The sequence below is a fragment of the Triticum urartu genome, chromosome 7, assembly GCF_003073215.2.
Source record: "Triticum urartu cultivar G1812 chromosome 7, Tu2.1, whole genome shotgun sequence".
NCBI lineage: Eukaryota > Viridiplantae > Streptophyta > Magnoliopsida > Poales > Poaceae > Triticum > Triticum urartu.
In genome coordinates this window covers 117,011,399-117,083,487 of record NC_053028.1, presented here as the reverse complement: position 1 = coordinate 117,083,487, position 72,089 = coordinate 117,011,399, and the positions used below count along the sequence as shown (strand labels likewise).

The 72,089-nt window shown below is 49.7% G+C and overlaps 1 long non-coding RNA gene across 1 annotated transcript; it reads right to left on the bottom strand.

Annotated features, from left to right (window-relative positions):
- Window positions 1-21,006: 21,006 nt before the first annotated feature.
- On the bottom strand, window positions 21,007-22,855 carry LOC125523742. Its single transcript, XR_007290362.1, has 3 exons — window positions 22,244-22,855; window positions 21,681-21,854; window positions 21,007-21,244 (listed from the first exon to the last, which is right to left on the bottom strand). It is a non-coding gene; the product is annotated as an uncharacterized LOC125523742 (long non-coding RNA).
- Between the last annotated feature and the right edge of the window lie 49,234 nt (window positions 22,856-72,089).

Genomic DNA, 72,089 nt, shown 5'->3' with positions numbered 1-72,089 from the left:
CCGTGAGGGTTAGACGGGACGGGGTACCGGAGGGGGGTAGGAATGCCGCCAGGTGTTGCGATGGGCCCTCCTACGCTTGTGGAATTGTGATGGTACGCGCAGGAACCCGACATGCGGCTCCGGGGTGTGCACCCCTGACGGTCGTCGCTTCCGCCGTGTCACGGAGGGGGGAAATGGCCACGTTGGGCCGAAAACTATCTATTCCGACGGGCAGAATGCAGTCAATTTTTTTGTGAGAACCAATAAACATGTGTAATATTTATGTGTTAGGAAAAATGCACCTTAAAATAATGAAAAAAAAGAATATACCTATGCCGACGGCTTGGCCGTCGGCATATCCTCACCTTATCCGCATCGGCCACCCTTGGCCACTCATTCTCTCTGCCCTCCTCCTCGACCACTCCCACTAGTAGAAAAAAGGCCTGCAGTCCCGGTTCTTGAACCGGGACTAAAGGGTCGGTACTAATGCCCTGACCCTTTAGTCCCGGTTCAAACCAGAACCGGGACTAAAGGCCCTCCACGTGGCCGCTGCCTGGAGGTCCACCTTTAGTCCCGGTTGGTAACACCAACCGGTACTAAAGGTAATTTTCTGATTTTTTTTTTTGAAATTTTTTTTTGATTTTTTTTAACCTCTAATCTCTAATCACCCCTCTCATCACTGCTCAATTTAATCTCTAATCACCCCTCATCATTCCAAATCATCTAACTTCCCGGACGGTCACCCATCCTCCCACTCCCCCAGCCTGAGCACGCTTAACTTCCATGTTCTATTCTCCCTCGTTTCCAAGTCTGCACTCGTTGTTTTCCTGACAATAGTAAGATGTTAATCCTATTAACCCTCAGGATTTTAGCTTGAGCATGAAGTCACACATTTCACTGTTTGAGTTTGAAACTATTGTTCTAAAAAACAATAATTATTTAGTAACACTAATATTTCTTGAATAAGTAGTTTGACCATTGTTTGACCACAATTTGACCAGATTTGACCAAAATTCAAAAAAACAGAAATAATTATTTAATAAAACAAATATTCTTGAATAATTATTTAGTAACACTAATACTTCTTGAATAAGTAGTTTGACCATACATTGACCAGATTTAATGAAAATTTTAAAAAAACTGAAATTTAAGCATAACTTTTTTTCCTTTTGGAATTTGAGGATTCTACAGATTTGCAAACAGGCCATAGGCGGTCTCCATCGGATGTAACTTTTCAAGTAGATGATTTTTCATATAAAAAACTTTTTAATCCGAGTTCGTATGCAAAAGTTATGCCCATTTTACAAATTCCAGAGAGATTTTGTAAATAAAGTCGAAATTCATATTTGTAAATTTTCCCAACAACTAGACCACATATCACATGGGAAACTTATTTTATTTTATTTTTTTGACATTTCCATCATTTTCTTTTGTTTTTTCTAAAACTGAAAAGGCGGTCCAGGGGGAGTTTGAAAATTGGACCTTTAGTACCGGTTTGTGCCATGAACCGGTACTAATGCCTCAAAGCCCATTAGTCCCGGTTGGTGGCACCAACCGGTACTAAAGGTTAGACCTTTAGTCCCGGTTGGTTCCACCAACCAAGACTAATGGGCATCACACCATTTAGTCCCGGTTCATGGCATGAACCGGGACTAATGGGCCTAGGTGAACCAAGACTAATGCCTTAGCCGCACGAACCGGGACTAATGCATCCATTGGTCCCGGTTCTGGACTGAACCGGGACTAATGGGGTTACCCGGCCTGGACCAAAGCCCCCTTTTTCTACTAGTGACCGCCTTCCTGACCCCGACCCGCGCCACGCCACCCGACCCCGACCTGCTGCGCCGCACACCCTCGCTGCCTCCGTCCGCCCCCCTCCACCCAAGCCTCGCCGTGCCGCCACCCCATCCCCTCCCCCAACTCCGGCGCCTCCCCGCCCCGTCGGCATCGACTGATCTATCCCGACGGCCCAGGTCAGGCCGTCGGCATAGAAAAGCCGTCGGCATACATCCACCTATGTCGACGGGGGCCGTCGGCACAGATGGGCCGTCGGCATCCCAATAAATATGCCTACGGCGGCCGTCGGCATCCCAATAAATATGCCTACGGCGGCCGTCGGCATAGAGGCTGTCTTCGGCATATCTGTGGGCCCGAGTGCCCGGGCGGCGACATCCTTTGACGGCGTGAAGCCTACGCCGACGGGGCCTAACGGTGGCCGTCAGCATATCTGCCATGTCATCGATCCGCGTGATCTGCCACGTCAACGATCTGAAATGCTCACCGGTCCGTGGGGTGGCATATCTATGCCGACAGCCTTGCCGTCGGCATAGGCTTGGCCCATGGACGGTGCCACGTCATCGATCCGCGCCATACGCCACGTCATCGATCCATGGCTCTACCCTTCTATGGCTATAGCTATGCCGACGGCATAGCCGTAGGCATAGATTTCTATTTTTTGTATATTTTATTTATTTTCTCTTTTTCCTTTTTATTTTCCCCCCAAAATAATTAGATTAACTTAAATGTGCATTATGTACAGAAAACATATCTGGATTATATCGATTGCCCCCTCACGGGCGTCACTTCCGTCGTGTTACGAAGAGGGGAGACGGGACGGGGTACCTAGGAGGGTAGCAATGCCGCCAGGTGTTGAAGTGGGCCCTCCTACGGTTGTGGAAGCATGGTGGCAGGCGCACGCACCCGGCACGCGGCTCCGGGGTGTGCCCCTCCCCTCACGGGCGCCGCTGCCGCTGTGTCCCGGAGGGGGGAAACGGCAACGTCGGGCCGACACGGAGGGAATCTTGGGGTGGGTTGGGCCGGGACAGTGTTGGGGGTGTAGCTATGGGCTGGGCTATGACAACCAGGTGAAAAGGTCCACCGGTCAAACCCCGTGCAGTGAAAGTCAAAGGGCTAGACCCGGCGGCCGTTTGTGTCAGGGTTAGACGGGACGGTGTACCTGGGGGTAGCAATGCCGCAAGGTGTCGCAGTGGGCCCTCCTACGGTTGTGGAAGCGTAGTGGCAGGCTCAGGCACCCGACACGCGGCTCCGGGGTGTGCCCCCTCACGGGCGTCGCTGCCACCGTGTGACGGAGGGGGAAACGGCCACGTCGGGCCGACACGGAGGGAATCTTGGGGTGGGTTGGGACGGGACGGTGTTGGGGGGTCTAGCTATGGGCTCGGCTATGACAACCAGGTGAAAAGGTCCACCGGTCAAACCCCGTCTGGCGAAAGTCAAAAGGCTAGACCCAGCAATCGTCTGTGTCAGGGTTAGATGGGACGGGGTACCTAGGGTGTAGCAATGCCGCCAGGCGTTGCAGTGGGCTCTCCTACGGCTGTGGAAGCATGGTGGCAGGCGCAGGCAATCGGCACGCGGCTCCGGGGAGTGCCCCCCCTCACGGTTGAGGTCCCGGTATGACGCTCCGGTGCCATTGCTACCCCCCAGGGCCCCCGTCCCGCCTAAACCTGTAGCGTTTGACCACGGGATCTAGCCCTTTGACTTTGCACGGACGAGCTTTGACCAGTGGACCTCTCCCCCCGGTTGTGTTAGGTCAGCCCATAGGAACACTTTGGAACAACATCCGGGCCAAAGCCACAGCAAGATCCCCTCCGTGTAGACCTGACGTGTTCGTTTCCCCCCTCCAGGTGCCGGCGGCGGCGCTGTCCGCGAGGGGGGCACACCCCGGAGACGTGTGCCGCCTCTTGGAACATGCTACCAGACCATCCCTCATGTATGAGGTCCCGGTGCGACGCTCCGGTGCCATTGCTACCCCCTAGGGCCCCCGTCCCGCGTAAACCTGTAGCGTTTGACCACGGGATCTAGCCCTTTGACTTTGCACAGACGAGCTTTGACCAGTGGACCTCTCCACCTGGTTGTGTTAGGTCAGCCCATAGGAACACTTTGGAACAACATCCGGGCCAAAGCCACAGCAAGATCCCCTCCGTGTAGACCTGATGTGTCCGGTTCCCCCCTCCAGGTGCCGGCGGCGGCGCCGTCCGTGAGGGGGGCACACCCCAGAGACGTGTGCCGCCTCTTCGAACAAGCCACCAGACCATCCTTCATGTATGGGGTCCCGGTGCGACGCTCCGGTGGCATTGCTACCCCCAGGGCCCCCGTCCCGCCTAAACCTGTAGCGTTTGACCATGGGATCTAGCCCTTTGACTTTGCACGGACGAGCTTTGGCCAGTGGACCTCTCCACCCGGTTGTGTTAGGTCAGCCCATAGGAACACTTTGGAACAACATCTGGGCCAAAGCCACAACAAGATCCCCTCCGTGTAGACCTGACGTGTCCGTTTCCCCCCTCCAGGTGCCGGCGGCGGCGCCGTCCGTGAGGGGGGCACACCCCGGAGACGCGTGCCGCCTCTTCGAACATGCCACCAGACCATCCCTCATGTATGAGGTCCCGGTGCGACGCACCGGTGCCATTGCTACCCCCCAGGGCCCCCGTCCCGCCTAAACCTGTAGCGTTTGACCACGGGATCTAGCCCTTTGACTTTGCACGGACGAGCTTTGACCAGTGGATCTCTCCACCCGGTTGTGTTAGTTCATCCCATAGGAACACTTTGGAACAACATCTGGGCCAAAGCCACAGCAAGATCCCCTCCGTGTAGACCTGACGTGTCCGTTTCCCCCCTCCAGGTGCCGCCGGCGGCGCTGTCCGTGAGGGGGGCACACCCCGGAGACGTGTGCTGCCTCTTCGAACATGCCACCAGACCATCCCTCATGTATGAGGTCCCGGTGCGACGCTCCGGTGCCATTGCTACCCCCAGGGCACCCGTCCCGCCTAAACCTGTAGCGTTTGACCACGGGATCTAGCCCTTTGACTTTGCACGGACGAGCTTTGACCAGTGGACCTCTCCACCCGGGTGTGTTAGGTCAGCCCATAGGAACTCTTTGGAACAACATCCGGGCCAAAGCCACAGCAAGATCCCCTCCGTGTAGACCTGATGTGTCCGTTTCCCCCCTCCAAGTGCCGGCGGCGGCGCCGTCCGTGAGGGGTGCACACCCGTGAGACGCGTGCCGCCTCTTTGAACATGCCACCAGACCATCCCTCATGTATGAGGTCCCAGTGCGACGCTCCGGTGGCATTGCTACTCCCCAGGGCCCCCGTCCCGCCTAAACCTGTAGCGTTTGACCACGGGATCTAGCCCTTTGACTTTGCACGGACAAGCTTTGGCCAGTGGACCTCTCCACCCGGTTGTGTCAGGTCAGCCCATAGGAACACTTTGGAACAACATTCGGGCCAAACCCACAGCAAGATCCCCTCCGTGTAGACCTGACGTGTCCGTGTCCCCCTCTAGGTGCCGGCAGCGGCGCCGTCCGTGAGGGGGGCACACCCCGGAGACGCGTGCCTGCTCTTTGAACATGCCACCAGACCATCCCTCATGTATGAGGTCCCGGTGCGACGCTCCGGTGGCATTGCTACCCCCAGGGCCCCCGTGCCGCCTAAACCTGTAGCGTTTAACCACGGGATCTAGCCCTTTGACATTGCACGGACGAGCTTTGGCCAGTGGACCTCTCCACCCGGTTGTGTTAGGTCAGCCCATAGGAACACTTTGGAACAACATCCGGGCCAAAGCCACAGCAAGATCCCCTCCGTGTAGACCTGACGTGTCCGTTTCCCCCCTCCAGGTGCCGGCGGCGGCGCCGTCCGTGAGGGGGGCACACCCCGGAGACGCGTGCCGCCTCTTTGAACATGCCACCAGACCATCCCTCATGCACGAGGTCCCGGTGCGACGCTCCGGTGGCATTGCGACCCCCAGGACCCCCGTCCCGCCTAAACCTGTAGCGTTTGACCACGGGATCTAGCCCTTTGACTTTGCACGGACGAGCTTTGACCAGTGGACCTCTCCACCCGGTTGTGTTAGGTCAGCCCATAGGAACACTTTGGAACAACATCTGGGCCAAAGCCACAGCAAGATCCCCTCCGTGTAGACCTGATGTGTCCGTTTCCCCCCTCCAGGTGCCGGCGGCGACGCCGTCCGTGAGGGGGGCACACCCCGGAGACACGTGCCGCCTCTTTGAACATGCCACCAGACCATCCCTCATGTATGAGGTCCCGGTGCGACGCTCCGGTGGCATTGCTACCCCAGGGCCCCCGTCCTGCCTAAACCTGTAGCGTTTGACCACGGGATCTAGCCCTTTGACTTTGCACGGACGAGCTTTGGCTAGTGGACGTCTCCACCCGGTTGTGTTAGGTCAGCCCATAGGAACACTTTGGGACAACATCCGGGCCAAGGCCACAGCAAGATCCCCTCCGTGTAGACCTGACGTGTCCGTTTCCCCCCTCCAGGTGCCGGCGGCGGCGCCGTCCGTGAGGGGGGCACACCCCGGAGACGCGTGCCGCCTCTTTGAACATGCCACCAAACCATCCCTCATGTATGAGGTCCCGGTGCGACGCTCCGGTGGCATTGCTACCCCCAGGGCCCCCGTCCCGCCTAAACCTCTTGCGTTTGACCACAGGATCTAGCCCTTTGACTTTGCACGGACGAGCTTTGGCCAGTGGACCTCTCCACCCGGTTGTGTTAGAGCAGCCCATAGGAACACTTTGGAACAACATCCGGGCCAAACCCACAGCAAGATCCCCTCCGTGTAGACCTGACGTCTACGTGTCCCCCTCAAGGTGCCGGCGGCGGCACCGTCCGTGAGGAGGGACACCCCGGAGACGAGTGCCTCCTCTTTGAACATGCCACCAGACCATCCCTCATGTATGAGGTCCCGGTGCGACGCTCCGGTGGCATTGCTACCCCCAGGGCCCTCGTCCCGCCTAAACCTATAGCGATTAACCACGGGATCTAGCCCTTTGACATTGCACGGACGAGCTTTGGCCAGTGGACCTCTCCAGCCGGTTGTGTTAGGTCAGGCCATAGGAACACTTTGGAACAACATCCGGGCCAAAGCCACAGCAAGATCCCCTCCGTGTAGACCTGACGTGTCCGTTTCCCCCCTCCAGGTGCCGGCGGCGGCGCCGTCCGTGAGGGGGGCACACCCCGGAGACGCTTGCCGCCTCTTCGAACATGCCACCAGACCATCCCTCATGTATGAGGTCCCGGTGCAACGCTCCGGTGGCATTGCTACCCCCAGGGCCCCCGTCCCGCCTAAACCTGTAGCGTTTGACCACAGGATCTAGCCCTTTGACTTTGCACGGACGAGCTTTGGCCAGTGGACCTCTCCACCCGGTTGTGTTAGGTCAGCCCATAGGAACACTTTGGAACAACATCGGGGCCAAAGCCACAGCAAGATCCCCTCCGTGTAGACCTGACGTGTCCGTTTCCCCCCTCCAGGTGCCGGCGGCGGCGCCGTCCGTGAGGGGGGCACACCCTGGAGACGCGTGCCGCCTCTTCGAACATGCCACCAGACCATCCCTCATGTATGAGGTCCCGGTGCGACGCTCCGGTGGCATTGCTACCCCCAGGCCCCCCGTCCCGCCTAAACCTGTAGCGTTTGACCACAGGATCTAGCCCTTTGACTTTGCACGGACGAGCTTTGACCAGTGGACCTCTCCACCCGGTTGTGTTAGGTCAGCACATAGGAACACTTTGGAACAACATCTGGGCCAAAGCCACAGCAAGATCCCCTCCGTGTACACCTGACGTGTCCGTTTCCCCCCTCCAGGTGCCGGCGGTGGCGCCGTCCGTGAGGGGGGCACACCCCGGAGACGTGTGCCGCCTCTTCGAACATGCCACCCGACCATCCCTCATGTATGAGGTCCCGGTGCGATGCTCCGGTGCCATTGCTACCCCCCAGGGCCCCCATCCCGCCTAAACCTGTAGCGTTTGACCACGGGATCTAGCCCTTTGACTTTGCACGGACGAGCTTTGACCAGTGGACCTCTCCACCCGGTTGTGTTAGGTCAGCCCATAGGAACACTTTAGAACAACATCCGGGCCAAAGCCACAGCAATATCCCCTCCGTGTAGACCTGACGTGTCCGTTTCCCCCCTCCAGGTGCCGGCGGCGGCGCTGTCTGTGAGGGGGGCACACCCCAGAGACGTGTGCCGCCTCTTCGAACATGCCACCAGACCATCCCTCATGTATGAGGTCCCGGTGCGACGCTCCGGTGCCATTGCTACCCCCCAGGGCCCCCGTCCCGCCTAAACCTGTAGCGTTTGACCACGGGATCTAGCCCTTTGACTTTGCACGGACGAGCTTTGACCAGTGGACCTCTCCACCCGGTTGTGTTAGGTCAGCCCATAGGAACACTTTGGAACAACATCCGGGCCAAAGCCAGAGCAAGATCGCCTCCGTGTAGACCTGACGTGTCCGTTTCCCCCCTCCAGGTGCCGCCGGCGGAGGCCGTCCGTGAGGGGGGCACACCCCGGAGACGCGTGTCGCCTCTTCGAATTGCCACCAGACCATCCCTCATGTATGAGGTCCCGGTGCGATGCTCCGGTGCCATTGCTACCCCGAGGGCCCCTGTCCCGCCTAAACCTGTAGCGTTTGACCACGGGATCTAGCCCTTTGACTTTGCACGGACGAGCTATAACCAGTGGACCTCTCACCCGGTTGTGTTAGGTCAGCTCATAGGAACACTTTGGAACAACATCCGGGCCAAAGCCACAGCAAGATCCCCTCCGTGTAGACCTGACGTGTCTGTTTCGCCCCTCCAGGTGTCGGCGGCGGCGCTGTTCGTGAGGAGGGCACACCCCGGAGACGCGTGCCGCCTCTTCGAACATGCCACCAAACCATCCTTTATGTATGAGGTCCCGGTGCGACGCTCCAGTGGCATTTCTACCCCCGAGGCCCCCGTCCCGCCTAAACCTGTAGCGTTTGACCACATGATCTAGCCCTTTGACTTTGCACGGACGAGCTTTGGCCAGCGGACCTCTCCACCCGGTTGTGTTAGGTCAGCCCATAGGAACACTTTGGAACAACATCCGGGCCAAAGCCACAGCAAGATCCCCTTCGTGTAGACCTGACGTGTCCGTTTCCCCCCTCCAGGTGCCGGCGGCGGCGTCGTCCGTGAGGGGGGCACACCCCGGAGATGCCATCCGCCTCTTCGAACATGCCACCACACCATACCTCATGTATGAGGTCCCAGTGCGACGCTCGGGCGGCGTTGCTACCCCCAGGGCCCCCGTCCCGCCTAAACCTGTAGCGTTTCACCACGGGATCTAGCCCTTTGACTTTGCACGGACGAGCTTTGACTAGTGGACCTCTCCACCCGGTTGTGTTAGGTCAGCCCATAGGAACACTTTCGAACAACATCCGGGCCAAAGCCACAGCAAGATCCCCTCCGTGTAGACCTGACGTGTCCGTTTCCCCCCTCCAGGTGCCGGTGGCGGCGCCATCCGTGAGGGGGGCACACCCCGGAGACGCGTGCCGCCTCTTCGAACATGCCACCAGACCATCCCTCATGTATGAGGTCCCGGTGCGACGCTCCAGTGACATTGCTACCCCACAGGGCCCCCGTCCCGCCTAAACCTGTAGCGTTTGACCACGGGATCTAACCCTTTGACTTTGCACGGACGAGCTTTGACCAGTGGACCTCTCCACCCGGTTGTGTTAGGTCAGCCCATAGGAACAGTTTGGAACAACATCCGGGCCAAAGCCACAGCAAGATCCCCTCCGTGTAGACCTGATGTGTCTGTTTCCCCCCTCCAGGTGCCGGCGGCGGCGCCGTCCGTGAGGGGGGGCACACCCCGGAGACGCGTGCCGCCTCTTCGAACATGCCACCACACCATCCCTCATGTATGAGGTCCCGGTGCGACGCTCGGGCGGCATTGCTACCCCCGAGGGCCCCTGTCCCGCCTAACCCTGTAGCGTTTGACCACGGGGTCTACCCCTTTGACTTTGCACGGACGGGCTTTGAGCAGTGGACGTATCCATCCGGTTGTGTTAGGTCAGTCCATAGGAACACTTTGGAGCAACATCCGGGCCAGACCCACAGCAAGAAACCCTCCGTGTAGACCCGACGCGTCCGTTTCCCCCCTCCAGGTGCCGGCGGCGGCGCCGTCCGTGAGGGTTAGACGGGACGGGGTACCGGAGAGGGGTAGGAATGCCGCCAGGTGTTGTGGTGGGCCCTCCTACGCTTGTGGAAGTGTGATGGTACGCGCAGGCACCCGGCACGCGGCTCCGGGGTGTGCACCCCTGACGGTCGTCGCTTCCGCCGTGTCACGGAGGGGGGAAACAGCCACATTGGGCCCAAAACTATCTATTCCGACGGGCAGAATGCAGTCAATTTTTCTGTGAGAACCAATAAACATGTGTAATGTTTATGTGTTAGGAAAAATGCACCTTAAAATAATGAAAAAAAGAATATACCTATGCCGACGGCTTGGCCGTCGGCATAGGCGTACACGTGGCATACAGAGCTATGCCGACGGCTAAGCCGTCGGCATATCCTCACCTTATCCGCATCGGCCACCCGTGGCCACTCATTCTCTCTGCCCTCCTCCTCGACCACTCCCTGTCCCGGTTCATAAGGGCCTTTAGTCCCGGTTCTTGAACCGGGACTAAAGGGTCGGTACTAATGCCCTGACCCTTTAGTCCCGGTTCAAACCAGAACCGGGACTAAAGGCCCTCCACGTGGCCGCTGCCTGTAGGTCCACCTTTAGTCCCGGTTGGTAACACCAACCGGTACTAAAGGTAATTTTTTGATTATTTTTTTTGAAAAAAAATTTGAATTTTTTTTTTGAAATTTTTTTATTTTCAAATTTTTGATTTATTATAACCTCTAATCTCTAATCACCCCTCTCATCACTGCTCAATTTAATCTCTAATCACCCCTCATCATTCCAAATCATCTAACTTCCCGAACGGTCACCCATCCTCCCACTCCCCCAGCCTGAGCACGCTTAACTTCCAGGTTCTATTCTCCCTCGTTTCCAAGTCTACACTCGTTGTTTTCCTAACAATAGTAAGATGTTAATCCTATCAACCCTTAGGATTTTAGCTTGAGCATGAAGTCACACATTTCACTGTTTGAGTTTGAAATTATTGTTCTAAAAAACAATAATTATATAGTAACACTAATATTTCTTGAATAAGTAGTTTGACCATTGTTTGACCACAGTTTGACCATAGTTTGACCAGATTTGACCAAAATTCAAAAAAACTGAAATAATTATTTAATAACACTAGTATTCTTGAATAATTATTTAGTAACACTAATACTTCTTGAATAAGTAGTTTGACCATAGTTTGACCAGATTTAATGAAAATTTAAAAAAAAACTGAAATTTGAGCATAACTTTTTTTCCTTTTGGAATTTGAGGATTCTACAAATTTGCAAACAGGCCGTAGGCAGTCTCCATCGGATGTAACTTTTCGAGTAGATGATTTTTCATATAAAAAACTTTTTAATCCGAGTTCGTATGCAAAAGTTATGCCCATTTTACAAATTCCAGAGAGATTTTGTAAATAAAGTCGAAATTCATATTTGTAAATTTTCCCAACAACTAGACCACATATCACATGGGAAACTTATTTTATTTTATTTTTTTGACATTTCCATCATTTTCTTTTGTTTTTTCTAAAACTGAAAAGGCGGTCCAGGGGGAGTTTGAAAATTGGACCTTTAGTACCGGTTTGTGCCATGAACCGGTACTAATGCCTCAAAGCCCATTAGTCCCGGTTGGTGGCACCAACCGGTACTAAAGGTTAGACCTTTAGTTCTGGTTGGTGCCACCAACCGGGACTAATGGGCATCGCACCCTTTAGTCCCGGTTCGTGGCATGAACCGGGACTAAAGGGCCCAGGTGAACCGAGACTAATGCCTTAGCCGCACGAACCGGGACTAATGCACCCATTGGTCCCGGTTCTGGACTGAACCGGGACTAATGGGGTTACCCGGCCTGGACCAAAGCCCCCTTTTTCTACTAGTGTCCGCCTTCCCGACCCCGACCCGCGCCGTGCCACCCGACCCCGACCCCCACCCGTGCCGCCGCTGGATCCCGACCCGCTGCGCCGCACACCCTCGCTGCCTCCGTCCGCCCCCCTGCACCCAAGCCTCGCCGTGCCGCCACCCCATCCCCTCCCCCAACTCCGGCGCCTCCCTGCCCCCGTCCCACACACCGCCGCCCATCCCCTCCCCTACACGCCGTCCGCGCCCCCGCCCCACCACACCATCGCCGCCCCCATCCTCTCCCCTACCGCAGTCGCACCGCCCCCATCCCCTCCCCCATCGCCGCCGCACCGCCCCAAATCCGTCGTCGCCACCGGGCCGGCCCGTCCCCATCCTCGGCCGCCTCGTCCCCGACGCCACTGCCCCGCCCGTCGTCGCCCTTCTCCGCCCCGTCGCCGCCCCGCCCTTCTCCGCCCCGCCTTTGCCTCACCGGTGAGGCCCCCGCTTGCTGCTTGCTGCCGCTGGTTGCTGCTTGTTGTGCCTGCTGCTGCCACTGGATAGATTAGTTAGTTAGTTTAGGGTTTAGATGGATATATTAGTTAGGTATATAAATGGTTAGATAGATGGATTATAAGATATAAAAATGTTGTTGATGGGTTAGTTGAGAAATAAAATTGTTGTTGATATATAGATGGATAGATGAGTGGATATTACATCATGATATATATAGATGGATAGATGATATGCTATATATGTGGTTCGATGAGATGCTATATATTGCATATCCTGCAAAAAAATTGGTTCGATGAGATGAATCAATGATGATGACGAATAGATGATGATGATGAATATGTGACGAATAGATGATGATGGTTATAGTTTTTTTGCCTACATGATGCAAAAATAAATGAATGCATGTTTAAATGTTTTAAATATGCTCTATGAGTTGTGATGTTCTAAATTTTTTTGTCGCGATGGATTTTGCAGGCTTTGTGGTGTCGCATTTCATCGGAGTAACCGTTGTACGACGCGTTGGTCCCCCTGAGCATCCCTCTGCTGTTCGACTACTTCCTCTACAGGCGAGGGTGAGCTACAAGTCCATCTCCTCCATTTTTTCATATCACTAGATTTCATTCTCAAGTCAACTGGCGTAACCTAGGCGTCTCCCGTCCGAAAGGGTTGCATCGATAAATATGCATTCAATTGCATATTTATCACCGCAGCTCTTTCGGATTGTCCAGCGTTTTCCACGGACAGCCCGAGGATGTGTAGATTGGGTATGTTCTCCATGTTCTACCCCGTTCTGAGACAGGATTTCGGCGGTGCCTCCCCATTGTTCTCCGGAGCACATTCTCTCGGCTATTTGCCGAGACGTGTATCTGGAGAACAGTGGGGAGGTGCTGCCGAAATTTTGTCTCGGAACGGGGTAGAATGGAGAACATACTCAATCTACACATCCTCGGGTGGGATTAGGACCCATCTTTACCTATTAGAGATGTAGGTGGATTCAACGCGGTAGAAACTGAAAATTTGATGTGATTAATTTAAGTGAATCCTTAATTATGTTGTGTGGCTTGCAAAAAAGCAGAGGATGGCAGATAATCAGTGGATGTACAATGGTTTTATCCGTCGGAATCGAGTAACATCAGAGTGGATCGCGAAAACCGATGTGTATTTGAAGGAGATATTCCGTCGTCCAATGAGAATTATCCCACAATGCCCCTGTGCGAGATGTGCCAGACGTCACCGTAGAAATCAGACGGACATGAGTGAGCACCTTCGCACGCACGGATATATGCCAAACTTTGACATGACGCCGATAAACATAGCCGAGCACGACCGTGGTAGAGAGGAGGTGATGCGACAACGCATCGATGGATATGAGGACGACGAGGTCAGGGACATGCTAGATGATGTCATTGTTGCAGAAACGGCAAATGCGACACCTTCAGAGAATGAACCGGAGGAGCCGGAGGCAACCGCAAAGGCCTTCTTGGAGGTCTTGGCCTCATCGAAGAAACCTCTTTATGCGGGTGCGAAAATATCTCAGCTGGATGCCATCTCGCAACTGATTGCAGTCAAGGCTGAGTACGGCTGTAGCCAGAAATGCTTCGAAGCATTCCTGGGAGTATGGGCTAATAGCCTCCCTGAGGGTCATGAACTGCCGAAAAGCATGTACGATACAAAGAAAATCATGAAGGCACTCTCTATGGATTATGAGAAAATAGATGTTTGCCCAAAGAATTGCCTTTTGTTTAGGCATGAGTATGCGGATGACAAGTACTGTAGGAAGTGCGGTTCGTCTCGGTACATTGAGGTGGTCGGTGAGGATGGTGAGAAAAAGCAACTAACCATCCCCGTTAAGGTTCTTCGGTATCTTGATTTTATAAAAAGACTGCAGCGCCTTTTCATCACGAAGGAGTCTGCCAAAATGATGAAGTGGCACAAGGAAGGTATAAGGTACAATCCAAAAAATCGTACATCCATCGGGAGGGGAAGCATGGAAGTCGTTCGATGAAGAATACCCCGAGGAAGCAGCCGAGGCTGGGAATGTCAGAATAGCCATATCAAGTGATGGGTTCAATCCATATGGTATGTCGTCCAATCCATACAGTTGTTGGCCTGTGTTTGTAATTCCTCTCAACCTTCCTCCCGGTGCCCTAATGCAACAGAAGACCATGTTCTTGTCGCTCATCATTCCGGGGCCTGAATACCCGGGGAAGCAATTGGGTGTGTTTATGCAGCCGCTTGTGGATGCTTTGCACCATTCTTGGTACTTTCTGAGGTTGACATACGACCGGGATATGCAGAGAAATTTCTTGATGAAAGTTTGGTTGCACTATTGCATGCATGACTTTCCCGGCTATGCTCTATTCTGCGGATGGTGTACAAGTGTGAAGATGCCATGCCCAGTGTGCATGCAGGCTCAGCGAATGATTTGGCTGAGTAAGGGTGGCAAGTATGTAGCCTTTGACCTGCATCGACAGTTCCTCCCTCCAGACCATCCAGACAGGGAAGACAAGAAGAACTTCACGAAAGGCCGGGTTGTTTATGAAGTAACGGAGATTCCAACCATTTCGGGGGCAGATGTTCTTGCTCAGCTAAAAGCTCTCAAGCCTAAAGTCAAAGGCAAAGGCAAAGCCAAAGCCAAAGGCTTTGAGGGATATGGTGAGACGCACAACTGGACTCACATTACCCCCTTCTCGCAGCTTCCCTATTTCAAGGACCTCAAACTTCCTTACAATATTGATGTGATGCACACCGAAAGGAATGTGGCAGAGTCCCTTTTCCACACGATCCTCAACATTCCTGATAAGATGAAGGATAACGTTAAAGCTAGAGCCAATCAACAAAGAATTTGTGATAGACCACGCCTGAACATGAAGCCTCCCACAGGCGGTCGAAAAAACTGGTTCAAGCCAGATGCTGATTTTGTCCTTAAACCGCCAGAAAAAAAAGAAGTACTTATCTGGCTGAAACAAATTTTGAAGTTCACCGATGGTTATGCATCGAATATGAGTAAGGGAGTCAATCTTTCAACGGGCAAAGTGACCGGCCTGAAGAGTCATGACTACCATGTATGGATTGAGCGGATAATGCCGGTGATGGTTCGAGGCTATGTCCCCAAGCATGTATGGCGAGTGCTTGCCGAGCTTAGCCATTTCTTCCGCACGCTCTGTGCTAAAGAAGTAAGTAAAGAGGTGATTGAAAAATTGCATAAGAAGGCACCGGAGTTGATAGTCAAGCTAGAGAAGATATTTTAGCCAGGCTTCTTTACTCCGATGACACATCTCATTCTGCACCTCGCGAACGAGGTATTGTTGGGGGGCATGTGCAAAATCGCTGGCAGTACAGCCCTGAGAGGCAGTACAAGCATCTCCGACGGAAATGTGGAAACAAAGCTAAGATTGAAGCTTCCATAGCTGAGGAAGTTATCCTAGAGGAGGTCTCAGACCTCAGGACATCATACTATCCAGACCACGTTCCCCATCTGCATAACAAGGTGCCTCGATACAATATAGAAGAGCCAAAGTATCAACCCAGGCTCGATCTATTCAACGCGCAAGGTGGGAGGGCTGGGGCCTCGAAATCTTATAACATGCCATGACAAGAGTGGGAGGACCTCATGTTCTATATCTTGCACAACATCAAGGAAGTTGAGGAAGTGTGGATGAGGTAATACCACTACACCATTCCTTTATGTCTTCCACATCATCATGTTCCATGTTCAGTCACTCCCGGTCTAACACCGCTTTTCTTTTTTTTAGTGATTTCGTTCAAGAGGAATGGACGGGAGTGAATCCTCCTACTGAGGCGGAGGCACTTACTCTTCTCCGTCATGGAAACCCTGGACGTAAAAATTTTGTTGCTTGGTTCATGGAGAAAGTAATTTTCCACACTCCCCTATTAAATACCTAGTTCAACATTTATTAGTTAACCGAACTAATGCACGCAAAAATTTCCATTATACTTGTAGGGAAAAGATCTGAACATATCTATGGATGATGAATTGAGATGGGTTTCCATGGGTTTTGACCCTGCCGTCATGACATGTAAAGAGTATGATGTGAATGGGTATTGCTTCCATACAGAGGAGCACCAAAACAGCCGGCCTGATCCCAAAACTATAAATATCGGAGTGTACACCCCCGGTCAAAATTCAGTAGACTACTACGGAAGGGTACAAAATATATACGAGGTTAAATTCCGCCAGGGGCGTGAGACCCTAAGTCTGCCTGTGTTCAAATGCCGATGGTTCGATCCGCGGGAGGGGGTAAAACATACGCCTTCCATTGGTTTGGTCGAAGTTAAACCATCAACCGTCTATGCCGGAGCCGATCTCTTCATTGCGGCTACCCAAGCTACACAAGTATATTATCTGCCTTACCCATGCCAGAAAGTGTATCTAAAGGGTTGGGAAGTTGTGTTCAAGGTGTCGCCACATGGTAAGCTACCAGACCCGAATGAAGACGATTACTACAACATTAACCCCATGACATACGAGGGAGTGTTCTATCAAGAGCAACCTGATGATGATGATGTGGTTAGAAACGATGACGCTAGACCATTGGGTGATGATGATGTGGATCCAAACGTCGACGATGCACGAAATGATGGTGAGACCATTGTCAATGAAAATGACATACTTATGCTAGAAAAGTTAAACGAAGACGCTGACGACGAGGAAGAGCCTCCACCTCCGTCGGACAACGAAGATGATATGATTGATAGTGATGATGAGACGGACCGAGAAAGAGGTTACAACAGTGATGATTCATATGGGTTCTAGCAGATGTACGTTTCAAGTCTTTTTTTCTATAGTTTAGGAATATGCCTTTTTATGCATTTTTATTAATGTGTTTATTATCATGCCTTTTCCTTCATTTCATTAATTTACTAATTGCTTATTCTCTTTTCAATGCAGGTTCATGGAACATGGGCAAGGGGAAGGCCGACGGTGTGGGTTTCCTACGCAAGGTCGCCGGCCTATCTAGTCGGAGTGGTCGAGCACGTAATCCTCCCCCTCGGCTACTTGACGATGACTCCTCACAGGGAGGTCGAGGGAGAGGTGCCCCTAGAGGAGGAGGGGGCGGGGGAGAGCCTCTAGAGGGCGAGGTGGTGGGGGGAGAGCCACTACAGGGGGTCGCGGCCAGAAAGAGCGCACCCTCATCAACTTAGGGGTGTTGTCTTCGAGGCCCTCCTCTAGTGAGGTACCCTCCTCTAGTGAGGTACACTCTAGGGAGGAGGAGGACGAGGAGGCGGAGGAGGAGGTTGGGGAGGAGGAGGCAGGCGAGGAGGAGGAGGAGGAGGTTGGGGAGGGGGAGGCAGGCGAGGAGGAGGGTGGTGGCGGGGATGATGGTGGTGACGGGAAGGGGGTTGACAACAAGGGGTGGCTGCGTGGTAACGCAAAGCTACCAAAGCAGGTTCCTGCTACCGAGGAGCAGAAGTGGCTCATTGAGCCCACGGGAAAAGAGTAAGTGCCACTTTGTAATAATTTCATTATTTTGCTTGTCACATGCTTATTCCGGTTGTTATTTATTTTGCTTGTCACATGCTAATAGTTCATTCTTTTGCAGCAACTGGATATATTCTAAAGGGGTCCGTATTCCTAACAGCCTCATCACCGTCTTGCTGAAGTTATACTGGCCGGGGTTGTACTGTCCGGATCCAGTCAGGCAGCCGGACCATCGGGTTTTGGCCACGAGCTGGGACCACTGGGGAGCGGCCCGCCACGCGGACCATGAGACCCATGCCAAGGCGGTGATCACTACTTTTTGGGTGAGTTCTCTTCAGAAGCACAAGTCCATTCTAGTTTCATGAATGATTTAACTCATGGCTTCTTCCATTCTTGTTTCTTTCATGATTGTAGAAATTCTATCGAGTTCTTCTGGAGCACATGGCTAGAGCGGACCAGATCGTGCTGCGCCAATGCAAGAAGAAGGCCCGCCAGATGCAGTACGAGGTGCGCTATGTGGCCATCTCCACATACTACCACGGCATTCTTGGTGTCAAGATGACCAAGGAAGAAGCGCGGAGGATGGGCATTACCTTGGAGAGGCCCGAGTTCTTGGAGGTAAGTATAAAAGATTTTTCATTATGCTTTCATATATTATGCTTTCATTACCTTGTGGTACATTATGCTTTATGCTTTATGCTTCCATAACACCAATTTGGACACACCTACATGCCATTATGCTTTTATTATGTAGGTGTGTCCAAATTGGTGTTATGGAAAAGACGAGTCCTGGGCAGCATTGGTGGATCTTTGGTGTGATGAGGCTGGAGCCTGGGCGGCTATTAGAACCAAAAATAAGGCTAACCAAGGGACGGGGGGAGTACATGCTCAGGGAAACCGAAACCACTATCTCCACAAGGCAGTTAACGTATGACTAACCCCATTAAACATTCTTCTTCTTCTATTTACCATCACTTTCTTATGTATGACTAACCTCTGTTTGGTGGTGCAGGAGGAGAAACTGAAGCGGCCGCTCTCACACATGCAGGCGTGGGAGATCGCCCATACGCGGAAGGACCCCAAGCCTGGCGAGCCCAAGTACTACGGCAAGAAGACCGCGGGGAGGAAGAAGGCCTACTCCGAAGCGTATCTGAAGTTACATCCTGACACACCTGACCCCATTGCGGCGGATCTGGACGACAGGGCGGTGGTGAGCATGGGGCCCAAGGAGCACGGTCGGGAGGCGGTTCTCGATGCTGTGATCACTCCTACTATCTCCTACACACAGCTTCGTCGGATCGACCCGAGCCTGAGCCAGCGCACGAGCCAGCCAGTGACCAGTGCACAGTCCCTCTTTCAGGAGCAACAATCTGTAAGTATTTTCCCTCTTATCTTCATTGCTCACTTTATTTTCCGCATTTAGTAGTTTTATGAGTTCCATCATGTCATACCGTAGACCTACCTGGAGTACACATGCTAGGAGACCATGGCGTGGCATCAGAGGCTTTATGAACACCAAGTGCAGAGGGATCGCCAGATGCAGCAGGCTTTTCAAGAAATGGTGGCCGACAGGTGTCCTTAGTTGCAGCCAGCACAATGCCCTCCAGCACAACTAGTGCTGCTGACCTTTGAGGAGTTTGTGGCACAGAACGTTGGCCCCTCGCTGGTTAGTTCATCCCCAATCTATTCACCCAAAGCATGTCATGCCTTTCAACACAGTCATATATCCCGTTAATATGTCTTTTCAACATCCAGGGCACAGGTCGATCTACCATTGGCGGTGGTCTTCGCAGCACTCCGGAGACACGGAGCCCGACCACTCCGATCCACGAAGGCGGAGGCGGACGTGGAGGCGGTCTTGGCGGTAGCGCTGCCGCTAGCACTGACGACCTGGGCTTCGGCGGTCTTGGCAGTGACGACCTGGGCTTCGACGGTCTTGGCGGTGACGACCTCCGCGGTGCTCGACGTCCTGGCGCTTAAGCCTTGTGTGTGGTGATGATGCTTCAGATGACTTGTGTGTGGTGATGATCATTTAGATGACTTGTGTGCTTTTCTATATGCTTATGCTTATGTTGGTTGTGATGATGATCATTTAGAGACTTGTGTGTGATGATGCTTATGCAATTATTGTTGTGATGATGCTTATGCTTATGTTCGTTGTGTTCTATATGTCTATTCCATCATATATATCTGCTGATATGTGCTCTTATTTGAACTGAATTGATTTGAAAGCTCCCAGTAGGGCTGGCGTGAGCTCCCAGTAGCTGACACGTGGCACCTATGCCGACGGCCTAGCCGTCGGCACAGTTTTTTAACTAAGCCGACGGCTAGGCCGTCGGCATAGGTCCCATGTGTCAGCTACTGAGAGCTCTGTATGAAGGAGTATGCCGACGGCTAGGCCGTCGGCTTAGTTTGAAACTAGGCCGACGGCCTAGTCGTCGGCATAGCCCTGGTCCACGAGCAGCGCCTGGTCGCCACGTGGCAAACCTATGGCGACGGCCTTGCCGTCGGCGTAGTTTTTGACTAAGCTGACGGCTAGGCCGTCGGCATAGGGGTGCCACATGGCGACCTGTCGTTGGGCAAACTTGACGGCAGCCGCCGTTAGGCGCGATCGTTGCCGACGATCGGGGCCGTCGACATAGATGTACGGCCCCCGTCGGCGTAGCATATATCCCGACGGCTTTTCTATGCCTACGGCCTCCCTGCCTGTGCCGACGTATATGTTGCCGACGGGGGGCGTCGGCATAGGTCTGTCCCTACGGGACTCAGGGCTATGCCGATGGCCCTGGCCATCGGCATAGGAGGCAATTCCGGTAGTGCGCTACCAGAGGAGCAATGATTTCATGCCGCTGTATACCACACAACTCTTTATAAGGCGCAAGACTTCCCTGATGAATAACTCATTCCACGATTCACCTCTAACTTAGAATCCCATTTCATGCAAAAAGTTGCCGTGGCTCTGTTCAAAGAGGATTTGAATTTGATAGACATAGGCGTACAAGGCATCGGAAATAATCTTGTAACTATTGAGCCAGCAATTGAATGACGTCCGTAGCTATTGCGTACATCAGCCTTCGTGTACTCCTCGAATACTTGCGTAATTGCGTACTCGCGGTATGCTGTTGGTGGTGCCACGTCAATTGGTGACAGCTTGTGGTGGTGTCGGCGACGGGAGCAGAGTGCCGCCTCGATGGACAAACGGGGCCCTCCGTTGTGCTTCCATCATACCCACTAGATAGGAAGTGCGGCTTGCCGCACCCCACCCGCCCCCGCAATATCCAACCTGGTATGAGACATTTTCTTATTTCATACATTTATACAATGAAAAGCAATGGTGCAAATGTTCAGTATGTTACAACAAAAGTGCAAAGGTTTAGTAGTTCACAATAATACATTCAGCTATCTAAGCATAGTTCTCAGGAAGAATACTTGTGTGGGATAAGGGAAGCTAATGATGCCTGTGAGGCCGCAAATTCAAGCACTCGCCTACAATGAACCCCATTCAAATCCACTGAAGCATCCAATTGCTGCAATAGACCAAGAGGAAAATAGCAAATTAGCTCACCGGCTCACCAAAAGGTAAAAAGAAAAACAATGAAATAAAATCCAAGAACACGAACCTACACTACCATGGGTGAGTAGATAACGAAGAAATTAGCTCATATTTTTAGTATAACCAACAATTACTTTTACACATAGTAATCAGAAGAGTATTTGTAACCAAATGCATCTTTATTCTCGTATGTAGTGCAATGGACATAAAGCAAAATGTTAGAACTCTTTTCAGTTCCTAGACATTCTCATTTGTTAGGCAAATTGTTATGTACATGCTTTCACGTTGCTGCTACACTTCACCTTCTCTGCCACATCACCGATGTTTTTGCACACATAAGAATCTCAAAGAACTGAAAGTACCAACACAAAAGCAATAAATAGGCATTGCTTCAGAGAGAGAAAAGTTACATTGGGCTTGGGCTCATTTCTTCCATGTCCGGCGGCCTTCCGCTCGAGTTCCTTCTAATATCATCCCAGGAGGCTTCAAAAAGAGCATTGTATATTTATACAAATTCTTTCGCGTAGAGTGTCCACGACCACGTGCACAACTTTGTTCAGTACCGTTGCATGGGCATGGTTCCCCTGCAAAAAATATAGCAATATGAGAGATTATATAATCATGTAGATATAATATTGTAGAAAGGGACCTAGCATCAATGCATACTTTTTGGGAACGGGACTAAAAGGCAATGATATATAACAATTGCAAGGGCACAATTCCTCCTATGAAAGGTACATGTGCCTAAGGTAGCTTCTACAATTTTCTAAAGCTAACAACATAGAAAAGGCCAGCCACCACTTGCGTGTTACCACTGAATAAGTCTATAATTTTGTAACATAAAAGGATCAGGCACCCTTTCCCACCCACGTCAGTTTGGCCATATAAACCAGGGCTGCTAGAATCAAGCGGGCCTTTTTCTTTCTTTCAGCAATGCTAACACTAACATGAATGCAGGTGGATATTTTATTACCTTAAATGGAAAAGAACATTTAGTTACACAGGAGCTAGCAGCACCCAGGAGAAAAAACTGAATGCTGTCAGGTTCCGAAGATTTTTGGTTCCATCTGTCCATGCAAAATCCCTTTATTTTAAGAAGACATGACTAAGGATCATGGCAATATCAGCTTTTATGCAAGTAGAAGCAGCACACCCGATTCAGACCACACTATGATATCAGTATGCATACATTTTGTAGATACCAAAGATTAATAAAATATAGTGATAAAAAGAGAAATGTAATTAGTGCACATTATTTATTGTTAATCTATCATCTTAGAAGTCCCACATAAAAATAGATAATCTGTAAAGATCATCGTGCATTTTTACTGAATCTTGAACTATTTGAGTTCATAAATTTAAAAGCATTAACTCAGGGGCTTGAACTAAGAAATATGACAGAACTGCAAATTGATTACATTGGCGGATTCAGAACACATACATAACAACAACTCTTATAGATCCTACCTAATACATGCATCCGCAATATTTTGGAGATGGTATTGAAAATAAATTAAATTAATCTGGTTCCCAACCATTTATGTGGGGTTACATGATGTATTAACGGCCCTAAGAAAAATACATTGGATTGGGCGAAGGAAAACACTTGTACCTATGTTTGGCTTCCTCTCTTTTGCGAGATCATGTTCCAAGGGAGAGTAGTGTAGAACAGAGTACCAATTAGCTTTGTGTTCATAACCATAATTTCATAATCAAGCCACACATGCACCTTTAGCACAGGGGCTAAAAAAGTTAGTGGGAGCACAATCTGAAAATACACAACGCCAAAATGCTAACTTAACATGAGAAAGAGAAGTAAATACCCAAGAAGATGATTTGATCATTTTGTTTCCAAGGAAGAACGCTGACAGAAAGAATCATATATTGAACCTTAGAATAGCAGACATTCAGATCAACTCTGTAGTCCGCAGTGTAGCTCGGCTAGCAGTTTACACGACAATAAAAGAACATGTAAAGTAAGAGGATAAATAAATACTTCTCCAGCAGTATGTGGTTTTCTCAGTGAAAACAAAATGAATTCTACAAAACCACATCTATGCAAGTATGCTCCGCATGAGGAAAATGCATGCTTACCCAGTATATTATATAAAAAATACCATATAAAACCAATATAAATATGACACCAAGACAGCTACTTATCAGGCTACCACAGGATGTAACCAATTGATGCAATAACACACACCTAAAGCAGTAGAGTGAATAAAAAGAGGGGGTTGTGAAGCAGTAGTCGTTGTGTAACAGACATACATTTAATCCTCTAATGTAGAACCGCAGATATCAATACATACATCAAGATGACTATTTTGTAGAGTAACTCGAGAAAAGAATTAACATGTTTTCCTGTTTTAAAAGCTCAAGTGAATATGCAGTTTGATTACAACCATACTCAACCATGTATCCGGTCATCTGTTCTTTATGTCAAACATGTAAACATGTCACGTTCATTGAGCCCACACCGGCGCATGATAGAGATAGATAGAGTAGGTTATTTGAATGTTTATCTCATATCTCATATTGTAACCTCTCTCTTATCTCTTCCTCCCCAAGATGTAATCTTCCTAGAAGATCTAAACTACCGCATGTATGCGTTATCAGGGAGGTGCGCCCCTGCTCCATATAACACGTAACGCGTCCCTCACATCGAGGTAAGACGCTTCCACCTAGTCGCACATGGTAATCAGAGCCTCCTCTTCCAATCTCATCTAGGGTTCCAGAAATCCAGTAGCGCTAGCCTCCATGTCTTCCTCCGCCACCTCCCACGCAAGCCTCAGTGGCCAGGTCCCGGAGAAACTCTCTTGCACGAACTACGTGCTCTGGCGTACTCAGATCACGCCCCAGCTGAGAGGGGCAGGTCTCTTCGGCTATGCCGATGGCACCATGCCCGAACCCGCGCCCCTTCTTGTCACCAAAGACAAGGATGGGAAGGAAACGTCCGAGCCCAACCCTCTCCACCCCATCTGGGTCAGGGACGACCAGCAGGTGCTCGGCTACCTCCTCAGCAACCTCTCCAAAGAGGTGCTGATCACGGTGACCGCGATCACCACCGCGCACGGCCTCTGGTCGGCGCTGGCAGGCATGTTCTCGTCGCAATCCTTGAGCCGCGTCAACAACATCCGCACCGCCCTCATCAACGCTCAAAAGGGCAACCAGTCCGTCGCTGCCTACTTCGCCTTCATGCGCGGGCTTGCCGATGAACTCGCCGCGGCGGGCAAACCCATCCAGGACGACAAGCTCATTTCCTACATCCTGCACGGGCTGGACATGGACTACCAGCCCCTGGCCTCAGCTCTTGACGCCCGCGTCACGCCCATCACCCTCGACGAGCTCTTCGCCATGCTCAGCAACTTCGATCAGCGCGTGGCCCACTTCCAGAACTCCGGCGGCGGCTTCAAGTCATCTACGAACGCGGCCACCCGCAGGCGTGGTGGCTACTCAGGTCGCCACCGCGGTCCTCCTCGTCCCAAGGGCAAGCAAGGCGGCCCCAGCAACGCCACTGGCTCCGGTTCACGCTCGGGCCGTCCCAACTCCACCAGCAACAGGGGGCGGCGCAGTGGATCTGGCCGGTCTCGTCCCGACGCCGTTCGCTGTCAAATCTGTGGGAAACCTGGCCACACAGCCAAAGACTGTTGGTACCGGTTTGATGAGGACGAGGCGACATCTGAAGAAGATGACAAGGTGGCGGCGGCTGCCGATGGCTCCTATGGCGTGGATACCAACTGGTATCTCGATAGTGGCGCCACCAACCATCTCACGGGCGAGCTGGAGAAGGTAACTCTTCATGAGAATTATCATGGGAAGGATCAGATCCATACAGCCAGCGGTGAAGGTATGAGCATACGTCACATAGGTCACTCAGTTATTCATACGCCTTCCCGCAAAATTCATCTTCGGAAAATCTTGCATGTTCCCAGTGCCAATAAGAATCTTCTCTCCGTTCATCGCATCACCATTGATAATCATGTTTTCATTGAGTTTCACCCCTTTTTCTTCTTGATTAAGGATCAGGCCACGAGGAGAATTCTCTATCGAGGTAGATGCGTTCGAGGGCTTCACCCGTTGATTTCGGAGTTTCGAAGATCAAATAAATAAGCTTGTGGTGCTATCAAGCTCTCGTCCACACGATGGCACGATCGTTTAGGACATGCCTCTTTTTCCTTAGTTGAAAGTTTGCTTAAGAAAAATAAGCTCCCGTTTGTTGGTGAGCGCAACATTGAGACTATTTGTGATTCTTGCCAAAGAGCAAAATGTCATCAGTTACCATATCCCATATCAACTAGTGTTTCTACTCAACCTTTGCAATTAATATTTTCTGATGTTTGGGGCCCTGCTCCTAGCTCGGTTGGTAGATACACATATTACGTTAGCTTTATTGATGACTATAGAAAATTCTCGTGGATTTATCTTCTCAAGAAGAGGTCCGAAGTCTTTCAAGTTTTTCAAAATTTCCAAGCACTTGTTGAACGCAGGTTTGACCGCAAGATTATTGCCGTCCAATCCGACTGGGGGGGGGGGGGAGTATGAGAAACTCAATTCCTTTTTCCAAACACTTGGCATATCACATCACGTGTCATGCCCTCATGCTCACCAACAGAATGGGTCAGCCGAACGTAAGCATAGACACATCGTTGAGGTTGGTCTAGCCCTCCTAGCTGGTGCTTCCATGCCCCTTAAATTCTGGGATGAAGATTTTCTCACGGCTGTTCATATCATTAATATGCTTCCTAGCCGTGTTATAAATCGTGAAACTCCCATTGAAAGACTTCTTCATGTCAAACCAGACTACACTTCTCTACGTGTTTTCGGCTGTGCATGTTGGCCCAATCTCCGTCCTTACAACACCAGAAAACTCATGTTTCGCTCCAAACAGTGCGTGTTCCTTGGGTATAGTGCTCAACACAAGGGGGTCAAGTGTCTTGATGTCTCCTCCGGTCGTGTCTACATTTCTCGCGATGTAGTTTTTGATGAGACCAAGTTTCCGTTTTCTGACCTCCACCCAAATGCCGGTGCCTTGCTTCGCAAAGAAATTCTTCTTCTCCCATCCACTCTCACTGACCTTGATTCAAGGGATGATAACTGTGTTGATTCTATGATGACTAACCCACTCACGACGCTGCATGAGTTGTGTGATGATACAGGAGATAGTGCAGATGCATCTGGGAACGGAAACTCGAAAGGAATCGGTGAAAATCCTGAAGAAAACGGTGCTACAGCACCATATTTCATGTGTCCCAGCTCGGGGAACAAATCCCCCTCGGGATCGGTGCGTGCAGGGCTGACAGAATCAGCCCCGGGATCTGCGTCTGACGACAGGCTGCGCGGATCCGCCTCGGAGTCAGCGCCCGCCCGCGTCTCGGCTGCGCCCGACCAGGCCGCTCCTGCGCCTGACGCCGCGCCCCTCGCCCCGCACCAACCCCGCTCAACCGCGTGGCCGCCTCCGACCGGCACGACGCGCGCCCGCTTTCTGGTCCAACCGGTCTGCTACAAGCGGCGCGACCTGCGTCGCCCGACCGGCGCGGGCCCAACCACTGCTGGTGCGGACTCCGCTGCTGGCGCCAGGGGGGCCACGGGCAATGATGAGCCCGGATCTTATGCGCCTGCTGCTTCGCCCGTGCACGTCGCTGCTTCGTCCCCTGCCACAGAAGATCTGCCGCCGCTGGACACCGCTGCTGCCCCCGAATCCTCCTTGGGATCAGCGCGTGCAGAAACTCCTGTACGCAGCACGGGATCCTCTGTGCAGTCACCACGGCGTACACGACTGCAAAAAGGGGTAATTCAACTTGTTGATTACAAACATGTAACAAAATATGGTATGATTTGTTCAACAGGTGAACCAGGTGAACCTTATACACTTGAAGCACTTGGTGGTGAACATTGGAGAAAAGCCATGAATGAAGAATACATGGCTCTGAAAAGAAATAAAACCTGGCACTTGGTTCCCCCACAGAAAGGTAAAAATCTTATTGATTGTAAATGGGTATTTAGGATCAAGAGAAAATCTGATGGAACCATAGATCGCTACAAAGCAAGACTTGTGGCAAAGGGTTTTAAACAACGGTATGGCATAGATCACGAGGATACCTTTAGTCCCGTTGTAAAAGCTGCCACCATTCGTCTCGTGTTGTCTATTGCAGTTTCCAGAGGCTGGAGTCTCAGACAACTTGACGTACAGAACGCATTTCTTCATGGTGTTCTGGAAGAGGAAGTGTACATGAAACAACCTCCTGGGTTTGAAAACAAGAATGCACCTTCTCACGTGTGCAAACTTGATAAGGCATTATATGGGTTGAAGCAAGCTCCTAGGGCGTGGTATTCACGACTTAGTCAAAAAATGCAAACACTTGGTTTTGTCCCGTCTAAGTCTGACACCTCATTGTTCATCTAGAATAAATGCAACACACATATTTGTTCTCATATATGTTGATGATATTATTGTTACAAGTTCATCTGATGAGGCTGTCACAGGACTTTTGAAAGATCTCAGTGCAAAGTTTGCTCTCAAGGATCTTGGAGAGTTGCATTACTTTCTGGGCATAGAAGTAAAGAAGCATGAGAATGGTATTCATCTCTCCCAAGAAAAGTATGCAACAGACTTGGTGAAGAAAGCTGGCTTACAAGGTTGTAAACCCTCACCCACTCCATTGTCTAGTTCTGAAAAGCTATCTCTTACAGAAGGGCAGCCCTTGAGCCAAGATGACAGCACGAAATACAGAAGTCTAGTAGGTGCACTTCAATATTTAACACTTACAAGACCAGATATCTCATTTGCTGTCAATAAAGTTTGCCAATTCCTCCATGCACCCACTACAGTTCATTGGACTGCTGCAAAGCACATAGTCAGATATGTCAAGAACACTCTTAATATTGGTCTCAATCTCAGCAAATCTTCATCTACACTTGTGAGTGCCTTCTCAGATTCTAATTGGGCAGGATGTCTAGATGACGGGCGTTCCACTGGTGGCTTTGCGGTTTTCTTTGGCCCTAACTTGATTTCATGGTGTGCAAGAAAATAGGCCACCGTCTCCAGATCAAGTACAGAGGCAGAATACAAAGCATTAGCTAATGCTACAGCTGAGATCATATGGGTGCAGTCCATGCTAAAGGAGCTTGGTGTGAAAAGTGCCAAGGCCCCCTGTTTGTGGTGTGATAACTTGGGTGCCACATACCTATCTGCTAACCCTGTTTTCCATGCCAGAACAAAGCATATAGAGATTGATTTCCATTTTGTCAGAGAAAGAGTGGCTCAAAAGCAACTTGACATTCGACTTGTGCATTCCAGAGATCAGATAGCAGATGGATTCACAAAGGCCCTACCTGTCAGAAGCTTTGATGATTTCAAGCATAATCTCAACTTGATGAAGTTGTGATTAAGGGAGGGTGTCAAACATGTAAACATGTCACGTTCATTGAGCCCACACCGGCGCATGACAGAGATAGATAGAGTAGGTTGTTTGAATGTTTATCTCATATCTCATATTGTAACCTCTCTCTTATCTCTTCCTCCCCAAGATGTAATCTTCCTAGAAGATCTAAACTACCGCATGTATGCATTATCAGGGAGGTGCGCCCCTGCTCCATATAACACGTAACGCGTCCCTCACATCGAGGTAAGACGCTTCCGCCTAGTCGCACACTTTACTCTCACGTAATTAAGAGAAACTCACTTCTTGTAGGTATCATGTGACACTGTCTTATCAACACTATTATAAATAAAATTAACCAATGGAATGCGGCTGGAACCTAGTGGGTGGAGCAAGAGATTCGATATTGTACTTCCCCTAAGCTGGTACTGAAGGCATATAATATATTCGTTAGATTTAGGTATTCTGTGATGGCCAGGTTATCAATGTAGATGCTTTACAAATGTGTCAAAAGTGTTCTGTCTCAATGTAGATGCAGTAACATATATGTATTCTGCACATGCAATATTCTTCATATATTCTGCAGATACATCAACCCTATTCTTATTATAAAGATGGCCAGGTTATCAGTATTCTTGTTTTAACACAAGTTCAGTCTAATGAGTACAGATAGATGTGAGCTACTAAAACATGGTGGTGGCATCTCACCTTTAGAACAACACAGAGCATGTTGGACTGCCATCCCCGCTGGGATCTGGGCGACCACCATGAGTGCCAGGAGGATCTCCTCTTCCTCCTTCCTCACCCTCTCTTCTTACCACCCCATCTCCCTGTTTCAGTAAATAAATCATGAACCATAACTTTCTATTAATTACCTTCCATTAGTAAGAAAAATGGCCCAATTACCATCATAAGAACGGTAGGCTTGAGCCCCAAAAAATTTCAAGCTTGACCAAAGAGTGCCACCAAATAACAGGTTCCTAATACTACAGCAAAAACTAACTTCAGTCGAGGACAACAATGAGAAGCAGCACCAACTGAGACACACAACCACACAGATTCTTGTAAGCCGGAAACGACAACACTGAACCTCACAAGCTTATGCAGAGAACGCCATGTAAAATGAGCAACGATTACCGCTACAACACTGAACCTCACACGCTTATGCACGGAACAACATATAGAATGAGCAAGCGCTACGACACACTGATTTGTACTATTTCCATCCACACTTGGCCTCAACGCCAAAATTCATGGCTGGAAAGAACTGAGCCTGGCACTACTCCCCTGAGCCGGAAACGACAACACCGAACCTCGCAGGCTAATGCAGAGAACAAACTTGGCACAGCCAAGCCGAATTCCCGGTCTACAGAGCTCAAATCAAGCAAGAAAAATTAGCAAGAGGGGGGAAATCAACCTTATGGTCACCACCTCCCGTGGCGAAGCGGAGGCCGCTCGGCTGGATGTTGATGGAGAAGATCTGCAGGCCGTCATGGCGAACCCAGCTGGGCTTCTCCGTCAGCATCTCCGCGCCCCCGAGGTAGGGAAGAGGAGGAGTCCTATCCGCACGGGTGACAGACGCATGCCGTTCTCGGTGAAGACGCAGATGCGGCGGCTGGCGTCGCAGGAGAGCACGTAGCGCGCCCGGCTAGCGTGGTGCGCCTCGAGGTAGAGCACGGGGCCGCCGTCGAGGCCGCGGACGAGGAGCCGGGAGGGAGCCGCGGTGAGGCACGGGCGGGAGGAAGAGGAGAGGGGGCGACGGCGGCGGCGCGAGTGCGGGGCGGGTGCCTGGGCGAGCGACGGCGGCGGCCGGCGGGGCAGGGAGGCGGGCGCGGTTAAGGGTTAGGGTTTGGAGGGAGAGAGACAGAGGCGGGCGGGAGGAAGAGGAGAGGCAGCGCGCGAGTGTGGGAGGAGGTTGCTGCAACAGGAGGGGGGGCCCTTTTATACCTCAGGACGCGAAATGACGAAAATGCCCTCGGTGGGGCATGCTATTCACGCGCGGTGGCACGAAGTTTTGACACTGTTTCGATCTACAGTGACTCACCTCGATCCGACGGCCCATACCCCTCCAACTCGCGATCGAACGGACGAAAACGCATCAAGGACGGGATCCAACGGCCAAGAAGCGCTGAACTCCAAGGAGGCTGGGTTACTCCCAGTATGTATTTTACGCGATGTCTATGCTCCCACCCCGCTCGCCTCGGATCACTGCCGTTCTAGGCGCTCGGCTAGACCTTTTGATCTCGTGTCGAGCTTCATGAACAGTAGAAACAAGAACTAGTCATGTTTGTTTGTAGTTGCAGTCCATTTCCTGAAGTGGGGTTTGATTAAATGGTGGTGATTAGTTTGATTTAGAGCATCTATAGTCGTGACCTGCAAATCTGGGCCCTCGAACACCCGCGGACGCGTCCGCAGGCACTGATCGGGCACTCCTCAAATCCTGTTGTCCACATCCGTGTATCTCATATCCAGCCCCCTCATATTCATACTAGCATGCGATATAGATAAAAGAACGTAGATCATCACATAAACATAGAATCAGACAGAGAAATGCATATTCCAATCACCGACGGATGTCGAACAGATCATCAAAGTTCACATAAACGACGGACAAATATAAACTACATTACTAAAAACTAGAAATTGAAGACGGAGACAACGGAGATTCACCACTTCCTCGTCGGTCCTTTGCGCTTCTGGTCGCTAGCGCAGGTGTAGGCGATGGCGGCTGGTGGCGGATCGTCTGAGTCGTCGGACAAGGAGTCATTGTCGTCGTCGTCGTTGTCAGAGAGGATGACAAACCCTTTAGCCGCCGGACCTCCCTGTCCTGTTGCCGCTTGAGCTTCGCGAGCTGAGCCGCCTCCGTCGCTGCCTATGCCGCCTCGTGCTCGGACTGCTCAAGGGCAATCCGGAGCGCCTTGGCGCCGCCGCACGTCCGTGTCCACGGTCGTAAGCGATCGGTGATAGACCCATTCAAGGAGCCGCGCATCCTCGTCGGGCTCCGCCTGCATCCCATGGCGGCGGCGCATGGACTGCTTTGCCTTCCTCTTCTCCCTTTCCCGCTGCCGCTCACGGCGGGGGCACACGCCTCTAATTCCGACGTGCGCGTTCGGGCCTGCGGGGCGGGCACAAGCACCCACCGCTGCCCACGTGGGGGAGCAGCAGCCGGTGGGGCCATGGGACGGTGTAGGGGAGGTACGGATTGTGCAGGCCGCCTGTCGAAGGTGCGCACTGCTACCTCTTGAGCACTGTGTTGGATTTCCTTAAAGAGGAAAGGATGATGCAGCAAAGTAGCGTAAATATTTTCCTCAGTTTTTGAGAACCAAGGTATCAATCCAGTAGGAGGCTACGCGCGAGTCCCTTGTACCTGCACAAAACAAATAACTCCTCGCAACCAACACGATAAGGGGTTGTCAATCCCTTCACGGTCACTTACGAGAGTGAGATATGATAAGATAATATTTTTGGTATTTTTATGATAAAGATGCAAAGTAAAATAAAAGCAAAGTAAAAAGCAAAGGAAATAACTAAGTATTGGAAGATTAATATGATGAAGATAGACCCGGGGGCCATAGGTTTCACTAGTGGCTTCTCTCAAAAGCATAAGTATTTTACAGTGGGTGAACGAATTACTGTTGAGCAATTGACAGAATTGAGCATAGTTATGAGAATATCTACGTATGATCATGTGTATAGACATCACGTCCGAGACAAGTAGACCGACTCCTACCTGCATCTACTACTATTACTCCACTCATCGACCGCTATCCAGCATGCATCTAGAGTATTAAGTTCATGAAAACAGAGTAACGCCTTAAGCAAGATGACATGATTTAGAAGGATAAATTCATGCAATATGATAAAAACCACATCTTGTTATCCTCGATGGCAACAATACAATACGTGCCTTGCTGCCCCTACTGTCACTGGGAAAGGACACCGCAAGATTGAACCCAAAGTTAAGAACTTCTCCCATTGCAAGAAAGATCAATCTAGTAGGCCAAGCCAAACTGATAATTCGAAGAGACTTGCAAAGATAACCAATCATACATAAAAGAATTCAGAGAAGATTCAAATATTGTTCATAGATAATCTTGATCATAAACCCACAATTCATCGGTCTCAACAAACACACCGCAAAAAGAAGATTACATCGAATAGATCTCCACAAGAGAGGGGAGAACATTGTATTGAGATCCAAAAAGAGAGAAGAAGTCATCTAGCTAATAACTATGGACCCGAAGGTCTGAGGTAAACTACTCACACTTCATCGGAGAGGCTATGGTGTTGATGTAGAAGCCCTCTATGATGGATGCCCCCTCCGGCGGAGCTCCGGAACAGGCCCCAAGATGGGATCTCGTGGATACAGAAGGTTGCAGCGGTGGAATTAGGTTTTTGGCTCCGTGTCTGATCGTTTGGGGGTACGTAGGTATATATAGGAGGAAGGAGTATGTCGGTGGAGCAAAAGGGGGCCCACGAGGGTGGAGGGCGCGCCGGGGGGGTAGGCGTGCCCCCTACCTCGTGGCTTCCCTGTTGGTTGCTTGACGTAGGGTCCAAGTCTCCTGGATCTTGTTTGTTCCAAAAATCACGTTCCCGAAGGTTTCATTCCGTTTGGACTCCATTTGATATTCCTTTTCTTCAAAACCCTAAAATAGGCAAAAACAGCAATTCTGGGCTGGGCCTCCGGTTAATAGGTTAGTCCCAAAAATAATATAAAAGTGGATAATAAAGCCCAATAATGTCCAAAACAGTAGATAATATAGCATGGAGCAATCAAAAATTATAGATACGTTGGAGACGTATCACGCACGGGCCGGGAGGGGCCAGGGCCGGCGTCGACTGCGCAGACGGGGAAGTTGCAGTTGTGGCGAGGCTGTAGATCCGGAGCTGCCCCCCATGGATTTCGAGTCGAACGATAGTCGACGAGTCGTTACATGAAGGTTGACTCAACCTGTCGACTCGAATCATTGGATGAGTCGAGCGACTCGATCGACTAGTCCCGACTAGTCTCGGTCTTTGAGTCGAACGACTCGATCAATCTGTGATGGAAGAGGAGCTGAGCGGAGAAAACGGAACAGGGAAGGATGGGGGAGGCGGAGAGGAAGGGGCGGAGGCAGAGAAGCCATGGAAGAGGAGCTGCAGCAAGGCCATTGCGGCTGTCGATTCGTTCCTGGAGGCTGGAAGGGGAGCAGGTGAGAGAGAGAAAGAAGAGAGTGGATGGACGGTGAAGATTAGAGAATATAGATGGTTCAGATTGAGCTAGGCAGGCTAGGGTTTCATTGGGCCTTATTGGGCCAATATTGCTTCTGGGCCAATATTGAAGGAAGATTGGAGCGTCTGGAAACCTAGATCGAACAGCTCCATCCCCCTCCCCGACCCAGCCCTCTTCTGCAGCAGCCGCCCCCCTGGCTTGCTGCTCGTCCCCTTCTCCCCTGGTGCTGCTGCCTGCTGCTCATCCCTTGGTTACTGCTACTACAGGTCTGCTCTTCCCATCTGAGCGGAGAAAACGGAGCAGGGAAGGATGGGGGAGGCGGAGAGGAAGGGGCGGAGGCAGAGAAGCCATGGAAGAGGAGCTGCAGCAAGGCCATTGCGGCTGTCGATTCGTTCCTGGAGGCTGGAAGGGGAGCAGGTGAGAGAGAGAAAGAAGAGAGTGGATGGACGGTGAAGATTAGAGAATATAGATGGTTCAGATTGAGCTAGGCAGGCTAGGGTTTCATTGGGCCTTATTGGGCCAATATTGCTTCTGGGCCAATATTGAAGGAAGATTGGAGCGTCTGGAAACCTAGATCGAACAGCTCCACCCCCCTCCCCGACCCAGCCCTCTTCTGCAGCCGCCGCCGCCCCTGGCTTGCTGCTCGTCCCCTTCTCCCCTGGTGCTGCTGCCTGCTGCTCATCCCTTGGTTACTGCTACTACAGGTCTGCTCTTCCCATCGCTGGCTGCTGCGGCTCCTCCCTTAGTTGCCGCTGGTCTGCTCCTGACTACTTAACTCACGTCGACTCATCGCATGTCGACTCATCGACCATGAGTCTAGACTAGTCAAGACTAGTCTAGAGTCGCCCCCCCCCCTGAGCGACTCGCCGACTCATCGACTCAAAAACCTTGGCTGCCCCCGGTCGCCACCTTGGTCCGCTCCAACGCGATGCGGAGGGCAAGCTCATAGTCCGGATCCATCTCGGAGTTGGTGTGGCTGCCGGAGCTCGACATTACACCGGATTCGATCAGAATCGGTGCGGGAAGAGGAGATGATGGAGTGAGAGAGGAGAGTGAGTGAGTTAGGGTTTCGGAGCGATGAACGAATGGGGTCTTTTGTGGGACATCGGTGGTGGGCCGGGCTTGTCAGGCTGACTTGCCCGGGCCACCCCATATTCACCCCATATTTGGGCCGGATATAAGGTATGCCGATCAGCCCAGATGTTTGAGGCCCGTATGAGACGTTTGTCTAGATCAAAAAATCATGACCGGTCAGTGACCGAATGGATGGCCCGGGTGTTTGAGGCCATTTTGGGGCGCCCGACTATAGATGCTCTTAGACGAGGAAATGACACCAACGTTTGTTAGTGATGTTAGTGATGCATTTGAAGTCTAATTTAAATCTTAGGTTGTAGAGCTTGTTTGAAATGAATCCCCACCTTTAAATCTCTGAAGTCTGTAAGTTGTACTCATCGATTCCGCTCAATCTTAACCGTGAACCTTGTTTAGACCAATTTGGCGCTATTCACAAAAAAAAATTGGTGCGTTGGAAAAAAAACTATCCCAGCCGAGATCACACTCTAGTCTCACTGACTGTACGGGTCCACATGTCAAATTTCATCTTTTCTTGTCCGGTCCGGTCGACCATCGTGCCATGCCACTATGGGAGCCGTCTCAATTGAGTAAAGTCTTTTGTAAACCTTGAATTCATACAGCTAATCAGAATTGAACCCTGAACTCTGAATCCGTGAAATTGGTACCCTATACTAATTGATCCCGGTCACGAGTGCACCGCGAAGACGAGATTTCTGTCGCGCCCTTGCTGGCGCCACAGGCCCCGCAGCGCATCTGCCTCCCTCTCAAGTTGGAGGGTAAATTGAGAAAATGCCACATCTTTCTTGGGACTTTGCTTCTATAGCACACCTTTCTTTTTATTAGATTATATAGAACACCTTTGACTAACAGCTGGACAAAATACCATAAATTGGTTTTTTTTCCTTCTTTTCCACGTCCAGACCCACAACTCACTTTTGTTAGGACGAAATTGCTCCCAGGCCGTTTCCTGGTCGTAAGAAACCATGACAGAACGAAGCACCACGCCGCCTCGTCGTTCCTCCTCCCGACACCACCACCTTGTTGTGCCAGCTCCCCGGCGAGTCGCTGTCTCGCCGTGCCTCCTTTCCCGCAGCACCATCTTGCCGTTCCTCCTCCCCCACTTGCCACCCGTACCTATGTAGCGCGTTCCTGTCCAGACGTACGTAGCTGCTCATTGTTGTGCTGGCTGGAGAAGTGGTCGCTGTACATGTTGGCTGCTCCACCAGTTGTAGTTTGTAGCTGCTGGTTGCTCAGGTTGCTAGCTTTGTTAGCATATGGCTCAAATATTAGCGACACAAACTACAAATTTTATTATGTGTTGATGGCTGTAGCAACTGTTGTAAGAAGATACGAATGCTTGTCTATACGTATGTAATCAAAATTCAGATTGGGATCTAACATGTAATGATATATAATTTTGTTGGTATGAATATAATCAAAATTTCAATAACATTTTCACATAAAATTTTGACATGACCTCTCTATATTTCTGTACCATTTTCACATATCACAAGAATATATATGACAATCCAGAATTAATAAATATGAATTTATATTTGAAGCATAAGGTGAGTCATTGTGTGACAAGTTGCATCCAGAAGCATAAAATGAATAACCATCTCAGTACACACACGAGAAGATGACAAGACATTTATAGACAGAATTCAATCAAAAACATCAACTTTGTTGAAGAAGTGGCATGAACTCAATGCAGATCACTAAACACATAACATGATCACAGAATGGCATGCTACACTCTTTTTCTCTTCCTCGGCGTGAGCCTTTTGCGGCCTTCACAACTACTTTTGCTGGAGAAGCGGGAGTCCATGTTTCCATAGAAAGTTGCCTACATAATACATCAATTTCATGCATTAAAAATAAGACCAATGTTATACATAATTCAATAAAAACATCAGATTTGTTTTTCACCTCCTTGTGATTGGACCAGGGCTGCCTTGTAGGACAACTAATGAAGATGTACCTCCAAGAGGGCTACGAAGAGATGATTGACTACAGAAAAAAAAAACCATTGTTTAGGATAAAAACATGCCACACTTGTAGAGATATTGAAGATAAGCCAAATGAAATTTACCTCCTCGTTATAGGTCGAGGGGTAGCTTGTGGGACACGCAATGGCGACATCCCTCCAAGAGGGCTACGAGGAGATGATTGACTACACCAAAAAAATGTTTAATGTAAAAACATGCCACATTTGTAGAGATATTAAAGTTAAGACAGAAAAAATTACCTCCTCGTCATAGGTCGAGGACTAGCTTGTGGGACAGCCACCGGAGACATCTCTCCAAGAGGGCTACTGTCGGTGTCAAAACCGGCGGATCTCGGGTAGGGGGTCCCGAACTATGCGTCTAAGGCGGATGGTAATAGGAGGCAGGGGACACGATGTTTTACCCAGGTTCGGGCCCTCTTGATGGAGGTAAAACCCTACGTCCTGCTTGATTTATTCTTGATGATATGGGTATTACAAGAGTTGATCTACCACGAGATCGAAGAGGCTAAACCCTAGAAGCTAGCCTATGGTATGATTGTCTGTTGTCCTACGGACTAAAACCCTCCGATTTATATAGACACCGGAGGGGGCTAGGGTTACATAAGGTCGGTTACAAAGGAGGAGATATACATATCCGTATTGCCTAAGCTTGCCTTCCACGCCAAGTAGAGTCCCATTCGGACACGAGACGAAGTCTTCAATCTTGTATCTTCATAGTCCAACAGTCCGGCCAAAGGATATAATCCGGCTGTCCGGAGACCCCATAATCCAGGACTCCCTCAGTAGCCCCCGAACCAGGCTTCAATGACGATGAGTTCGGCGCACAGTATTGTCTTCGGCATTGCAAGGCGGGTTCTTCTCCAATTTTCAAGTGTTCGTAAGTAGTGTCCGGCTCCATAAATGTTGAACCTCTTGGCTCCTATGCCCAATAAGGGCTTTCTCCCATGCGTCGAATGAATACGAGGCGCCAGGGCGTTTTTACATTCTCCCCCCTAGCCAGATAAATAAATTGTCTATTAAAGGGATGGGGATTCTTAGATCCGATCCATACCATCCTCCCCCAGCGAGAATCCATCAGAGCGCGTTTCGGAAAGATCCATTCCAGCATGGCCGACCTCCGCAGCTCCTCCTCCCACCCCCGTATCTCTAAGATCGGTGATTGGGAGAGGTGTTCAGTCCCGCACAGTCGATTAGTCGAACTGCAGACTAAGGGATTTCTCACTCCGGCGTATATGGTGCCCATTCGAGCCGGGCTTGCCACCTACAATGGCGGGGAGCAAGCGGAGAGCTTTCCCTGTCCCTCCATGGGGGAACGGGTCTGCCTTGTTCCTTATTTACTAAGGGGACTCGGATTTCCAATTCATCCGTTCCTCCGCGGGCTCCTGGAGTTCTACGGCCTCCAATTACACAATCTCACCCCTGCCTCCATTCTACATATCGCCGGCTATGTTGCTCTCTGCGAGTTGTTCCTGGGCTGCGAGGCTCACTTAAAGCTGTGGAAAAGGCTATTTTGCCTTGTCCCTCACATACAGAGGAGATCACTTTATCAAGTGGGCGGAGCCGAAATATGGCGCATCGCCGATACCGGATACCTGTCCGGTACCCCGAAGAAGTCGTCCAAAGACTGGCCTTCAAAATGGTTTTATATGGAGGACGTTCCCCTTCCGGACCCTGTTCGACGGGGTCTTCCTGAGTTCAACAATGCTCCTCTAAAGAAGCGCCGAAGTTGGCACCCACGGAGCCCCCAGGCGGAAGACAACAGAGAAGTCCTCTATCTGATGAACCGGATCAAAGCACTGGCTCAATCAGGATTGACAATAATCGAAGTTATGTCGATTTGCATAATGCGGGGAGTGCAACCACTTCAATACCGTGGGCACCCCTTGTGGTGTTATAACGGGGCGGATGACGCCACCCGCTGCGGGCGTAAGGGTCCGGACAATGCTGCCGCTTTAGCAAAAATTCTGTCCGAATTGTTCAAGGGTGAGGAAGAGGAGTTCACCCGCATCAAGCCACGTGATGGATTCTCCATGTACAATCCTCCAAGCTAGGTAAGTTATATCTCCCTGCTCCCATTTTTCCTCATTCTTTGTCGTAAGTATTCACCTTGCCACTTTGCCATAGGAACTGCGAAAAGCCATAAAGGAGGTCAGCAGCCCTTCTACACAACCAGGGGACCCTGACTGGGCCCTCGACTCCGGACTTGAAGAAGATTCGGTTATATTCGTGGAGCTGATAGACCGACAGTTCTATCAGTTAAGCTGCGACGATGCCATGGTGGCCATTACGGCCGACTATCCCAGACTGCTCCCTGCATCGCAAGTAAGAAAAACCAAAAATCCCAACTCCAAAACTAGGATCCCCTTTTAGGCACTTCACCCACCATATACACATGGCATCTTTTACAGGGAAGGCATTCGGGACGCCCTGCCGAACCTGCAGCAACTCGCCAACAAGAGGCACCGAGGCCGGGTAGGCCCAAAAGGAAGGCGGTCAGGACGGAGACGCCAACGCAAAGGTATAAGAAAAACCCCGCTACGTGGTTGTCGTCTTTCTCAAAATGTAATGATGCCCGCGTTTCTTTAACAGAAAAAACGCTCGCCGGAATATGTCCGGCGATGTTGCCAATCACGCTTCCACCAGTCGGGCGCTAGGACCGGACATGGAGGCAGAAGCCGATATGGGGCAGGCGCCGGATAATCCCCCTACAGAGGATGCGGATAGATTATCCGCTACAAACTCAGAAGTGGAAAGCGCCATGAATCATAGGCGCCACCGGGCCGTACTCCGTGACGCTTGTTTCTCACCAGAGGCGTTTGACGCCTTCAATTCTGGAGAGGCGTACCTCCGTGCTGCTCAAGATGGTCTAGCCAGAGCCACGAATCAGTATGTAAAGGATGTACAGGTGAGTAAATCTGATGATTTATATGTATCAGTAGCCCCTGAGACTTGAAACAGTTAGCAGAACTGATTTAAGGATCATCTTTATTGTGCAGGTTCTTACAGAGAAGAATACTAGGCTGTCACAGGAGCTGGAGGAATGCAAGACCCGACTGCGGGCTGCTGTGGCCGCATTGCAGGAACCGAAAAAGTCACCTGCTGGTAACATTTACTTTAAAGAATGATGGTTACCATATAACGTGCGGCATGGCTGCAGATCTAACAACAGATGTTGTAGATGAATCCGGAGAGAATCCGGAGGACCAGCATGTTATGCGACAGCTAGAGGCTGGCAAATGCGTGCTGATTGAGGTTAGGCGGGAGAAAAACAATCTCCAAGATGCCAATATTAAGCTGAGCGTGGAACTAAAAGACGTTCGGGGCCAGCTTGCAGACTCCGAGAAGGAGAATAAGCGGCTTCGGCGCGGCATTTTCAGTAAGTGCTTGAACGAATCCTTTTAAAGGAGTTCGGCGAAGAAGCCGACTAACAGCGTTATGTCTGTAGGTATGCTGACGGATCGTCCCACGGAGGAAATGCCCGGGTCTGCGGGTGATCTTCTGTCCGAGCTGTCACATCTGCACGAACAAGTTCGGCAGGTGATGCAGGGTGTTGCCCAGGCCTTGTGGCCATCCGTCTCCCTGCCAGAGGGCGTTGCCGAGTTTGCAGAGAAGCTCAAGGGAGCACGGCGGCGCTTCCGATTATGGAAGATATCAGCCTGCCGACAGGGTGCCAGAGAAGCCTGGGCCATGGTGAAGACGTGGTATACCAAGGCAGACCCAAATCAAATGGCCGAGGTCGGACTTGTGGGGCCCGACGGAAAAGAGATCCCCGTTAGCTTAGTTTATGGGCAAGTAGAATTAGCCGCAAAGTATTCTCAACAGGATTGTAAGCTAGACCGCCTGTTGGATGGTATAGAAGAGGAGTTTAGTCAGTCTGCATGACTATGTAATTAAAGTGACATGTATAATGCCTTCTAGCCGGATTGTAGATCATTTGTCGTTGCGGACCTTTTCGCTTCAACCTCCGGGCCCAATAGTCCGGAGTGTATCCGAATACCCGCTCAATTATATAAGAACCGGGGTATGCGTGGAGACCAGGCGTAGGGGTCATTAGTGCTTTATCAGACAAGTGCCCAACTAGTTATGTTATATTACATGGGTAGTAAGAAACATCTTCCACGGAGAATAGTTCCGTTAAGGGTTCCTTTCCCTGGGTAAGCATGCCCTAAAGTGCATGTCCGGACTACGATAGGAAACGCAGGAAAAACATCTAGGGGCAGATATGGACAATAAATAAAAATCATCTTTTGTTCACCGACCGAATATTCCCTTAAGAACGCTAGCTTTCGGCTTCACCCAGTCTGAGATACACATACGGCTGACCCGACAGTAACAATCGCAGAGGTGCTCCCCTTATGCCCTAGCCGAATTAACGGGAACGTAGGGCATAAATACAAGAGCCAGACAACCCAGCTTGGCCAAAACTTAAGTCATATCGATGCATATAATGGTGAAAAAAGGTATATGCAGAAGTATAACGCATGTGTGGGGCATGAGGCCCAGATAAATAATTTAAGCTTCTGTGAAAGAAGCCCCCAGGTATGAAGAGTGCGGCTAGAGCATCTGTAATGTGCAAGCGAGGCACAAGGTGACCCTTGAAGGCCTATAGAAATAATAAAAGAAAGAAAGAAAGAAAGAGAAAGAAGACAGATAATGTATATGCAGAAAATGGACAAATGGAGGGGACTAACATAGAGTCCGGTGCTAGGCGTAGAATCTTCGGAGCCTGGCCACGTTCCATGGGTTCGGCTCGAGTCGACTAGTCGGTGCATCCCGCAGTCGGTACGCTCCACCGGTCAGAACTTGGTCAATAATGAAGGGACCTTCCCATTTGGGCTCGAGCTTGTTCTTTTTCTTATCCGGCAGGCGTAGAACTTGTTCGCCAACGTTATAAGTTTTGGCCCGTACTTCTCTGCTTTGGTATCTGCGAGCCTGTTGCTGATAAAATACGGAATGGGCTTTGGCTATGTCGCACTCCTCCTCCAGGGTGTCCAAACTGTCCTGCCGATCGAGCTCGGCTTCTCTTTCTTCGTACATGCACACTCGAGGTGAGTCATGAATTATGTCACAGGGCAAGACTGCCTCTGCGCCGTACACCATAAAGAAGGGTGTATATCCGGTACTACGATTCGGCGTGGTCCGCAGCCCCCAGAGTACGGAGTCGAGCTCCTCTACCCAGTGCGTGTTAGACTCCGTTAAGGAGCGCACTAATCTGGGTCTAATGCCACTCATTATAAGACCGTTTTCTCGCTCGACTTAACCGTTGGTTTGTGGGTGATAGACTGAAGCATAATCGAGCTTGATGCCCATTTTGCTGCACCAGAGTTTTACCTCGTCGGCCGTGAAGTTCGTGCCATTATCAGTGATGATGCTGTGGGGGACGCCATAACGGTGTACAACCCCGGATATGAATTCTATCACCGGTCCGGATTCGGCTGTTTTAACAGGTTTGGCCTCTATCCGTTTGGTGAATTTATCCACCCCGGATATGAATTTATCCACCATGTCAAGCCCCCAGACCGCAAAGGGCCATGTAATGGGGATTGTTTGGAGGGCGGTAGGTGGCATGTGACTTTGATTTGCAAAGAGATGGCAACCGGCGCAGCGTTGGACCAAGTCTTGTGCATCTGCCCGGGCCGTTGGCCAATAGAATCCTGTACGGAAGGCCTTGCTTACAAGAGCCCAGGCTGCGGCGTGATGACCGCCGAGTCCGGCGTGAATTTCTGCCAAAAGATTCCGCCCTTCCTCTTCGGAGATGCACCTTTGAAGGACTTCGGTAGTGCTTTTTTTGTATAATTCTCCCTCATGGACCCTGTAGGCCTTGGATCGCCGCACTATGCAGCGTGCCTCATTTTGGTCCTCCGAAAGTTCCTATCTAGTTAGGTAGGCCAGGAATGGTTCTGTCCACGGGGCAATAATGTCACATCCCTGCTTTTAGTCATGCATTAGGATTGGATGAACATGTGCATCATGTTTAAATTTCTTTTAGACTTGAAATGGGGCCTAGTCAACCCCAACACCCCCCTGAAAATGCTAATTTCCAACAATTGGAATTTCAATGAACCCAAAATGCCCTTCATAAAAGCCCACCATTTTTGGTCTTGACTAAAACCTCTGCCAAAAATGGTCTTGCAATTTATGGAGCCATTCTGGATTTTTGAACAAGCCATAAGTATTTGAATTTGGGCATTTTAAATGCTATAAATATTTTAAAGTGCTCAAATAATCTTGGAAGCATTTTTAGGCAGTTGAGAATATTCCCAAATGTGCCTCTGAATATTTCCAGAGTTTTTGGAAATGAAATAGTATTTATTCTATTTCAATACACGTAGTAGGAAATAAATAAAAGCAAAACAGAAAAGAGAGAGAGAGAGTTAGAGCTTACCTGTCGCCCTGGCCTGGCCCAACTCGGCCCAGCCCACTGGCTACCGCCAGTCATCCCTCTCCTCTCGCCAGGAGGACGAGAGGCGCGTGCCCGGCGGCCGCAGCCACACGCCAGCCACCTCCTGCTTCTGCCGACACCCAGGACGTCGTCTACGAGTGCCACGCACTCTCCCTTGTCCCCCTCTCACTTTCCCCACTCTCCCCGTGTCCCTCTCCCCCTCTGGCTCTCTCCCCATCCCCTCCCGAGAGGAACTCGTCGCCACCGTCGCCGTTCACCGCGACCATCGACCCCCTCTCGTCTCTTCGATGTGTCCCCGAGCACCACCGACGTCTTCTTCTTCCTCACGGCCGAGCCGCGACGCCTCGGACGCACTGCAACGCCGCTAGCGCCATCTTCTTCCACCTCGGTCCGTCGAGATCGCCAGCGACCGTACGCCGCCCCTGATGCCTCCCCGAGCTCGCTGAGGCCACCGCTACACTCCCCATGAGCTCCTTCTCCGTTCCCCTCTCTTTCCTTGCCATTTTCTCCCTCTAACCGCGGGCTCTGTTGAGCCCGAGAGCTCAGCTCCGCCGGCCATGTCGCCGCCGTGGCCACAGGCGCGTAGGCTCGATTCCAAGCGCGTCACCACACTCACAATGTTCCCAGGAGCCTAATGCACCACTCCCCGTGCCTCGCCGTGCCCCGTAGCTTCGGGTTTATCCTCGCCCGAACTCCGGCGACCGCCAAGGTCATCGCCGGCGTCGTTCCCGGCCTCCCCGAGCTCCACTTCCAACACCAAACGCCGTGGCTTGCCCCAAGCTATGCGTAGGACCAAACCGCAATCGATTTGGTCGATTGTGGGCAAAACCCGAGCCCCTCCGCCGCATCTGTTGTCGCCGGCGTCAAGCCGCCGGCGAGTTGACCACGTTTTGACCGTGGACTGAAGTGTGGGCCCAAGTTGACTTCCCCCCTGAGCCTATGACAGGTGGGGCCGGCCTGTTAATTAGTTTAGGATTAGTGCTAACTAATTATAGTTAGTTTAGGTCACTGACATGTGGGCCTAGGCCCCACTGACAGTTAGTTAGTATTAACTTAATCCTGTTAGTTAGCTGAGACACTGACAGATAGGGCCCACCAGTCAGGTTTGACTAGCCCTGGCGCCTTTGACTCGCTGACGTCACACTGACGATGTGCTGACGCAATTATTCATTTTCTGGATTTATTTTTATATAGGAAATTCCAGAAAATAGCCAAAACTTCTAAAAATCATAAAAAATCAACCATAGCTCCAAATCAAACAAATTATATATGAAAAATGATCAGAAAAATTCAGTCTATCCATATGTAATGGTTTCATGCATGACAAACCACCTTAACCTTGCTGTTTAGGTGAAACAAGCTAACACACTTATTATGCATAAGAGCTTTAACTTCCATTTGAATCTTTGGTTCAAATGGACCCATTTCAACTTGTTTCACATTGCATTAGGCAGGACACATCATTTTGCCATGTCATAGCATGCATCATATTGTTGCATATTGTCATGTGTTGATTATGTTCTGTGTGTCCTTCGTGGTAGGTTCTGCCTCCGAGGATATCTCCGAGTATCCAACTGAAGGGCAGTACCCTACTACCACTCCATCAGGCAAGCAGCCCCATTGATCATATCGATACAATCCCATGTTCTCGCCTCTGCTCTCATTTTTTGCATTAAGACAACATCGTTTCAAACTGCTGTGTGCTACGGTAGTTGAACCCTTATCCTCTACATGACCTGTCATTGCCACAGTAACTAGATGAAACCCACTAGAATGTGTAGGAGTTGATTGAGCCATGTTTGTGTTTCCTACCTTGCTATGCCTGCTATGCTTAGAGTTGTGTCAGGCCTGGTTCATCTGGGTGATGGGCTAGAGTGAAAATATTATGTCGATAATGTGAGGAATGTGTTGAACATGATTTGGTAAAGGTATCGATGAGAGGCCATGTAGGAGTACATGGTGGGTTGTTTCATTGAGGCCGTCCATAAGAACTGAGATCTGTATGTGTGATTTAAGATTCAGTTACTACCATACATTGGGCCCGAAACCAATGGACCTCTCGGCTTCTTGATCACCCTAGTACTCTGTCCAGGAGTTGCAAATAGTTTCTGGTGTTTGTAGGTTATGTGTTGGCGGCCGTGCGTAGCACTGACCATAGGGGTGGGCTATGTTGCGGTAGATACATCATGGCCGGGTATGCCGGGCACCCGTTTGGCGTCTTGGGACCCTGTTCACATCGTTCGGGGCCGTATGTGGAAACCTCGGCCGGACTCCCTGCGGATGGAACCTGCATAGGCGATAAACCTGGACTAGAGACTTGAGTGTTTAGGTAGGCCGTGGCCGACACCCTCGTTGGGCTTCCGCTTGAAGGTTGCCGAGTACATGTCATGTAAACGGCGGTAAGTGGTGAAAGCGTGTATGAAGAAGTACACCCCTGCAGGGTTAACATCATCTATTCGAATAGCCGCGTCCGCGGTAAAGGACTACTTGGTTGCCTATACAGTTCATAGACAAGTTAATGGATACTACTAAAAGACTCAAGATAAGTGTGAGTACCGAGGATGGCCCTCTCGTAGGATGACGAGGGAGGATCCCCGGTGGAGTATTGTGTTGGTGATTAGTGGACTCGTGTGCGAAAACTATTTTACTAGTGGTGTCCCGTAGGATAGCTTAGCCAAGAGTCAAAGCTGGCTTGCTGCAATAACTCCACCACCTTCTTGAGAATGAGCATGTATAGTAGGTTCTGATGTATGACTTGCTGAGTACCTTTGTACTCATGTTTGCTTAATTACTGTTTTCAGACGACAACACAGCCCCCTCCGATGGGTTTTATGTAGATCTCGACGCCGATGAGTGACTTGCCACCCAGGTGGTGATCCTGGCCATGGAGGGCCCTATGTAGATAGGCAGGCTTCGAGAAGCCTTCTTTCTTTCTAGTGTCTGTACTCAGACTATTTGCTTCCGCATGTGCTTGTATGCTTGTATGACTTGAGTGTCGGGTCATGTGACCCCTACCTGTACGAACATGTTATGTATGGCTCTCTGGAGCCTTTAAATAAAGTACTTGAGTTGTAGAGTTTTGTTGTGATGCCATGTTGTATTTGCACATATCGAGCATATTGTGTGTATGATTGAAATGCTTGGTATGTGTGGGATCCGACAATCTAGTTGTTTATCCTTGGCAACCTTTCTTATGGGGAAATGTAGTCTAGTGCTCCTCGAGCCATAGTAGTCCGCTACAGCCCGGTTGACCGGAGTCCTGCTAGCCCAGCACTACTGCTCCGGGCACTTGACTGGCTGGCATGTGTTTCACTTCGTTCCTATGTCTGTCCCTTTGGGGAAATGTCACGCGGTGACTTCCGGAGTCCTACCTAGCCTGCTACAGCCCGGGTTCCCCGGAGTCCTGTTAGCCCAGTGCTACAGCCAGGATTCACTCGCTGATGACCGACATGCTCGATGTGATTCATGTATGCCTGTCCCCATAGGTCTGTGCCGCTTTGGGTTCATGACTAGCCATGTCGGCCCGGGTTCTCTATCATATGGATGCTAGCGACACTATCATATACGTGAGCCAAAAGGCGCAAACGGTCCCGGGCCATGGTAAGGCGACACCCATGGGGATACCGTGCGTGAGGGCGCAATGTGATATGAGGTGTTACCGGCTAGATCTATGTGACTTGGAATCGGGGTCCTAACAGCGTTGGCATCAGAGCCGGACTGCCTGTAGGTTCGTTGAGCCAAACTGGTCGATGTCGAGTCTATAAATGCTTTTGTTATATGTAGGGGAATTGATTGTGGGAGGGAACGTAAGGCTCTTTTACTCCTTTACCTTATGCCCTCTGATCTGAGTCATTCTCTTCTCATTCAACGTGGGTTAAGGACTAGGCTCTCTTCTTCTATCAGGTTCACGTGTTACTAATCCATAGTAGCTTATAGGATTGTTGTTACAAGCCTCAGTACAGTTTCTACTACTTTTAGTATGTTGCCAGTTGAATCAGAACCTTTATATGATATTTTTGAGTGGTATTGCAAACTATTGTGGATGTATCAAATCTTTTCTGAGCATTTACAGCCGTTATGCTATCCAATTTCCCCTAGAAAATTCTAATGCCTTTGCATTATTCTGTGCTTTCAGATGGCCACCCGTTCGCAGAACCAAGTGGTTCGTCTGACCCATTGCCTTGATGTGCCCGGCCACACGGCCATGTTGGTTCGAGTGATGGTTGAGTCAGGCTATCGCTGGTATCCGGAATATACCGTCGAGGAGCAGTTCAGAGACTTCAACCAGAGCCAGTACCTCTGTACCGTCAGGATATATCCCTCTTATCCTGGAGCCACTGAGCCCCTTCACTGTTCCTATGGACTTGGGGTCACTATTGAGATGTTTGTCCAGGATGCAGCCTATTCAATGATGACTATCATTTGAGCCAGGACTGCCTTGCTACAGAACACCGACTTCTGTTTCATGCCAGCCTCACTTCCTGGAGCACAGGGGTACTATCAGGCCTTGTACTATGACTCTACACATGAGGAGTCACTACTCCACACCACTTCCGAGATGCTCGAGGATAAGGGCCGCGAAAATCGGGCCTTGCATATGGAGCTTTTCAACTCTCGTGCTGATCACTGGGCCACTTTGACTCGGTTTGCACCTGCGGTGCGGGCAGGATACATGGATCTGAGGGATCTGTACCCTGTACGGTCTGGATTGCCAGATTGTATGGAGTGGCGCGATGTAGGAGGCATCACCCCTCCTCGTGGTCCCCATCTGCCACCACCTGTGGGACCAAGGCCACATCCGAGTCCCTATGGTCTGCAGGCTCCGCAGGACCGTCTGTTCCCAGATGATCATGTTCCACTTCCAGGCTTTGGTGGCGACTTCTATGAGGATTACTACGGAGCCGTCTGAGCTAGTAGTAGTTTCTCTAGTATTGTAGTAGTTGTATTCTCCACAGTCCTGCGCGACCGTGGGATACAACTTGGTGTGTATCACGTTCCATAGGTGTAGAAAAATAATGTATAGGAGCTTGGAATGCCTTCGATGAGATGTAATGTCTTTCACCGTAGTTGTACTCTAGCCTGGGCTTGTACTAAACTATGTACGGTGTGTATGACCAATGGTATATATATGGCAGTTTCTATATTATTATGTCGTGCAACGAACATCTTAGCATTCCATGTTATCCATTACATTCTGCACTTCCTTGCTAAGTTTGTGCCACCCTTATCTAAACTATTGTTTTGTTTTCTCCTAGGATGGTCAACACCCGTAGCAACCCTGCTGCCCCGGAGCAGGGGGAAGGCAGTGCAGTTAGGGGTGAAAATCTGCATCATCCGCCTTCTCTGGCCGAAGTGATGCTGGAGGCGGAAAGAAACAAGCGTGAGACTAACCGCTTGCTGGAGCGGATTGAGCAGAACACTGCACGCCATCAGCGAAATGACTTGGTGTCAATCAATAACTTTATCAAGTTGTACCCACCAAAGTTTAACCATTCCGTCGAGCCCCTCGACGCGAATGACTGGCTTCGTAGCATCACCCACAAGCTACGTTCTGCCAACGTAGCCGAAGCTGACAAGGTTACTTATGCTGCCTATCACCTCGAAGGCCCTGCTAGCCTTTGGTGGGAAAACTTTGAAGCTATGCGCCCGGTCGGCAAAATCACTACTTGGGCTGAATTTAGTGAGGCTTTCCGTGAGCATCACATCCCGGAAGGTCTCATAGATCGCAAGAGGGAAGAGTTCTGCAATTTCACCCAAGGAAGACTGATTGTGGATGCATATAGTCATGAATTTGGGAATCTGGCACGATATGCTCCTGAAGAGGTATCCACCGACGCTAAGAAGCAGGCAAGGTTCCGCAAGGGACTTAACCCTGAGCTTCGCCGCGATCTTCGTCTGCACGAGTGCACCTCCTTTCAGAAGTTGGTCAATAAAGCCATCAGTGCTGAGACAGGCCAGTCTGACTATGACGCTTCACGCAAGCACTCTTGTGATTTTGGCTCTTCATCCGGCTCTGGATCTCAGAAGCGCCGGGTGTGGATTCCAAGCACGGCACTGCCACCCAGGTTCATTCCGAGGCCATCCTTTGAGGCGCCTCGCCCCAACCAGTAGTTTGCACCGTCCAAGCCCTATGGTGGCCCCGCTGCTAATGCTGCTCCACGCCCCGATGTTGTGACATGTTTCAAGTGTGGAGAGCCGGGTTACTATAGTTGAGAGTGTCCCCAGAACAACAACCCCAATCAGTCTGGAAAGTCCGTTGGCCATGGTAAGCCAGCGGGAAAGACATTCTACGCCAAGCCGGTCACCACTGCACGTGGCCATGCCAACTATGTCTCAGCCGAGGAGGCTCATGAGGATCCTAACGTCGTCCTTGGTATGCTCCTTGTTAATTGCCATCCGGCATCTGTTCTTTTCGATACTGGAGCATCTCATTCATTCATATCTGAGAGCTATGCTCGATTGCATAACACAACATTCTGTGACATGCCCACTACCATGGAAATTCAAACCCCTGGCTCTAGATGGCAAACCTCTAGAGTAATCCATGGGAACGAAATTCTTGTCGATAGACTTGTTTTCCTTGCATCCTTAATAGCTCTAAAGTCCTCGGACATAAACATCATCTTGGGTATGGACTGGATGTCAGCTCATTATGCTAAGATTGATTGTGCCACTAGAACTGTTCAACTTACTCACCCATCGGGCAAGACAGTCAATGTCTTAACTCGAGTGGCCAAGCGCCAGCTTTACTCCCTAAATGCCAACCCCCTTCCAGACATTGAAGATATTCCGGTAGTCCGGGACTTTCCAGATGTCTTTCCAGAAGAACTGCCAGGTGTTCCACCTGACAGGGATGTCGAGTTTGTGATAGACCTTGTTCCAGGAACCGTTCCAATTTCTAGAAGACCCTATAAGATGGCACCCTTAGAACTAGCCGAGCTTAAGAACCAACTCGATGAGTCCTTGAAAAAGGGTTTCATCCATCCTAGTTCCTCTCCTTGGGCTTGCCCCGTCCTCTTTGTCAAGAAGAAGGATGGAACGGATCGGATGGTTGTAGATTACCGACCTGTCAACTTGGTCACCATCAAGAACAAGTATCCGCTTCCCAGGATCAACGATCTGTATGACCAGCTCGCTGGATCCTCAGTCTTTTCCAAGATGGATTTGAGGTTGGGCTACCATCAAATCAAAATCAGAAATGGGGACATTCCCAAAACGGCCTTTGTTACTCGTTATGGCCAATACGAGTACACCGTTATGTCCTTCGGTTTAACCAATGCCCCTGCCACCTTCTCTCGATTAATGAACTCGGTCTTCATGGAGTATTTGGATAAATTCGTCGTAGTATACCTCGATGACATACTCATCTACTCTAAGAATGAAGAGGAACATGCCGAACATCTAAGGCTGGTATTGACGAAACTTCGAGAGCATCACCTTTATGCCAAATTCTCCAAGTGTGAATTTTGGTTGTCAAAAGTGACCTATCTAGGCCATGTAATCTCTGGTAAGGGTATTGCTGTCAATCCCGAGTGAGTTCAAGCCGTCATTGATTGGACTCCACCTGAGACGGTCAAGCAAGTTCGGAGCTTCCTTGGCTTAGCGAGCTATTGACGCCGCTTCATCGAGAATTTCTACAAGGTTGCTAAACCTCTAACTGAACTCCTCAAGAAAGATAAAAAGTTTGAGTGGACCCCACAGTGCGAGTTCAGCTTTCAGGAACTGAAAAGACGCCTGACATCTGCTCCCGTACTGGTACCACTAGATTTCTCCAAGGACTTTATTATCTATTGCGACGCCTCGCGACAAGGACTAGGTTGCATACTCATGCAAGATCGTCAGGTAATTGCCTATGCTTCACGGCAATTACACCCACATGAGGAAAATTATCCCGCACATGATCTAGAGCTTGCAGCTGTAGTCCATGCACTTAAAACTTGGCGACATTACCTTCTCGGTAATTGTTGCGAGATCTTCACCGATCACCAAAGTTTGAAATATATCTTCACCCAACCGGATTTGAATCTCAGGCAAAGACGTTGGGTCGAGTTGATCTCGGATTACGACTTAGGAATAACTTACACCTCGGGCAAAGCCAATGTCATGGCTGATGCACTAAGTCGTAAATCCTATTGTAACAACCTGATGTTACAACAAAGTCAACCACTTCTCCATGAGGAATTTTGTAAGCTTAATCTTCACATTGTTCCTCGAGGATTCCTATCCACCCTGGTGGCGAAACCTACCCTTACGGATCAGATCATCAAGGCACAGAAGGTAGATCCGGGAATCTCCCGTATTAAGAGAAACATTAAGAAAGGAGTCGCGAATTGTTTCTTCGTTGATGATCAAGGTGTCGTATACTTTGGAAACCGCTTAGTGGTTCCCAAGGCACGAAACCTGAGGCGGCTGATCCTTAAGGAAGCTCATGAATCCCCTCTCACCATTCATCCCGGTAGTACTAAGATGTATCAAGACCTACGCCAGAGGTTTTGGTGGACTAGGATGAAGAGAGAAATTGCTCAATACATTGCTAGTTGCGATGTCTGTCGTCGTGTTAAAGCAGAGCACCAATGGCCTGCTGGCACCCTTCGACCTTTGGCTATTCCTGAGTGGAAATGGGATAAAATCAGTATGGATTTCATTACTGGGTTTCCCAAGACCAAGAGAGGGAATAATGCTATCTTCGTCGTGATCGACCGTCTTTCCAAAGTAGCCCATTTCCTACCTGTTCGTGAGAGTATCACCGCTAGCCAGCTAGCTGATTTATACATCTCCCGAATAGTGTCTCTTCATGGTGTCCCATTGGAAATTAACTCAGACCGTGGGAGTCTCTTCACCTCTCGATTTTGGGAAAGTTTCCAAAATGCTATGGGAACTCGTCTCTCTTTTAGCACCGCCTTCCATCCTCAATCAAGTGGTCAAGTAGAGCGAGTCAATCAAATTTTGGAAGATATGCTCCGAGCTTCTGTCATCTCATTCGGAATGGGTTGGGAGAAATGCCTTCCATTCTCGGAGTTTGCTTATAACAATAGTTATCAAGCTAGCTTGGGCAAAGCTCCTTCCAAAGTTCTCTATGGACGAAAATGTCGAACGCCTCTTAACTGGTCAGAAACCGGGGAAAGACAACTCTTTGGCCCGGATATGATTCAGGAAGCAGAAGAGCAGGTTCGCGTTATTAGTGAGAAATTGAAAACAGCCCAATCTCATCAAAAGAGCCAATATGATTGTAAACATAAGCTCATGAATTATGAAGTCGGCGAGAAGGCTTACCTTCGGGTTACTCCGTTAAAGGGAACCCATCGTTTCGGTATCAAAGGCAAATTGGCTCCTCGTTACATTGGACCCTTTCGCATTCTTGCCATACGAGGAGAAGTTGCCTACCAATTGGAACTACCTTCGCATCTTTCCAGAGTTCACGATGTCTTCCACGTTTCTCAACTCAGGCGTTGCTTCGCTGATCCTATCCGTGGAGTGGACCATGAAATGCTTGATCTACAAGATAACCTCTCATATCGGGAATATCCCGTTCGTATCCTTCATCAAGCTGAGCGTACCACTCGACGACATAATATCAAGTTTCTCAAGGTTCAATGGTCACACCATTCCGAGAAAGAAGCCACTTGGGAAAGGGAGGATCGTCTTCGACTCGAGTATCCCACCTTCTTCCCGGAGGATCCTAAATCTCGAGACAAGATTCTTTTGAGTGGGGGTGAGTTGTCACATCCCTGCTTTTAGTCATGCATTAGGATTGGATGAACATGTGCATCATGTTTAAATATCTTTTAAACTTGAAATGGGGCCTAATCAACCCCAACACCCCCCTGAAAATGCTAATTTCCAACAATTGGAATTTCAATGAACCCAAAATGCACTTCATAAAAGCCCACCATTTTTGGTCTTGACCAAAACCTCTGCCAAAAATGGTCTTGCAATTTATGGAGCCATTCTGGATTTTTGAACAAGCCATAAGTATTTGAATTTGGGCATTTTAAATGCTATAAATATTTTAAAGTGCTCAAATAATCTTGGAAGCATTTTTAGGCAGTTGAGAATATTCCCAAATGTGCCTCTGAATATTTCCAGAGTTTTTGGAAATGAAATAGTATTTATTCTATTTCAATACACATAGCAGGAAATAAATAAAAGCAAAACAGAAAAGAGAGAGAGAGAGAGAGTTAGAGCTTACCTGTCGCCCTGGCCTGGCCCAGCTCGGCCCAGCCCACTGGCTACCGCCAGTCATCCCCCTCCTCTCGCCAGGAGGACGAGAGGTGCGTGCCCGGCGGCTGCAGCCACACGCCGGCCACCTCCTGCTTCTGCCGACACCCAGGACGTCGTCTACGAGTGCCACACACTCTCCCTCGTCCCCCTCTCACTTTCCCCACTCTCCCCGTGTCCCTCTCCCCCCTCTGGCTCTCTCCCCATCCCCTCCCGAGAGGAACTCGTCGCCACCGTCGCCGTTCACCGCGGCCATCGACCCCCTCTCGTCTCATCGATGTGTCCCCGAGCACCACCGACGTCTTCTTCTTCCTCACGGGCAAGCCACGACGCCTCGGACGCACTGCAACGCCGCTAGCGCCATCTTCTTCCACCTCGGTCCGCCGAGATCGCCGGCAACCGTACACCGCCCCTGATGCCTCCCCGAGCTCGCTGAGGCCACCGCTACACTCCCCGTGAGATCCTTCTCCGTTCCCCTCTCTTTCCTTTCCGTTTTCTCCCTCTAACCGCGGGCTCTATTGAACCCGAGAGCTCGGCTCCGCCGGCCATGTTGCCGCCGTGGCCACAGGCGCGTAGGCTCGATTCCGAGCGCGTCATCACACTCACCATGTTCCTAGGAGCCTAACGCACCACTCCCCGTGCCTCGCCGTGCCCCGTAGCTTCGAGTTTATCCTTGCCCGAACTCCGGCGACCGCCAAGGTCGTCGCTGGCGTCATTCCCGGCCTCCCCGAGCTCCACTTCCACCACCAAACGCCGCGGCTTGCCCCTAGCTACGCGTAGGACCAAACCGCAGTTGATTTGGCCGATTGTGGGCAAAACCCAAGCCCCTCCGCCACGTCTGTCGTCGCCGGCATCAAGCCGCCGGCGAGTTGACCACGTTTTGACCGTGGACTGACGTGTGGGCCCAAGTTGACTTCCCCCCTGAGCCTATGACAGGTGGGGCCGGCCTGTTAATTAGTTTAGGATTAGTGCTAACTAATTATAGTTAGTTTAGGTCACTGACATGTGGGCCCAGGCCCCACTGACAGTTAGTTAGTATTAACTTAATCCTGTTAGTTAGCTGAGACACTGACAGACAGGGCCCACCAGTCAGGTTTGACTGGCCCTGGCGCCTTTGACTCGCTGACGTCACAGTGACGCAGTGCTGGCGCAATTATTCATTTTCTGGATTTATTTTTATATAGGAAATTCCAGAAAATAGCCAAAACTTCTAAAAATCATAGAAAATCAACCATAGCTCCAAATCAAACAAATTATATATGAAAAATGATCAGAAAAATTCAATCTATCCATCTGTAATGGTTTCATGCATGACAAACCACCTTAACCTTGCTGTTTAGGTGAAACAAGCTAACACACTTATTATGCATAAGAACTTTAACTTCCATTTGAATCTTTGGTTCAAATGGACCCATTTCAACTTGTTTCACATTGCATTAGGCAGGACACATCATTTTGCCATGTCATAGCATGCATCATCTGGTTGCATACTGTCATGTGTTGATTATGTTCTGTGTGTCCTTCGTGGTTGGTTCTGCCTCCGAGGATATCTCCGAGTATCCAACTGAAGGGCAGTACCCTACTACCACTCCATCAGGCAAGCAGCCCCATTGATCATATCGATACAATCCCATGTTCTCGCCTCTGCTCTCATTTATTGCATTAAGACAACATTGTTTCAAACTGCTGTGTGCTACGGTAGTTGAACCCTTATCCTCTGCATGACCTGTCATTGCCACAGTAACTAGATGAAACCCACTAGCATGTGTAGGAGTTGATTGAGCCATGTTTGTGTTTCCTACCTTGCTATGCCTGCTATGCTTAGAGTTGTGTCAGGTCTGGTTCATCTGGGCGATGGGCTAGAGTGAAATGATTATGTCGGTAATGTGAGGAATGTGTTGAACATGATTTGGTAAAGGTATCGATGAGAGGCCATGTAGGAGTACATGGTGGGCTGTTTCATTGAGGCCGTCCATAAGAACTGAGATTTGTATGTGTGATTTAAGATTCAGTTACTACCATACGTTGGGCCCGAGACCAATGGACCCTCTCGGCTTCTTGATCACCCTAGTACTCTGTCCAGGAGTTGCAAATAGTTTCTGGTGTTTGTAGGTTATGTGTTGGCGGTCGTGCATAGCGCTGACCATAGGGGTGGGCTATGTTGCGGTAGATACATCGTGGCCGGGTATGCCGGGCACCTGTTTGGCGTCTTGGGACCCTGTTCACATCGTTCGGGGCCGTATGTGGAAACCTCGGCCGGACTCCCTGCGGATGGAACCTGCATAGGCGATAAACCTGGACTAGAGACTTGAGTGTTTAGGTAGGCCGTGGCCGACACCCTCGTTGGGCTTCCGCTTGAAGGTTGCCGAGTACATGTCGTGTAAACGGCGGTAAGTGGTGAAAGCGTGTATGAAGAAGTACACCCCTGCAGGGTTAACATCATCTATTCGAATAGCCGCGTCCGCGGTAAAGGACTACTTGGTTGCCTATACAGTTCATAGACAAGTTAATGGATACTACTAAAAGACTCAAGATAAGTGTGAGTACCGAGGATGGCCCTCTCGTAGGATGACGAGGGAGGATCCCCGGTGGAGTATTGTGTTGGTGATTAGTGGACTCGTGTGCGAAAACTATTTTACTAGTGGTGTCCCGTAGGATAGCTTAGCCAAGAGTCAAAGCTGGCTTGCTGCAATAACTCCACCACCTTCTTGAGAATGAGCATGTATAGTAGGTTCTGATGTATGACTTGCTGAGTACCTTTGTACTCACGTTTGCTTAATTACTGTTTTCAGACGACAACACAACCCACTCCAATGGGTTTTATGTAGATCTCGACGCCGATGAGTGACTTTCCACCCAGGTGGTGATCCTGGCCATGGAGGGCCCTATGTAGATAGGCAGGCTTCGAGAAGCCTTCTTTCTTTCTAGTGTCTGTACTTAGACTATTTGCTTCCGCATGTGCTTGTATGCTTGTATGACTTGAGTGTCGGGTCATGTGACCCCTACCTGTATGAACATGTTATGTATGGCTCTCTGGAGCCTTTAAATAAAGTACTTGAGTTGTAGAGTTTTGTTGTGATGTCATGTTGTATTTGCACATATCGAGCATATTGTGTGTATGATTGAAATGCTTGGTATGTGTGGGATCCGACAATCTAGTTGTTTATCCTTGGCAGACTTTCTTATTGGGAAATGTAGGCTAGTGCTCCTCGAGCCATAGTAGTCCGCTACAGCCTGGTTCACCGGAGTCCTGCTAGCCCAGCACTACTGCTCCGGGCACTTGACTGGCCGGCATGTGTTTCACTTCGTTCCTATGTCTGTCCCTTCGGGGAAATGTCACGCGGTGACTTTCGGAGTCCTGCCTAGCCTGCTACAGCCCGGGTTCTGCGGAGTCCTGTTAGCCCAGTGCTACAGCCCGAGTTCACTCGCTGATGACCGACATGCTCGATGTGATTCATGTATGCCTGTCCCCATAGGTCTGTGCCGCTTTGGGTTCATGACTAGCCATGTCGGCCCGGGTTCTCTGTCATATGGATGCTAGCGACACTATCATATACGTGAGCCAAAAGGCGCAAATGGTCCCGGGCCATGGTAAGGCGACAACCGTGGGGATACCGTGCGTGAGGCCGCAATGTGATATGAGGTGTTACCGGCTAGATCTATGTGACTTGGAATCGGGGACTTGACAAATAATGGCCATTATTTCGTGGGCTGAAGGTGTTATTTCGGTGGCGGAGCCTCCGATTGTGTCAGAGAGTTCGGTATCGGGTATTTTGGCCGGGTCCGAACTGTTATTACCGATGTCCCCTTCCCATACTACGGATGGCTTGAATAGCCTTTCCAAAAATATGTTGGGGGGGACCGCATCATGTTTTGCGCTGATGCGGGCGAGGATATCCGCCGCCTGATTGTTTTCCCGAGCCACATGGTGAAATTCGAGCCCCTCGAACCGAGCTGACATTTTTAGGACGGCGTTTCGATAGGCCGCCATTTTCGGAACCTTGGCGTCAAAGTCTCCATTTTCTTGGGATATTGTGAGGTTTGAATCCCCACTCACCTCCAGGCGTTGAATGCCCATGGAGACTGCCATCCGAAGACCATGCAACAGAGCTTCGTATTCGGCTGCATTGTTGGAGTCTGTATACAATATTTGCAATACGTACTGAACGGTGTCTCCGATTGGGGATGTCAGGACGACGCCGACACCTAGACCAGCCAGCATTTTAGAACCGTCAAAGTGCATGATCCAATTGGAGTATGCGCCGTACTCTTTAGGGAGTTCGGCCTTCGTCGGCCAATACCTGCAACTTAATGGCTCGTCGAGGTTTGTATGTTATGTCGAACGGGAGGAGCTCAATGGCCCATTTGGCAATCTGGCCCGTAGCGTCGCGGTTGTTTATAATATCATTAAGTGGCACTTCCGAGGCTACTATAATCGAACACTCTTGAAAGTAGTGTCGCAGCTTCCGTGATGCCAGAATACCGCATATGCTATCTTTTGGTAGTGCGGGTACCGTGATTTGCATGGAGTGAGGACAGTGGATACATAGTATACCGGCTTTTGAAGAGGGAATTTATGTCCGTCCACTTCCCGTTCGACAATGAGCACCGCGCTTACAGCTCAACGAGTTACTACAATGTACAACAGCATTGGTTCGCCGATGTTTGGCGTGGCCAGGATTGGGTTGGTTGCCAAGATGGCCTTTATTTCTTCCAATCCGGCTGTGGCCGCGTCCATCCACTCGAAGTGTTCGGTGCGCCGAAGGAGGCGATAAATGGGTAAAGCCTTTTCTCCTAAGTGGGAGATAAAGCGGCTTACAGCCGCAACACATCCAGTTAACTTCTGGATTTGTTTGAGGTCTGTTGGGGTAGCCAACTATGACAAAGCTCAGATTTTGGCCGGATTAGCTTCAATACCTCTACTGGAGACAATGAAACCCAGGAGCTTTCCGGCTGGTACGCTGAAAACGCATTTTTTCGGATTGAGCTTGATGTCGTATGTTCAGAGGTTGTCGAATGTGAGCCTCAAGTCGTCTATCAAAGAGTCAGCGTGTTTGGTTTTGACGACCACATTGTCTACATATGCCTCTACTGTTTTGCCGATTTGTTTCTCCAGACATGTCTGAATCATGCGCTGATATGTTGCGCCGACGTTTTTGAGCCCAAAAGGCATTGTGTTAAAACAGAAGGGACCGTATGGTGTGATGAATGCCGTTGTGGCTTGGTCAGACTCTGCCATCTTGATTTGGTGGTAACCGGAGTATGCGTCGAGGAAACACAATGACTCGTGTCCTGCGGTAGCATCAATGATTTGATCGATGCGTGGGAGGGGGAAGGGGTCCTTTGGGCAAGCTTTATTGAGGTCTTTGAAATCGACACAAAGGCGCTAGGATTTGTCCTTCTTTGGTACCATCACCAGGTTTGCTAGCCAGTCCGGGTGTTTTATTTCTCTGATGAATCCGGCCTCCAATAACTTGGCTAGTTCCTCTCCCATGGCCCGTCTCTTAGGTTCGGAGAAACGCCGAAGAGCTTGCTTGACCGGCTTGAATCCCTTTAGGATATTGAGGATATGATCGGCCAGCCTGCGTGGGATTCCTGGCATGTCTGAGGGATGCCAGGCGAATATGTCCCAGTTCTCGCGCAGGAATCCTCGTAGTGCGGCGTCCACAGTGGGGTTTAACTGTGCCCCGATGGAGACTGTTTTTGTAGGGTCTGTTGGGTGGACTTGGAATTTGACTATTTCATCCGCTGGTTTAAAAGAGGTGGACTTGGATCGCTTGTCGAGTATCACGTCATCCCTGTCCACTGTGGAGCATAGCGTGGTTAATTCCTCGGCCGAGAGGGCTTCGGATAATGCCTCGAGGGCCAGAGCGACTGTTTTGTTTTCGGCGCGGAGTGCCGTGTCCGGATCGCTGGCGAGAGTGATGATTCCGTTGGGCCCGGGCATTTTGAGCTTCATGTACCCGTAATGGGGTACGACTTGGAAGATTGTGAACGCCTCCCGTCCTAAAAGAGCGTGATAACCACTGCTGAACGGGGCCACTTGGAATGTAATTTCTTTGGACCTGTAATTATCCGGCGTGCCGAATACCACAACTAGTGTGTTTTTCCTAGCACAGCGTGCTTCCCGACTGGGGATGATTCCTCTAAAGGTTGTGCTACTTTGCTCGATGCGGTTCCAGTCTATTTCCATCTTTTGAAGAGTTTCCTCATAGATGAGGTTTAATCCGCTGCCGCCGTCCATGAGTACTTTGGTGAGTCGAAAGCCGTCCACGATTGGACTGAGGACTAGTGCAGCTGGTGCTCGGGCTGTTCGGAATTTAGGTTCGTCACTGGCATTGAAGGTAATAGCCGTGTCACTCCATGGATTTATTGCTGCTACGTGGCAGATTTCGGCCATGCTGCAGAGTGTTCGCTTGCGCCTATTATTTGACGCGAAGGTCTCAAAGACTGTTAACACTGTATTGTTATCCACGGGATGGTGCTCTATTGTATTTGGGATAAGAAGATCCTCACCACTTTTGGCCACCTGCCGGAGTATCCAACATGCTCTAAGGCTGTGCGTTGGTATTGTATCCGCTGTACTATGAATTTTGCAGGGTCCATTGAGCCATCCCGCCAGTACGGTTCCATGACCTGTAGAGAGTTTTTGCTTTTTGGTAGTTGACCCGGGTGTATTGTGATAATGCACCCTTTTATTTCGGACTGGGTTTGTATTCAGGGACGGATTATCCTAAAAGTTTGTTTCGGTTTTCCAGGCATTTTCCATCGCACAGTACTTTCGTACTATGGACGCCAAGTCAGCGAAGCGTGTTATCTCACGGCGATTTATGGCGTTAAGGATTCCCTTGTCCGTGCAATTATTGCAGAAAAATAGGATTGCATCTTCCTCGCGGCAGTCCTTAACCTTGTTCATCGCAAGGAGGAATCTATCCCAATAGTGATGTACTGTTTCCCGGGGCTCTTGCCTGATGTGGGAAAGATCGCTTATGTTTGGGTGGGTGGGTGGAATTGAATCCGAACCCTTACCTGATCTGGGATCTAGGGGCCGAGGAGTTTCCAATTTTGGAAGTTCCGGTTCCGGGGTGTTACCCGATAATCTTGGTCCGCTGCTTGACTCTAAGTTCAGGGATTGGATGTTGTCCTCCCGCGAACGGGCGTCCGGCTCGGAGAGCTCGGGAATCCAGACATAGTTGGTCCTCAAGATAGAGGAAAGGTTGCTGCATTGTTCCTCCACCACTGCAATATGATGGGTGAACGGTGGAGAGTTAATCTCCCTTTGATCGGGTTTAAGCCCAATCCGATCATAGTCCGTAGCGACTCCCAAGGCGGCGATGCGATCCAAGAGCTCTTTTAAGGAGGCGAGCTCCATTGGATCCATCTGTTCGGCGAGTGCCGATTTGACGTGGAGGTTGTTTTCGATGACCCGAGAAGTCATCGTCGGCACGGCGGCCGAACAGGCGGTCATGATGAAACCGCCTAGCCGGAGAGTTTGGCCGACAGCCAAAGCTCCCCCAACAGTAGTACCGTCTTTAAACATGAGACGAGACATCCTTCCTTCTGGAGACGGCACAGAGGAACTCACAATGAAAGCACCAATGTCGGTGTCAAAACCGGCGGATCTCGGGTAGGGGGTCCCGAACTGTGCGTCTAAGGCGGATGGTAACAGGAGGCAGGGGACACGATGTTTTACCCAGGTTCGGGCCCTCTTGATGGAGGTAAAACCCTATGTCCTGCTTGATTTATTCTTGATGATATGGGTATTACAAGAGTTGATCTACCACGAGATCGAAGAGGCTAAACCCTAGAAGCTAGCCTATGGTATGATTGTCTGTTGTCCTACGGACTAAAACCCTCCGGTTTATATAGACACCGGAGGGGGCTAGGGTTACACAAGGTCGGTTACAAAGGAGGAGATATACATATCCGTATTGCCTAAGCTTGCCTTCCACGCCAAGTAGAGTCCCATCCGGACACGAGACGAAGTCTTCATTCTTGTATCTTCATAGTCCAACAGTCCGGCCAAAGGATATAATCCGACTGTCCGGAGACCCCCTAATCCAGGACTCCCTCAGCTATGAAGAGATGATTGACTACAGAAATAGGCATTGTTCAAAATAAAAACATATGCCACATTTGTAGAGATATTGATGATGAGCCAAACAAATACCTCTTTGTCATAGGGCGAGGGCTGGATTGTGGGACAGCCAATGGAGACATCCCTCCAAGATGGCTACAAATAGATGATTGGCTGCACAATATGTAGTTTGAGAAAAGAATATCTCGCGCCCACTTGAGAAACTAAAAAGAAGCATTGTGTTTTACCTCCTTGTAACAGGACGAGGGCTGACTTGTAGGAGAGCATCTCCTGGGATTGAACATTCAACATCAACTTCGGTGTTTGGTTTTATCTTTCTAGGTTTTGGTTTCCTGTCAACAAATTCAAACAATCACAAACTCGAGCAATACAAAAGAAAATATGAATTGAGCAAATGTGAATCAATATAGATTACCTTTTCTTCACTCCATTAGTTGGGCAACAAGCTTGCCTATGTCCAAGTTGCTTACACTTCTTGCACCCGTTTTGGCTTCCTAATTGACCTTTTGGTGGCGGTTTCTTTTTATAATGTCCCCCTCCCTTTTCAAGGCAACTTCTAAATCTCAACTTTCTTTTTCTTCCTACAGAACATTTGGGGAGTGGTGCATGCAATACAAAGTCTAATTTAACATTAGGCCGTTGCGATCTATCTGTGAGGGGCTCTACAACCCCCATATATGCTGCCCTAAACCTTTCTAGAGAGTAGTACTCATGAAGATAATCTTCCATCTTCACGTTCCTTTTCCCAATCAAGAAAACAAGTGCATGTTCACATGGTTTACCTGTGTGCTGCCACTCAAGGCACGTGCACTCACTTTTCTCTATGTTAACCACATGCCTCAAATTGTCTTTCTTGATGTCCCTGACCTCACCTTTCCAATTACTTGATCTGGTAACTTTCAAGTGCCCAAGACCTCTTGTTCTATTATTCACTTGTTGTACAATTGCTGGCAACATCCGTCCTTGTAGCTTCTCCCCAATCTTTCTCCTTGTTGCAACCAATTTCATTATCTTTCCATTAAGCGTGTCAGCTAACACATCTACGGGGAGATCTTTGGTTCCTTTTATCCAATTGTTAAAGGTCTCTACAAGGTTGTTATGAATGTAATCACACTTGATCTCGGGGTCAAAACTAGACCTCATCCACTTCAGATTATGGTAATCTTGCAAGTACTTGCCCACAGTTTGGCTAGATTCTAGAACCTTGGAGAAGTGATACTCAAACATTGAAGGTCTATATGTCTTGCCTGCAGCCCACATGCGTCCAATTATGTCACTATTATATCTTTTCGAAAAATTCTACATTAAATGCCTAAAACACTCCCTCTGTTCTGCTTGAGGGAAAACTTTCTTAACTGCATTTTCTAGGCCTTTACATGCATCAGTACATATAGCAAGCTTTGAAATTGGCCCTAATGCTCTATGCAACTGTGTCATGAACCATGTCCAATTATCTTCATCTTCAACCTCAATAAAACCAAATGCAAGAGGAAACATCCAATTATGTCCATCTAAAGCTGTGCATGCAGCTAAATGACCATTCCACTTTCCATTCAATGCAGTTGAGTCAATGCTAAGATAAGGCCTACATCCAGCATGGAATCCATCTACACAAGGCTTAAGTGCCATAAAGAATCTGTGAAAGTAAACTTTACCTTTCGTTATTTTAGTATCGACCTAAACAATGCTTCCAGGGGATCTAAGTTCCATCTCTGCATTTAAATTGAATAGGTAACGGAAGCTACCACGCCAAGGACCATATATCTCGTCCTTTGCTCTCTCTCCCCTTCCATACAGTGTGATAGCCAGTGGTTACATTCCAGTCTTCCTCCAACTTTTCTTGTAAATCCTTGCAACCAATGTTTGGAGTTTTCCTCAAATTTTCTTAGACCTTTCTTGAACCCAATCTTGTGAGGCCATTGCTGAATTTAGCCTGCTACTTGAAACACATGTGTGTGGCAGTCCTATCTGATTAACCTGCATACATCACAAAGTTGTTAGCGTTGCTACAATAATATGATGCTACCATAACAGAAATAATAGAAAAGGTGAAATAAATAGCTATGTTAGTACCATGGTCTTTGTCTTATCAGCCATAATACGGCATGTTATTTTCCATGGACAATCGTCAGCCATACAATGTGCCATCCACCTACTCTTGTCAGCTCCATGAGTCCCAAGGTTGAATTCTTCATTAATTTCCCATTGCTTCACAACTCTCCTACAATTGATCATTGTTGGAAAGATTGAACCTTTCTCAACTTTTGGATGATCTTTGTCATATGACATTTCTATGTCTTCAGGAACTTGATCATCGACTGGTATAGCTCCCTCAGCCATTAACTCCTCATTAACATGGCACACAACAGCCGGAGTTGGATCATTTACTGGTTGAGCATCCTCAACTTCATGCTCAATTCCAAGTACCTCACACATGTTTTCCTGGGCATAGGAGCTATTATATCATCACCAATAGGAGTTATATCAAGAGTGGACCAATCAATGACAACTTCACCATCACATTGCACGTATCTCTCATTATTACGGAGCGCATTACAATCATCAACACACGATGCACTACTAGCATTTGACTGGTAAACATCAGAACTTGAGCAAATGATGTTGTCTACTATCTCACTAGATGGGATATTTCTGAGCAAGATGATGCCGTAAACCCCTTTGCAATGTCCACAACTTGAGCTAGCACAAGCAATTCTTTCTCTTCCCATCTCTCGAGAAATGATGTCAGCAACTTCCAGTAGTTCTCAATCCTCTCAACTGATTCAAAATGCTTGTCCTTGCACAAAATATGAACCTCCTGCCCACTCCCCCAAACAATTTTGGACCCAATGAGTTCTATCATTTTTCAACCGTAAAATGTTTCATGTTAACCTCAAACTCCACATCATGTTGGGCCACTTGATGCTTGCTGCCATCGTCAAGCTTTGCTACAAATCGAAGAATTCTAACAATTACTTTATAAATGACAACGCGCAACTCCACACCTTCTTCCCTATACATTTTCAAATAGAATCAATGATTAGGCATAAATATTCGTCAATATTGAGTTAACAATTCACAAAACCCTCCAATTCAAAAGTATAGGTTGATCGACTAATCCTTCCGGAGCTGCGCCCTCTGGCTCCAACCGTTCCGAAGCTGCACCCTCTGGCTCCATCTCCGCGAACAACACGTTCTACTCGTACTTGGGAAGCCTGCCTACTAATTCTCCTCCTCCACCATAATCTCCATGGCCTAGGGTTCCTGGACATAGATGTCAGACCAAATGTATGTGTGTGTGTGTGTGTGTGTGCGAGAGAGGGGGGGGGGAGGGAGAGAGGCAACCTGTACGAGGCGGCGGCAGAACGTATGTGTGATCCGCCGAGAGAGGAGAAGAAGTAGGAGAAGGCGATGGCGGGAGGTGACCGCGCGCCCGCGAGGACGAACGGCGAGGAGTCAGTTCAGGAAGGAGGCACAGCTAGGCGGCGGCGCTGGGAGGAGGAACGACGAGGCGGCGGCGTGGTGCTTCGTTCTGCATCTCGTACGTCTTGATCGTTTCGTATAACCAGGAAACGACCTAGGGGCAAACTCGTCCAAACAAAAATTAGATATGGTTCTGGACGTGCAAAAGAAGGGAAAAAAATTAATTTGTGTTATTTTGTCCAGCTATTAGTTAAAGATGTGCTATTTATCCCTAATCTATTCTTAATAATAAAGTACGGATTGACTTTGTCGGGTTCACCGTTACAATACGCTTTTTTCTTATGAATTTTACATTTTCAGTTTGAATTTAAAACATATACGCGAGGTGATACTATACTAATTTTTTGCACATTGTGTTCCTGAAAAAACGATTCCTGAGTGCTATGTGTGGTATGCTTCCCGCCTGGGCCACGAAGTCTCATTGGAGGACCTCGGCTGGGCTTGCTCCACTCCATCAGCAGATCGTTAGAGAAACAACCTAAAAATAAAAGTTGCCAATACGAGGGGTCAAACACCTGACCTGCCTACTTTCTCCCAAAGACCATGCCCAACCGAGCCAACTCCTAATTACATGCAAAACGAGGATTCGCTTTGTTATTAAATAGTACCACATCGCTCCTTTACAATCTATTCCACTAATTTATATATGTATATGATCTAAAATCAGCAAGCCGCCTTGAGAATAAGGGAATGAATTAAGGAAGAAGAGAAAATCAATATATAGTAATAGTATAAAGAAGGGAAAAGGGCGCGCCCATGGAAGGCAGGACGCATTTCATTCACTCAATCTGCGCAAACTAAAACGTTCTACACGTTGGTCAATGAATGGAAATCACAATGACCAGCCTGGTCCACGTATGCAGACTGAAGGAGAGAAAAAGCGCTCTATCTACTCATGGCTATGCGCTTTTTATATTTTTCCAGTTCCCTGACGTCCTCTTCAAGTCATCATTGTTTCTATCGGTTCTATTATCGGTTGTGTCGACCAACTGCTTGGCTGCACCAATTGCCAACAAACATATTTATTCACGGGATAAGTGTAATAGTGTTATATTGCGTTAATACAAATTTAGATATACGGGTTCAAACCGGTGCTACCTAGCAAATAATATTAGCTAGATTATGAGCAAATTTACTTTTATTACGTTCAATTTTCAATGAAACAAACCCATGCAGATCGATGAACTTCATCTCCACAACAAGATGTCCACTATGGAACAAAGTTATGTTGCCTCGCCGCAATTGCTCTTTTGCTTGTGACCTTTGGGAGGCTCACTGCCATATGGATATACAAGATCAAGAAGAGTTCAAAAAAGCCATCTCAGTTTTTTCAGAAAATTAAAAGTATTTTTTGCCACTTGAAACGTGGTTAGGGCTCGTACAATGCAGACGCTAGGAATAAAATCTTGGCAGTTTTTGCATTGTCCCGGCTACTTTCCTGGCATCGACACATAGCCTAGAGTCGGACAATGAAAAAAGTATACACAATGTAGCTGCTTGGGCCGTATGATTGTGCATGTTAATTTGCTCGGGATTTTAAACGCTCTTGTTGGTGCCGGCCTTAGAGTGATATTTTTAACCTTTTCATCTGTTGGTCGTTAGCTATTAACAATATCCATGTATGAAAACTAATTCCACCTAAGTTTGTCGGCTAATGCTAGCCTACATAGATAGTGTGTTATATGGTGGATCAACGCATCATCTCGAGATTGATCACATTTGGATGCATTGCGATAACGTAAACATCACAACTATCGTGAACAAGGGCGGGGAGAGGATAAGCTGCGAAACGACAAGGGCGTCTGATATTGATTTTCACCCGTTGCAACGCACGGGCCTTTTTGCTAGTATAATCTAATAAAAAGAAATGTGTGTTATAGGAGCAAAGTCCCAGGAAAGATGTGGCATTTTCTCAACTTGCTCCAAGTTGGAACTGGGCCGCGAAAGAGCAGCACGTGGTGCACGTAGCCTCCGCAGCTACCGCCCGGTATGCTTCCCCGGCTCTGCACGTGCGTGGTCTGGTCGCTATGGACTGAGTGTGTGCCGCCATGGACGAGCTGAACTGCTTGCTCATGTGCTCGTGTGTTGTTGCTGCTGCTTGCTCGAGGTGGGGCTGGAACTACAGAAGAGTAGGCCGACGTCGGAGGAGGGGCTAGCGGACGATGTACTACCGAGACACTAAGCGCTGAAGCGGCCGTTAGAAGCGCGCGAGCGAGAACAAAAACATTTACTCGTCTCCGATTTTTCTTTTTTTGAAAATGAAGGCATACCCCCGGCCTCTGCATCATGATGATGCATACAGCCCTCTTATTAAAAATCCTGCTGCAATACTACAGAAGGACCTCCCGTAGCACCATCATTCCGTCAAACACTTGGTGTGCGTGCAGCCATGCACTCCCCTACAGGTCACCTTGCCGCCAAGCTCGCTCCGCGCGACTCACCTTTCCGTGTCCCTGAGCTACATTCATCCTCTCTCTATCGATTTCTTCCTCCAAAACTCGCGCTACGCGGCTGCTCTGCAGTGAGAGCACACCAGGTGCAGCGTGGACGACGCGCACGGTGAACAGACCGGCTATCATGCCTCTCGCTCTTCTTGCCCATGCACTACTCCTCGACTTTCCTGCCGCCCTGCCCATCCTCCGCTGAGCCTGCCGAACGGCCTGCCGCAGTTTTTGGAGTGAGACAGAGAGATTGTAGGAAAGAAGGTAAATATGACATGTGGGCCCATGCAGGCAGTGAGAATAGAGTAGGATCCCAGCCGGGATTGTCATTTTTCTACCGTGGCAAACAGGTCTATACGGGTCCAAGGTCGAGATTGACTGGGATCAATTAGTATAGGGTACCAATTTCAGGGATTCAGAGTTCAGGGTTCAATTCCGACTAGGTGTATGAATTCAAGGTTTACAATAGACTTTACTCGATATTATGATTGGTTTAATGTCACTATATATTGCCACTGCAATATGCTTCCAACAATACTGTTGCATGCTCCTGTCTATTATACTGATGTTTCTTTCCCAAATTACATACACTTCAATCAGTAATGTTGTCAGCTTCAATTTTTTCTGCTACTTGCTTCGTACATAGCTGGTTAGATTTTCAGATTCGTAGTATGTTGCAGCATCAACCAATTATATTTCAGCCGATGCTACATGCTTCATGGCTCAAGAACATTGCTTATTTTCCGCAAACGAACTGATCGGCGATGCATCAGGCGTGCGCGGGGGCGAGGCCGAGGAGATGCGCGAGCTCATCAGGTCTACAATAGAAACATATATCCAAGAAACAAATAATCATGCTCGATACTCTTTGATACACATTTAGATCCCCTTATACCTTGCCTGATTGTCACCCGTCCGGTACTACCATCGCCGCAGTGCCACTAGAGGCAGAGCGGAACATCCTTCGAAGCCATATCAGGAGGAGCACCATCACAGACCATGCTGTTTCTTGAGTTGATTAAATGATTCATCGCAAGTGACAAGATCGAGTCGTTGTGGCACGTCGGCCAGGGATCTTCCCCGTGTCCACTAGATCTCGGCAGCACCGTCTTCACCCAATGTAGTCAAGGAAGAAGAGCGCCGCCTCCAATCTTCATCCGCTCACCCAACTTCTAGCCATCAAATTCATCTGCAGAGGTCGATCATGCCGCCGTCGAAAATGACAGACACCAACCAGTAGAACCTAAGTTCGCCGGAACCGTAGACCGACGAGACGACTGAGCCGACTGCTCCCCAGCATCACCGATGGGAGAACCACCAAGTTGGACAAAAAACAGCGGCAATTTATTCCGATGCGGCATCGTCCTCTCCACTGAAACAAAGCCTCCAGGAAACACTAATCCTACCCTAACTACATGCCGGATTTGAATGTTGGGGTCCCCTCCCCCTCTCCTCACTAGAGTGGTAGACGGAGGAGGTGGGGACGTCCCGCAGCCTCACCGGGGGAGGGAGGGGGCCAAACTTTTCGCCTCTAAGATGACCACAAGAGCATTTGCAGCGACGCGGTTTTCACGCTCACCAATACAAATTTGAAGTTGAACTCGAATAAGCGTTGTTGTTAATGCCACATAATTAGTTTCCAAAGGATGTTGATTCTAAGCTGGTGTTTTCTCTTTGACTATAGAATGTTGGGCTCTATTTCCGTGAACTTTGTAATAGATAAGTAAATTGTTTGTTGTTTTGGTGCATAGTCTTAATGTAGGGGTTTACAGATTAATAAATCAAACCTTTTGAATAAGAGTAAGGGATTTTTTTTCATCTGCTTACAAGATCTATAAAGTTCAAACGGGCTCACCAATCAAAGGACAAGTTCATATAACCAGAAGATTCTTAGTTATTGACTAATGACTTCATGCCACTGTCTGCCGCACAACTCTTTATAAGGAGCAAGTACACACAACTCTTTTACAAGAAGCAATGCTTCCCTTAGAAATTACTGAGTCCATATTTTACTTCTATTTTAGAATCCCAATAAGTGCACTATTTGTTGCTTCTTTGTTGATTAGGGATTTGAATTTGGTAGTATAGGCATAGAAGGCACGAGGAATTATCCATGAATAGATGGAATCAGGACATGGATGATCTCTTGTAACAAGGCTGCTATCCGCCTCCCTCTTTCTCCGCCATTGCACCTCATCCGAATGAATTGCGGAAAACATCGACATTGAAGGCAAGGGTTGCAGAAACCATAATTCTACGGTTTTGTGCAAAAAATCACTAAGTCCGAGGCTACTTTTTTGCAAAAAAACACTAGTCGATGGTTTAGGTCATTTTAAGCATGATTATGACAGATGGGTCCACTAGGCAGGGTGATGTGGCAAAGAAAAAAGGCAATTACATCATATGACTTTGTTTCGCAAAAAGACCCCTGAAAAAAAGCAATCGGGTCCTCAGTTTCTTCATCTCCATCGGTCCGGTGGTGGAAGCCGGCTGGCGCTCCCTCCGGTGGACGCCCGCGGCCGGTAGGAGTAGCGCACGCGAGCACGAGCCCTCTCGGGGAGGCCCGGTGCAGCAGCTCGGCACACGCGAGGACGGGCCCTCTCGGCAAGGCGGCGGCGACCGGTGAGCGCGCGGTTGGGCGGCGTCGTCGTCGGGCTCGGGCGGGTCGAACATGGCGTCGGCAGTAGCACGTAGAGCTGCTGCTCGTGGCCCGGCCAGCGCAGAGGAGGCGCGGACGTTAGTGGCACGGTGGCCGGGGATGGCCTGGCCAGCCGAGATGCGGGGAGTGGCTGCGACGATGGCTCGGCCTCGACCCCCGCTCTTCGGCGGCAGTACTCGGGCAGGTCCAAGGCGAGGCGCGCACGAGTAGAGGAGCTCCTGCGCGGCTGCGCCGTTCCAGCAACCTCCTCATATCCTTCAAGATGGCCGCCCTTGCACGAGTAGAGTAGCTCCTGCGCGGCTGGCCGCCTCCAAGATGTCCTACACGGCGAACAGCCCATTGAACATACAAAGGATGAAGGGGTGCTAGGCAGGCTCGCGCCGTCCACGTGTCGCTATGAACAGTGCAGCCAGCGCGTGTGTGCGTTCTGCTCGCTGAAACCCGAATTGAGTGCATTTTGACTGCGTGAAAGGAGGGTCCCAACTATACCTGGACGCGAGCCGAGCCGAGCCGAGCTCGGCCGAGCCAACCATTAGCTCGCCCAGCACGAGCCGAGCCAGTCCGAGCTAACTGCTCAGGCGAGCCTCATTCCCAGGCTCGACCCGAGCTTTGTGCTGGCTCGGTGCAGCTCGGAAGCTCGTGTGCATGCACTGTGCACTGCACATCAGTGTGCAGATTACTACTTATATGTGCTAACTAGCAACTTTTTTCACCAAGACATGGAAAAACAGCAGCTAACTGCTCAGGCGAGCCTCATTCCCAGGCTCGACCCGAGCTTTGTGCTGGCTCGGTGCAGCTCGGAAGCTCGTGTGCATGCACTGTGCACTGCACATCAGTGTGCAGATTACTACTTATATGTGCTAACTAGCAACTTTTTTCACCAAGACATGGAAAAACAGCAGCTAACTGCTCAGGCGAGCCTCATTCCCAGGCTCGACCCGAGCTTTGTGCTGGCTCGGTGCAGCTCGGAAGCTCGTGTGCATGCACTGTGCACTGCACATCAGTGTGCAGATTACTACTTATATGTGCTAACTAGCAACTTTTTTCACCAAGACATGGAAAAACAGCAGCTAACTGCTCAGGCGAGCCTCATTCCCAGGCTCGACCCGAGCTTTGTGCTGGCTCGGTGCAGCTCGGAAGCTCGTGTGCATGCACTGTGCACTGCACATTAGCGTGCAGATTACTACTTATATGTGCTAACTAGCAACTTTTTTCACCAAGACATGGAAAAACAGCAGCAAATGACTTGATTTGGTCACTGAAATTTCAACATCATCAACACTGAAATTTTGACAGCAAGTAGACAGCAAGTAAACCAAAAAAAACTGTACCACAAATTCACTGAAATTTGGACATCATCAACACTGAATGTCTGAAACTTTGACAGCAAATACACCAAAGTTTGGACAGCAAGCACACTGACATTTGGAGCGAACTGAAGGCTGGATGCCGGCGTCCATAGAGGTCTTGCTCATGCCATTTTTCTTCTTTCCTATCGCTGGCTCCTTCCCAAGAATGGAGGTCAATGACCTCTCTTTCTTCTTCTCCATGGCTCTTTGGGCGATCTGGACAAGCGACGTGTGTGTCATCGGCTAGCGTATGGTGCGGCGAGCCAGCAAGGACGCCGAGGAATTACTGCGGCGGCGGCGGCTAGCTAACCTAGCCCGGGAGGAAATGAGGATGAGTGTTGCTCGGGGTGAGGTGGGGCGCTAGGTCAAGTGTGACTATGGGCTGGGCCATTCTGGGCTGCAGAATTGGACGAGCTCACGGGCTAGCTTGAGCCGAGCTGGGCTCGGCCCGAGGCCGAAACAAGCCCAATAACGCAGCTTGGCTCGGCCTTTTTA